The sequence below is a fragment of the Varanus komodoensis genome, unplaced genomic scaffold (assembly GCF_004798865.1).
Source record: "Varanus komodoensis strain SLA01 unplaced genomic scaffold, ASM479886v1 scaffold11, whole genome shotgun sequence".
NCBI classification, from domain to species: Eukaryota; Metazoa; Chordata; class Lepidosauria; order Squamata; family Varanidae; genus Varanus; species Varanus komodoensis.
This window is the reverse complement of record NW_025335317.1, coordinates 18,920,322-18,981,269: the sequence shown is the minus strand read 5'-3', so window position 1 is coordinate 18,981,269 and position 60,948 is coordinate 18,920,322. Positions and strand designations below refer to the sequence as shown.

The 60,948-nt window shown below is 45.1% G+C and overlaps 2 protein-coding genes across 2 annotated transcripts; both read right to left on the bottom strand.

Annotated features, from left to right (window-relative positions):
* Positions 1 to 1,056: 1,056 nt before the first annotated feature.
* LOC123018253 (microsomal triglyceride transfer protein large subunit-like) lies at positions 1,057 to 30,455 on the bottom strand. The gene is made up of 18 exons (XM_044420113.1): positions 30,344 to 30,455; positions 29,002 to 29,189; positions 27,146 to 27,259; positions 22,207 to 22,314; positions 21,452 to 21,568; positions 19,561 to 19,700; positions 18,749 to 18,899; positions 17,563 to 17,717; positions 14,781 to 14,949; positions 13,613 to 13,720; positions 13,261 to 13,473; positions 12,208 to 12,422; positions 10,165 to 10,265; positions 8,446 to 8,567; positions 6,934 to 7,155; positions 5,658 to 5,782; positions 3,446 to 3,616; positions 1,057 to 1,215 (listed from the first exon to the last, which is right to left on the bottom strand). The coding sequence occupies exons 1-18, from the start codon at positions 30,408 to 30,410 to the stop codon at positions 1,074 to 1,076; spliced, it is 2,628 nt and encodes an 875-aa protein (XP_044276048.1). The 5' UTR covers positions 30,411 to 30,455; the 3' UTR covers positions 1,057 to 1,073.
* A 3,438-nt stretch (positions 30,456 to 33,893) lies between these two features.
* On the bottom strand, positions 33,894 to 53,169 carry TBATA (thymus, brain and testes associated). Its single transcript, XM_044420072.1, has 8 exons — positions 52,935 to 53,169; positions 50,360 to 50,530; positions 45,744 to 45,835; positions 42,082 to 42,246; positions 40,569 to 40,650; positions 39,009 to 39,162; positions 37,983 to 38,035; positions 33,894 to 33,973 (listed from the first exon to the last, which is right to left on the bottom strand). Exons 1-8 carry the CDS (start codon positions 53,152 to 53,154, stop codon positions 33,894 to 33,896), a joined length of 1,017 nt encoding a protein of 338 aa, XP_044276007.1. The 5' UTR covers positions 53,155 to 53,169.
* Between the last annotated feature and the right edge of the window lie 7,779 nt (positions 53,170 to 60,948).

The following is a 60,948-nucleotide window of genomic DNA, read 5'->3' as shown; positions in this document are numbered from 1 at the left end:
TCACCAGCTCCAAAGAACTTAATGGTTCCTTGGAGCTTTACAAGAGCTGTCCGTGGAAATGCGCTCGATCCCCAAATAGGCTCACCACCTTGGAGCGCCATGGATCGCTCACTCCAAGCTCAAAGGAAAAGCTGCAATGGTTAAAGAGCCCCACTGACACAGGCGCCCCCAGCCTCCTCTGCCTCTCAGTACGGGTTGCTGTGGAATGGAAGTGCAGTCAAGCACATGACCTGCTCCTGGGCTTTCCATTGGAGCCCCTGGCTGGTCACTGGGAGGAGCCAGACTAGATGCTAGGCTAGCTAGGCCTTTGGCCTGATGCAGAAGGGTCCTTCTTACGCGCACCTGGAAGGGCTTCTCCATGGCCAGGGCTTACTCAACTGGAGGGCTGCATCCTCCGCTGCGGATGGCACGGCCGATTCCCACCGAGGGCCATTAGCTGCATGCACCCAGATGCACATCATTAGAGCCAGTGGCTGCCATCTCAGGCACCATACATGCGTGTGATGTCAAGCTCCTAAGGGCATGATTCCATTCACAAATGCAGCCAATGAAGACATGTCAAGGCACTGTTCAGTTTAGATTGCCCATTAAAGCTGCTCTTTGGAGCAACACTTTGGTTCAAGGAAAGGCAGGTGGGAGGAAGCGCCACGCATCCCCTCCCACTCCACTTCGGGTGGCTTTTTGAGCACAAAATGAAGAACGCCAGGAAAGACCCTCACAGCTTGCTCACCAAGTGTGCTTTTTTGTCTGGAGAAAGTGAAGTGGCACCATGCCGTGACTCCTCCTTGATATGGCATTTCATCTCAGATGCATTTGAAGAAGCATTTAAAAGCCTCCACTGCTTAAACATGAGCTCGTCCGCAAAATCAGAAAGGTGGGTTCTAAGGATTTCCTGGCCACTGGTCTGCAGTCCTCTACTTTAGTCCACAAACCTGTTATCAGAGTAAAGAACATGGGCTGCTAAAGAGAGAGGGAAAGGCTCTAATGACCCACTTGGAATTCTGGCCTAGGTTAGGCATAAAGGGGGGAAAGAAGAGCAGCAAACTCAAGCTGAGGTCAGATGGATACTACTTTTATTGGCCCGCGAGCAGTATTTTGCACATTACAGCATTGGCCGGGTGCAAGGCCAGTTCGCGCCCGGGCATGCTGGTCCTCCTTTCTTCGTGGGCAGTCGCGTCATGGTTGGCAGAAGATTGACTGACCGAGATGTATTGCCTGTGAGAAGAGAAGAGGGAGGGGGAAACGCCCAACAGACAGTCATGACATTCAGCCCTTGCTTTGTAGGTCCATGGAATAGTTTCCAAGCTTGCCTTGGGCACATACACGCTCTCCATGCGACTGGAGCAGAGATGGTGATTCAGGGTTGGATCTGCCCTCTGGCCACAGAATAACCTAAAGAAGCCTTCCCCTTCCGCCTCGAAGGACAAACTCTGCTTCAGTGTGTCTCTCTAGTTAGATGGCGGGCAGGACGCCACAGTTTTCCTTTATCCCTCCTTTGCAAATGGATATATATAATGGCAAGTCTTTTATCTTGGGGAATTCTTGGCAGCTCATAGTATTTTGCTTAGCAAGGGGACCTGCAGCTCAATGTTGCAGCATGGAGTGCTCCTGCTCAGGATTGCAGCTGGCCTGCTCTTTCAGGATCCCCCATTCCATCCCCCCCTTTCCCCTTTCCCCTCTGACAGTCACTTTATGTTCTGTCCTTGCTGCACATGCTCTCTGAGCTGGTGTTGGTTCCTCACCAGCCCCTGGGATTTCTTCTTCTTCCTAACCCTTTGTCCCTCGGGAATCTTTGGGCTCACACAAACCTCCCTTGTGCATGTGAGCAGAGCCATTTGGCCACGCTTGGAAAATGAGCTTGCTGGCAGTAATGGGACTGGAACCTCCCCACCATCTAGCCTGCACAGGAAGCCGTCAGGCAACAATATTGAAGGCCTCAGCGACGGGGGATCCATATTAGCCAAGCACAAACGATGAAAGCTCAGGCTCACCTGGCATCAATGGGAGAGGTGGCCCGATTCCTTCCCTTCCCTAGGGTTGATTCTAAACCTGAAGGTGATGTCTGCTTTACACCACAGAAGTGCACGGAGGAGCCAAGGCCCCTCCTGGAGAACCAGAGTGTCTTGCAGAGAAGCAAAAGCTCTCACACCTCTCCTGGGAGCATTGCCAAGGACCTTCTGGTTTCACATGCAACATTAGCACCTTGCTTGGGATCTATCTCGCTCAAGAGGCAGCCAGTAAGATTGACCAGTGAGAGCAGAACAGGGCAGTAATGCAACCTCTGATGGGAAATCAAGCTTGGCACGAGATGCCGCAGTTGCAATGCCACGGGGGAGATTTATCACTACAGTGCTATAAAACGGACGCTGATGGTTTTTGTAGGTGGTGCGCATCTTAATGCTTCTTAGTCCAGCATTGTCCAAGGCTTTCTGCGCATCTTCCTAGGTGGGAGCTTCAAGAGAATATACATAGCTCAAACTGCGTGACTGAATTCATTTTCTCTTATTTCTGAAGGCCAGGGTAGAGGCAGCAGCGCTGGGTTCTCCCTCTCTCTCTGTGATAAACCAACAACTTATCCAACTTCTCTGGCGGATGCAAGAATCTCACTTGTATTTTCCAACACCTCTTTGTCCAGTTCTTACGGAATATTTTTAGACGGGCGCTGGAAAGTCTAACATGTAATGGGAGCATGAGGGCCTTACACAAGGCCATAGTTACCACCCCTGCCACTGTCTTGCTGGGAACCAGGTTGTGAGAAGCATTGTGAGGAAAACAGAACATGCCAGCCTGACTGAGGCCACCAGACAGACAAGCCCCTGGCTTGCCATTTTGCACCTGGGCTAGTGTGCCAAGACGGAGATCGTTGTCTTGGTGCTGCCCCGGGTTTCCTTGGCGATGGATCGACAGCTGTCCCCCCACCCCTCCCCATGTCCTCCCACCAGAGTGAGAGAGAGTAACATGGGAAGTCGCTCTCTGTGATGACACCGCAAAGTCCAACCTGATCGGCTACGTGGCAACCTGACATCATCCTCCTTTCACTGCCACCACGAATATTTCTGTGTCCCATTGTATGACCCATAACATGGGCAAAAATGATAGAATATTTTTGAAAGGCAGGGAAATATCCTGGAAAATGAGGACCTGCTGTTCCGTTTCAGTTTCTTTCGAATGCAAACACACAGTCCGGGGGGCATCAGAGTGGATGCTTCCTGTATACAGAACGTTTATCCTTGGGATAAATAGGCAAGTTTGCCCAGGACTATGGCTGCACCCATACACAGATGCATACGGCTGAGGTCAGTGAAGGGAGCTGCCCTCCAGGACAAGCGGAGATGACTCAGGAGAAAGTTATGCATATAAATGGTTTGGAGCATTGCCCTTTATCCCTGCTTTGGATCCCCCAGCTAGGAACGCTGTGCCTTCTGGCTTGAGACCCATAGCTTACCCGTGAGAGACTCTTTCCTCTGTAACCTGCAGACACATGAGCACAGGGAGGCTGGTAACAGTTGCAGTAGTATAGAAATTTGTGGCCATCTCAATCTCATTTTCGCTTTTGAGAGTCACTTGAAAGAATGGAGCATCGAGTTCTGCTTTGAAGTCGATGGTCATGGCACCCCTGCAACAGGGCAAGGGGAGAGAATCACAGCAGTGGATAAGCGTGGGCAGCCGTGGGCAGCGATGCTCAGAACGCGTTCCATGCCATGTCCTTCTGTAAGAACAGTCCAGCCGGATCAGAGCAGAGGTCCTCCAGGTTGGCCAGGGGCCTTTGGGAAGCCTGCCTTCGCTTCCCAGCAAGGGCTGTTCAGGGGAAGGGTGGCGTCCGGAGCACTGCTGGCCGGGCATCTGCTGAGGACCCACATCCCAGCCGTGGTCCACGGACAGGAGCTGCTGGCTTGGCTCTTCCTCCTCATCACAGCCACCTGCTTGTTCACCTGTCCCTCTCCCTGGACCACACAACACCAGGTGGGAAGGAGGAGCAGAGGGGCAGTGATGAGGAAGAAGAGGAGCAGCTGCAGCAGCTGGAGGAAGTCCCGGGAAGAAGCTGGACTCCCTGATGGAGGTGGGGCATGGGAGGGTCCTGCCCAAAGACCCTCTCAGACCTGGAGCCAGCCATGTCTGCAGAGTTGCTGTTCCCTTCTTTCCCTGGAAGCTGCGCACAGTGGCCCTCAGGAGTAGCTGTTGAAATGCCAAGTCTTGCTTCAGTGCCAAAAGTTAAGCAATGCTCTCCTGAGTTGAGTCCAAGAGGTAAGAGATGATAGATATGTTGAAGCCAGGGGAAAACTCATTAATCTGGGTAGCCTGCTAAGCCGCTTGTAATTAAAAGGACTAAAGTTCATTATCTGAAGATCTTTTGCCGTGCCTACCATTTCATTTGTTAAATCAGCTAGAAAAGACTGTCCTCTAATAGCAGAGGTGAGGCACTGATAGCAAGCCAAAATGTTAAGTTCTCTCTCCTGCTCCCCCTCTGGGAGTATTCCAGTAATGCTACCTTGATAATCCTCTGACATTCTCTCTGGCCTGGCTATCTGTACTGAGGATGAGGGCAGAATTGCCCTCATTGCTACAGTACGAGCCTGGCTGAGCTAGGGGAAGCTGTTTTATGCTGAGTCAGACTACTGGCCCATCTAGCCTAGGAGTGTCTACACTGACAGGCAGCAACTTTACAGATGCAGCCTTTCCAAGCCCTTCCTGTGGCTGTCCGAGGTTGAATCTGAGACCTCCTCCATACAGAGCATGTGGTCTCCCAGTGAGTCCTGGCTCCTACCCAGTACAGCAGTTGATGAGTGCCCAAACTCTTCTTTTCTGACTGCCTGCTCTCCCTATCTTCCATGTGCCACCATCTCTAAATCATAGATCCAGAGTGCTTGCAATCCACTGAACAGGGGAGTCTTATATGATCATTTCCTCACATAGAACTTTTCTACATCTGTCTTTCCATTCATTCTGCTAAGCAGACACTCAGCACCTGTTTGGTTTTAAGCTAGCCTCAGTTGCAAAGCTTGATCCCTAAACCAAGAACTTGGCCAGCACATGAAGAACATACCTGCTGGGTCTGTTATTTCGTGTCTCCCAATGCTTCTTGGTAAGGGAGTCAGCTGCTTCAGCAAGAGAACATCTTAGCATTGACTCAGTTGCTTTGATTTCATAGCCTAGAATGCTACAGGAAACAGTACGCAGCTAGCTGCTTTGGGTCAATGGGTTAAAGGCCAAGGATACCTTCCTTGGCATAAAAATGCCCAGAGATGGGGATGAAACTCTACACAGGTAGTCACTATTTTAATGCCAGGGTGCAGAACCTCTTTGAGTCTGGGGGCCAAAGTCCATTTCACGGAAGCTCTCTGGAGCTCATTTCAGTGGTGGACTGGGCCAAGGGCCAAAGACCAAAGGGCTGACATTCCCCAATACCAGCATTATAAATCTCCTCCTGCTAATAATTAAGCCTTAGAATAGGAATTTCAGCCTATTGTAATTGAGGAGGTGGAGAACTGCACAAACGCTTGGACACCACCAAAGGACTGGTGGTTGGGAGAAGAATGGCGGGCAGCAGAAAATTCCTACTTCCAGGCTTCCACAAGGCTTCCGATTCTCAAGCTCTTGCCAAAATGCTGTAAGTCCCCTTCACACTTAGGAGGCGAAAGTGGTCCTTATTCACATACCTTGTTTCAACGTCTGTTGTGAGTTCCTGATTCCATACATTCACATGGATGTCAGCTGAAACATCTAGCCCAAGTCCTCCTTGGAGCGAAATCACAGCTTGGAGACCAGACTGAAGCGGGACAGCCTGTGCAGCACAGTGATGCTCACTGTTCAGACGTTTGCCTTAGAGCTACAAATGTTAACAGCGCAGTCCTATGCCTGTTTACTCAGAAGAAAGTACTGCTGGATTGGAGTCACAGGTGCCGATGCCCAGAAATGTGAGTACAGCGTTCCAGCCTAAGTCACAAAGGTTTCCTCAACCTTTACAGCTTGTCTGGAAGGAACTGTCCTTGCTCACTGCTTTAATAAAAATAATATTATCTTATACCTGATTTTCTGTAAGTCAGCCTTCTCCAGCCTGGTCCCCTTCAGATGTGGAGGACTACAACACTCAACATCCCCACATGTGATGGGGATTGTAGTCCAGCATATATGGGGATGGGGTGCCAGGAAGGCTGCTGTAAATCATAGATCCAGGCAGGCTGGATGTTAATAAAACCAAAAATAAGAGAAATCAAACAAAATAATACAGTAAAATCTAGTGTGTCATGTCAGGAAAAGAGCACAGATTAAGAGTGAAGATTAGTTGAGGTCAAATGTCTTCTAGAGAGGAAATTCACCAAAGTTTTTCAGATAAAATCCTAGTAGTGGAAGAAGTAGATTTCATAGGGCTGCTAGTTCCACCAATATGGTGCCACCCCAGAAAAGGTCCTGCTTCTGGTAATCACCAGGGTAATCTCCAAAAGTGATGGCACATGGAGTAGCAGGGCCTTTTCAGAAGATGTTAATGTGAGGAAATGCATATGGGAACAGATGTTCCTGTAAGTACCACTTCCAATACATACTGGTGATCAGAACACAAGTGAATTACTTTTAGCAAACGGGTTGGGATCCAGACTTGGTCAGGCATGGAGTAGACCCACTGAAATGAGGCTAAAGTTAGTCATGACTAGTTTCAGTTCCATTGATCCTAATGGGTCTGCTGCAAGAACCATTAAATCTAGATCCAACCCAATAGTTGTAGACTCATATTTCAGACTGAGAACGCCTGACTGAATATTTCAGATCTAACCCTTATTCTGCCAACCATCTTAAATCAACCTGTTCTCAATTTTCTGCTTCCAGAAAGCCAATTTTCTGGCTTAGACTCATTTTTAAAAAGAGCTAGAACCACCCCTTCAATTCCTGATAGCTACCATTTGCCTTCTGCGTCTGTGGATAAGGGTGGCCTGATACCTGCTGATGATCCATCAGTAGCACGTTCCCTTTCATCACACTTGTGGGCTTTCCTGAGCTGGTAAAGACCTTTGCCATTAGGTCTGTATAGCCATCAAAGAAGACCACTGGCCGTAGCTGGACACCAAGCAAAGTCACAGACATGCCGGCCTTGAATCCCTCCTCTTCATCAGGTGTGTCACCTGCTAGAACACTGTCAAGTCCCATCGCTTCAAAGGCCACCTAGGAATAGATACACAGAGGAGGGTGTGATTCACGGGACTAGCATTTCTTCTGCAGCAAGGGGCCACCATTTCAGGCCATTCTGGGTGGGTTTTTTTCCCTTTTTGCATGCAATATGGTTGGTATTTCCTTTTCTTTTCAAGGATGTGTAATCTCCAGTTCCACAGTTCCAGCAAAAGAACCCAGCAAAAGAACCCACTTCCTCTCCTATTTAGGCAGAGGAAAGGAACACAAGAATTAAGGAGTTAAGGAATTACTTAAATGAATTAAATGATTAAGAAATGACTCAGGAGGTGTTTATTGGCTGTATTCCTTGAAGTGGGATATATATTTCTGGTGCCTCTTCAATTGCTTTGGACAAGCATTGGAAAATGCATGGACAAGTTTTCCCAATCTGCACCCTCTAGAGGTTTTTTGGATTGCCACTTCCATCATCCCTGAGCGTTGGGAATGCTGGCTAGGGCTGGTGGGAGTAGAAATCAGCAATGTCTAAAGGGCGCTGGATTGGGGACTGCAGTCACAATGCAAGTTTGAGATTAGCCTTCCTCCACAAGTCCTGGACCTCAACTCCGTCAGCGGTGGCCAATGGTCAGGAATGCTGGGAGCGCCACCCAGAACAAGCAGAGGGCACCGGACTGGGAAAGGCATTTCAGACAAAGTCAATTTCATGCTAAGTCCCATTAGTTTAAATGGAAAGGTTATGCAGGTGATTCAAAGTCTTAATACTTCCTAGATGGTTCCACCATTGCTCCTTAATTATATTTCAGGTCTATGATCTATAAGGAGAGAGCACTCCCCAATGCACTTTGGAAAAATTTTTATGTGTAGAAATGTACAGGTATAAATTAAAGGGCATTTGGGAAGCTATCAGGAATAGCTAATCAGGCCAAGGTAAAAGTTGAAAAATCCTTAGAACTTTCTCAAGCTACAACAGAGCTGTTGCAAACCTCCCAGAGATCCTTACTTGTTTGGTTACACAGAAATGAAAACAAGAAATTAGGCCCTACAATTTTCAAGCAGTCTCTAAAATTCCTTACTTATTGTGGTGTATGATTGTATCAGTACCTTATTGACTGCCATGGTGCATCTAATGCTATGTTCTTTTTCTTTAATAGTTAATTTTGATTTAGTGCTTCTTTTCTGTGTTTCACAATTTCACATTTTGTTCTGTACCACCTTGGGAGGATTGACTTTCAAAGCCACCTTTCAGATCTTCTAAATAAATTATAAACAACAGAACCTGAAAGTGGGAAGGGAAGGGAATTACATTGACAATAAAAAGCAAAAGACCTGAGCAGCTTGGAATTGGTGGCCATGACTTAGAACATCAAAACTCGTGGTGCTCGTCCTCAGGAAACCAATGTCAGAGAACAAAAGCTTCAGACCAAAGGTTGAGAGTGTGTCATTCGTAACTGAAAGAGAACCACATATGAAGAGCAGTAGGGAGTCATTGTGAGAAGATCAAACGCTCTTCAAGCATTTTCACTGAAGGAAGTCAACATATGAGCGAGCGGAAAAGGTCCTGGAAGGGTCCCATAAAGTGGGATGAAGAGGAGGCTGGCACAGTTGGGCAGAAGCATGGATCCTGCCGAAAAGCATTGTGTTTGAGAAGAACCAGTGGTGATGTGGGTGTTCCATCTGTAGCAAGGCTATTGGACTTACTGGAGAAGGTCCCAGGGGCTCCATTCCAAAGGTTGGCAGGCCAAAAATGGGAGGCCGATGCCTCCTATGCCAGTGAGGCACCTTATCCAGTGTTGTTTTTATTTTACGGGAGTTGTGCATGGCATTCCATGGTAAGAAACGTAGGTTTGGGATGATGTTCAGTACCACAGATAGCTCCGAAAGCTCACAATAAAGGCTTCAATGAATAAGGAATTCCACTGATCAAACCATCACCACTTTAACCCTAGTCAAAAATGCCTAAAACACCAGCTTAAGTTGTGCCCACCGATTAAGTCTTGCGCGAGGCGTTCCAAACTTTTAGCAGTGGGGAAAAGACTGAAGAAAAATGGGGAAACAAGAATTGATTGGTGGTTGTGGGGGGAGCCATAGGGCCGTGTGGGGAGAGCCTGGAGGGCTGGGCTGGGACCAGGCCGGCAGTTCTGCGCATTTGATAGCCCAGTCAAGGATGCACATCAGCACTTGATGCTACAAACAGTCTAGTGGTGAACGTGCTAATGTATACACAGAGATGCATATCTGGAAGTAATTATTATCATTCGAGGAGATATGCTGCATATTGCAGCATGGCATGGAAAAACATGACCAGGTGACCTTTGGCCTGCTTCTTCAAAACATCTACCTTTCATGGTCATTTTGACTTTGGGGATGAGCCGGAAGTCTCATGGTGCCAGATCGGTGGATAAGGTGGATGAGGACTCACTGCGATGTTTGTATTTGACAGAAGCTGCTGTACCAGAAGTGATGTACATTTTGCAATGATTCAGGACATCGCAGCAGCCCTGAGAGTACACTAAAGACACTCATGAAAGAGGACTTCCAGGACTGCTCCAGAAAGTGGCAAGGATGCTTTGTTCGAAGGCTGTGTTCGAAGCAAGGGGGAGTATTTTGAGGGGGATTAATGGCAACGTGTCCTTTAGTGTATTTTTTAATTTAAGCATTCACTGTATTTTTTTGATCACACCTTGTATATAGCCAAAAAATAAAGTGGAACAAAGCACTGAAAATGCATGCACTGAAAACACAATAGATGACGTTTAAACTGTGACCACATTTTTTTTTTTTTACTTCGCTTGCAGTTTGAACATAGAAGCATTGTTCGAGCTTTGGAGTGCTTTTATCTTGTCTCTAGCATTCAAACTCCGGATCGTTTGAAGGTAGAATCATTTGAACTATGAGGCACCACTGTATGTGCATGTGTGATTATAGTTAAACAGCACAACATTGTGATGGTCAAGTACTCCAGAAAAGATTTACTCCACATCTTAATAAGGCTCCTTTATATAAATGGCTCTTTCCATTTTGCAGAAGGAAGATAAAAGAAGTCACCTGCTAGTGGTCCCAAGAAGGAGATGGAGTTCCCAGCTAGTGATGAGAGGAAGTAGTAATTATTTATCTGTGGATCTTTCAGAACATCTTTGATCACTTGCCTGGAGGAAAACATACACAGGAGCTAGTGATGTTAAAGCAGAGTAGAAATGGGGAATATGAATCATCTCGACATCTGAGGAAGGCACATCTCAGAAAAGTGGATTGCCATTTTGGGAGGGATGATGGTTAGCATTTCAAGAAATGAGAAATACAGAGTAATGGGGGCAATTTTCTCCCCACTGCCAGACAGCAGCTTGAAAGAAATGAGATATGGAGTTAGAATGTACCTTCTTTCTGGTGATTCAGAGCTCTTTTTCTCAGACATACTCTCTCATTCTCTCCTTCTACTCCACCGCCATAACTCTGTCTCCATGGAATCTTTTAGTGTCTCAGGCAAAAGTCTGCCTAGAGCTCACAGATCCTTTTTCTTAAGCTCATAACATGCCATAGATGTCCCAAGTGGACCCACCTGTGTGCGGAGGACCAAACCACCATAATTCCCTTCCTCCTTTTGGGATATGGAATTAACAATGGCATCTGGGCCTCTCTGCATGTAAGAGTCAGTGTGGAGCATCCATGTCAGGTGACAGGATGAGTGGGGTGGAACAGGATGCTTGGTCCAGAAATCCAGGCCCACCACCATGTTTCCTACGCCTTCTTTTTATTGGACAAAAACAGTACATGCAAACTCCAGCTTTTGCTCGGTTTGGACATTCTGCTGAATAATGGTTTAGTGCTATTTGCACACAGCATCACAAGCCTCAGGCTCTTATACCCTCTCCCTCCCTTTTCACACTCCACGTGGATCAAAAGCTTTCATTTGCACTTTCAAATGAGCAGAATTCCTTCTTATGTGTGAATTCAGGTGACCTCTAGTTGGTTTAAATGTATGGTTTGTTGAAACTAGCCATGTTCAAACTATGGTTTCTGATGCTGGTCATTGTTCACTAGTCATAGTGAAAAATAAGTTCACTCACTATTAGATGTAATGATGAATTCTGCTTAGTTTAACAGTGGAAGTGAAAGCTTCCCACTCTCTTATTTGCAGGATTAAAACAGACATTACTGTAGATCTGTATCTAGCAATTAAATCTTTTATTTTCATTTTTACTTTAGCATATGCACAGGTACTGTTCAGGCCCTTATCATGGAGAAGGACCCTATCTGTGGGTTCAGTCTGTGCCAGCTTGAGAGTAGTAATGTGTCTGCTAGATAAAAATTTAAATTAATGACTCGTTTGACCCACAGCCATACCGGAGGAGGAGCAAGAGGAAAGGAGAATGTGCAAAACTAAGTTGTACCAGTTGATTTATGCAAGCCCCAAAGAACCCACTGATACAAATAGAATTTGCTTCTAATAATTGTGTTTAAGATAAGCCTAAAGTCAGGCTATTTTCATTTTCATGAACAGCTAACCATAGAATACAGAACATATTGATTTATATTCTTAGATGATATTTTGTTTGCCATTGTAAAATAAGTGAAAGAAGGGAATTAGCCTTTGGAATAATAAAATTCCACGTCAAGTGCAATTACCTGGAAGCAGGTCATACTTAAAACAAGAATTTGCCGGGTGCTTGTGAATTCCCCTGATGCATCTGTCCAGTACCTAGAAAATCAAGCTATGTGTATCATGGCTCTGAGCCAGCATGGCCATTCAGGGGGTGTTAGAACCATGGCCCTATCATACCAGATATGCTTTCCATGCCCCACATCCAGATCCAATCCCTTGCTTTTCCAATCGAAAGGAGCTCAGGCAGTGGAGATGGAAAAGCTTTCCGCTGGAGACATTGAAGAACTGCTACCAGCCAGATGAGACATTTCTGGGCTAAATGGATCAAACTTGTGTCTCAACAGTAACAATAACTCGGGCACATAATTTCAGGTTCTTCTTTTTTCAAAGACAGCATGAAGGAAGAGACAAGGGAAATCAAGAAAAATCATATGAACAGCATCTAGGAGTAAATGGGTGCTTATTACAGAAGACAAGGAGCTCTTTACCTGCTTGGATGATGAGGGGAGCGTAAAATGCCTTGGATTTTTGAGAGCAGAAATTGTGCCATTTCTGGTTGTAGTTCTCTGGTGACCAACAAGACATGGGTGAAGTCTGCTGGGGAGGGATCATTGTCCAAGAGAATCTCTGCAGCCGCAAGCCTTAAAACGTTTGAATACTTTCTTCGAACTTGATAGAAAATGCGTTTCATTGCTGCTTTAACCTGGTGCCAAAAGCAGATATACCACACAAGTTTTGAATGCATTTATTTTTGCTTCTGCGTTTACTATAACGACACCCAGCAACTAGATTGCATTTGCAGCTTTCTTGAAAACAGCTGAAAGCCATTCTAAGTCTAGACTTTTCCCATAAGCATTAGGGGTAGAGACAAATCTGCCACGCTGGGTCTCCCCAGACAATTTTTCCCCCTTCTCTTGGCCCAGATCCCCTTTTGCCCAACCAGTAACCACTTGGTGGTTTCCCAGGTTGTGGGTAGAGGTTTCCTTCATTCTGAACAGTTGAAATACTTCTCCAAAGGCAGTTGTTGGCCTTTGTAAGAGATTTAAGCTTTCGTACATTACTATATTTGGTAATTTGGCTCTGCCATTTTAAAATTGGCCTGCCCACTTCAGGCCTGCAGCCCCCACAAAGCTTCTTCACAATGGAGTTCATCCCGCAGGCTGGATAATGTTCAGAATTGATGTGTGCATTTAGAGACATGCATATGGAAAACTGCACAAATGTTGGTGTGAAAAGAAAAAGAACTAGCTCACAATCTGATACAGTCCCGAGAGGGTACAAACCTAGAGGTAGAACTCAAAGGACTCGTACTTTGCTGATTCATACATCAACGAATAGGAATGAGCAAAACTCATCCATGCAAGGAGAAGGAATCTGAGGTTGGTGCATAGGTGCATTTGGGCATTTGTCTTCTTGTTTGATGTATTATATAGTTCTAGCCTCCACGGCACAGAAGCACCTAGAATGTACCATTAAAGCCATAACAAAGGGGAGAGCTTCTTTTAAGGACAAGGTTCTTTTGTAGCAAGGCTGTCTCATACCGTGTCTGAGATATGCTGTGCTGGGTACCTCTGCAATGCAGACAGCGCTGTAGCTGAGATGGGTGCAGGACCCTCCTCTGCATAATGTAGGAAGGTGGGGATGGATTCTGGGAGCAGTGCATTTTTCAGGGACAACAGGTATATCACCCTCTCTGAGTTGCTCCTGGTGCTTTTCAGCTTGTGGAGGATCCTCTCCATCTGGAGCCGTACTTCCTGTTTTAGTTGAGAAAAGGAGGAAGACGAGGAGGAGGAGAGTGCACTGTGGTGATACCAGCCACAATCCAAGTTGCAGGGGTTAGAGGGGAAAGCACAATATGCTACAGGCTGGTGGCCAGAGGAGCCCTCCACTCACCTCCAGCTCACACAGTTGCATCTGGCACAACTTGCCGATCAGGCTGCCAATAGCTAAATTCCCCGTCTCCCAAATGGATGTCACCAGTTTCTTCCCACCCAGCAAATCCTGCAAGAGAAAAGAAAACAGATCATAGTTGTGGGGGTGGGGGGGTGGGCAGATTTGCTTGAGCCATTTAACTTTCGCAGCTTCTGTTAAGAAACACCTGATTGGCATCTCTCAGACTAATGTGCCAAACAGGACTTATTTGTTCTTTGAATTTCACATTTCCCTGCATTTTGTAATGCACTTAGGCACAATACAAAGAAGTTTAAGCGTATCAAAATGGAAGTCAAAAAATTGTGTTTTGAAAGAAAATCTGTTTAGAAACTCGCATTTTGCAAAACGAAATTTGATGTGTGTGTGCATATATGTGCAAATTTTCATTTGAATTAAACATACAGATTACTATAGAAATAGATTTAGGAATGAACAGGTATAAAACTGCCATGGACCAGAAACAGGGTGATCTGTTCATCCCTACCTTGCGTGTGTGTAAGGGAGATTGAGAGTGCTTCACGTGTTATAATGCCTGCATATACATGAACCTTAGCCCCGATACAAGCTTAGTCTTCCTCACCATGCAGTTTCCACACTCCTTTACCTCACTGAAACACAATGTAGCTTCCGATGGCCAAAGCACAGAGAGGAGGAGCCAAAACAAAGGCAGTAAGAGCATGGCCAGTCCAGGGGGGAGATGAGAACTTCTCTTGGAACAGGAAGGTGCTCCTGCATCACTGGGCAGAAGCACTTGGATTTGCAATGGCAACCAGACCCCATGATGGCTCCACATCAATCTCTAGCTATGGGCTATGTTGGCTAGCGGTGATAGGAACTGTAGGCCAAAGTATCTAGATGGCCCACAGACTGCTATACCAAAGTGTACTTCAAGTTTCCAGACAGCCAGATTCCTTTCTATATTATATTCGCATCCCATCCTTCCTCAGAGCAGCTGAATGAGGTTGTCCCAGTTTAACTTCCCGGTAGCTCAGTAAGGAAGATTAAATGTGGGTTTCCACAGCCAAATCTACACGTCTGCTTATCCCAAGCCTTAAATTAAAGGAGGCACAAGGGTGAAGGAAAGATCCTGACCTGGGAAAGGAACCCATCAGAAACGGCGGGTACTTACTATCACCATCCGCAAAAGCTCCTTTGAAGGCCGAGGGGAGAAGGCTGCAGCGTAGAGAAACTTCTCTTGCAGGGGCACCTGCTCCTTGTTCCTCATATCCAGGAACTCGGACAGTGCTGCCAAGGCAGCCTTAGTCTGGGCAGCAACTGCAGCTTCGATATAGAAGGGGCTGCAAGAGGTGGGTGGGGAGAGAAAAAGGATCAGGCATGGGGGGCTCTTGCGGGAAGGAGAGCTGCAGCGGAGCATCAACGATGGCCAGGGCCCTTGCAGACACAGCCCCCCTCCCCTCCATTCTGCACATCCGGAAGAAGTTGTGAACCCAGCCGAGAAATAGAAAGGATGGGCAACCTTTTTTCTGTCAAGGGTCTCATTGTTCTGTGGATAATCTGATGGGAGGATACATGGGGAGAACTGAGCCCAGCGATGGGCAGGGCTAGATCCAAAAAGGGGTATGTCGGCCCTTTACTCTTTGGGTCACCCCTTTTCTTTTTCTTCCAGTCTCTCCCTGCCCCCCGAGCCCCACAGATTACGTGCTTTCCTTTGGCCTCTCACTCTGTCAAATATTCTGCATCAATAAAAAGAAGGTACTTTTTCAAGCAACTGCCGTGTACCAAGATGCTGCCTGCCTGATTTTGCTACAGTTTGATCTAGGAAGCTCAAGGAGAGAAGGGTCTCCTTCCCCTTCCCCTTCCTAAAACTGCAGTCTACCTGGACACTACTCTCAACACCTGGGGCCTCCGTTGTGTTCCAACTCCAAGGGAGCTTCAGAGAGCAGCAACAAGAGGGAGGGCTTTCTCTGCAGTGGCTCCCAACCTGCAGCATAAATTTCCTATTGTGGCCTGCCAGGTGCCAACCTTGTTGCCTTTTCAAAGTCCAACTGAGATGGCCCTTTATGCTGAGGCTTTTAAAGATCTACTGGCTCATCCAGGGGCTTCAGGGGGTTACCTATTACAGGTGCTTTTCTTTTACAAGGTCTTTCTTCACTGCATATTTTCAGCTGTTTCTAATTCTTTTAATGTTTCTTTTCATATGATTTTATGGGATTTGTATTGTATTTTATTGTTTTTGTATACTGCTAACTACCCAGAATGCTCTGGCTATTGGGCAACACAGAAACTGAATATATATAATAACAATTACATTTACACCCCACTGTTCTTCCTCTTGCAAGGAATCCAAGTGGCTTCTAAGGTTCTCCTCTTCTCTATCTTATCTTGACAATAAAAATCCTGTGAAGTCGGTTAGGCTGAGAATGTCTGGCCCAAGGGAGCTTCATGACTGCATGGGGACTGGAACCTGGATTTCCTGAGTCCGGTTCAGCAGTCTAACTACTATACCACATAGGCCAGTGGTGGCAAACCTATGGCAGGTGTGCCACAGCGGGCACACAGAGCCCTCTCTGTTGGCATGCGAGCCAAGTCACCCCAGCATCGCCCCAGCAGCTGAGCATCAGATCACATAGGGGCCATGCGCATGCTCGGAAAGGAGTAGTGGCGTCAGGCAATGACATCACGAACCATAACTCATTGGCCGTGACTCACCCGAGCTTTTCCATGGCCAGTCAGTGCGCTGCCAAGGATATATATATATTTGCTTGGACTGGCTGTGAGTTGTTTTTTCTAAACTAAAACCTCAGTTTTCAGGTTTTATTGCAGTGTTGGCACTTTGTGATAAATAAGTGGGTTTTGGGTTGCAGTTTGGGCACTTGGTCTCTAAAAGGTTCTCCATCACTGGGTTAGGGTTAGAAAAATGAGGTGTTCTGGCATGGTTTTGATGGGTGAAATGTGCCTAGAATGGGCACAAATGTTGAGCTGTGCAGAAAAAGCTACTCAAGGAAGGTTTTTCAAAATCGTACTATTTTCAATGGTATTTTACCGCTATATTAAGGTTAGGGGTGTGCAGCAGGGCAGGGTTAGGGTTACAAAAACATGGTTTCCTGGTATTATTTTGATGGTTGGAATGTGTTTAGAATGGCAGAAATGATGAGATGTGCAGAAAGAGCTACTCAAGGAAGGTCTTTTCTAAATCACATTATTTTCAATGGTATTTTACCCCTCTATTAGGGTTAGGGGTGTGCACCAGGGTAGGGTTAGGCCAGTGGTGGTGAACCTTTTGGCACGTGAGCCAAGTTTCTCCAGAATCACCCCAGCAGCCAAGCATCGGATCACAGCGCACATAGGGGCCATGCGCACACTCAGAAAGGAGTAGCAACACCTTGCGATGATGTCATGAGCCACCACTCATTAGCTGTGAGTTGTCCGAGCTTTCGCATGGCCAGCCAATGCACTGCCAAGGAGAGAGAGAGAGAGAGAGAGAGAGGGAGAGAGAGAGAGAGAGAGAGATTTGCTTGGACTGGCTGTGAGTTGTTTTTTCTAAACTAAAACCTCAGTTTTCAGGTTTTATTGCAGTGCTGGCACTTTGCGATAAATAAGTGGGTTTTGGGTTGCAGTTTGGGCACTTGGTCTCTAAAAGGTTCTCCATCACTGTCATAGGCTTTCAAATGGTGCTGTCAAATAGATATGATTGCAGGATGCCTGCATCAGCAGGGAAAAATATCAGTTGTGGCATATGGTAGACATTTAACCATCTCTGGTAATGGTCGCCATATTTCAGGAAAAACTGTTTGTTGTAAGTGTTCTTTAGAGCAAGGTTGGAAAAATAGAAAAGTTCTGTCAGAAGCATGACATGTAGCAACTTCGGATACGATGTACTTGGTGATCACCAACAATTTCTTCTCTACAAGGTGGGAAATTCTCAATTTTCCTTCAGTCTCTTTACTTACACCATATCCTTTGGAGCTTTCTTCAGCAACAGAAGAATATCCTTTTTCTTGGCCCCATGAAGCATGTAGACAACTCCGCAAAAATGCCAAGTAGTTGATGCCTTGAAGCGATCCATCTTCAACCACTCATGAAGTTCTTTCAAATAGGTTTTGAGCTAAAAGAACGACAACATTTTCTCAAGATTAAGTTATCAGCAGTTGATGCCACATTTTCCAAAATGCAAATTGGCACCACAGATGGGAATGTTTTGAAACGCCGAGGAATCTTCATGGGGCAAGACTTGTTAGCAGTGTTCAGAACCTCCCCTCACCTATAATCTGAAATGGCAGAATTTTGGACAGGGAATTGTGTGTCCGTGTCTGTGAATTACCACTTGGTCCTGCTGATAGCACAATGTGGCTCTGAATTGATGGTAGTTAACATTTTTCCTACATCAGTTCACCTTATACAGTGGTACCTTGGCTCACGAACTTAATCCGTTCCATGATTTTGGTCGCGATCCAAATTGGTCATGAGCCAAGGCAAATTTCCCCATAAGGTTCAATGTAAATAATTCACAGGGAATATGGGCATGATTGCGGGTGCAGTTTTGGTTGGGGGGGGGGTGGAGACAGGCATGATTACAGTCGTGCTCGTGCAGGGAGGACGGGCGTGATTGTGGCCATCTCCCCCCCGCCCCGCATGACCACGATCGCACCGTCTTCTCTTCAGGAGCACGACTGCAATTGCAGCCATCTCCCCTCTCCCACCGAGCACGATCATGCAGGGAAGACGGGCGATCATCACCCAATGCAGAGTTTGTGACCTGAGAAAATTTTTTTCTGAAATTTCTGATCACAACCCGATTTGATCATGAACTGAGGCGTTTGTGAGTTGAGGTACCACTGTATTTCACTCTGGTTTTATATTTTTCTTTTTAAACACTATACATTCAGAAAACAAATGTTATAGCTAGAGGACTAGGTCCCCTTATCAAAGTGGAGCATATCTTTCTCCCTTTTCTTTTGTGAAGAGGGAGTAGCCATTAAATATAGTCACAGCTGCTGGCAGTGTGGAAGGAGTCATGAGGGGAGGCCTGAGCACTGGTCACCTCCAGATAATTATTACTGAGCTGGACCTCTACTCTGCACTTTACTTAGGATATTGGGTAACCTGGATCTATGTCAGAGTTTTCCCCCAACTCACTGTTGGGCACTTAGTGCAGAGCCTCTTGGAAGGCTCACTTGTTATGTTCATAGGATGGACTTTGTCCAGCACAGCAGCCAAAGCTTCTGGAAGACTCTTCTGAGGTAATTCATTTGATCCAGGCCCTTGAGTCACAAGTTCAAGAAGCTGCCTGAGGAGAAAAAAGAAGGCTGGTGAAAGAGTGATGGATGTGTTGGATCTACAGTGATATGAAGTGCTGTTGGTCAGGATTCCAACCACGTCTTTGTCCAAATATTCATCCCCTCACCCTCAGCTGGTTTTCTCTCTTTCCTCAAACACTAAGCAAACATGTTGAGGCCACCAAGCATGTCTAGTTCTTACCAGCTGTTTAGGGTTCTTCTCTACCCGTTCCCGTATGGATGTTTTCTTTTACTTTTTGTCCTTTTAAAACTCTTGAGGTTCTCTCAGGCCTGTTAATATTTCTCTCTCATGCTGGGATGGTGCCATTTTGGTTACATAAGTAGCCACTCAGCCACACTCAAATACTGTATATTTAAGTATACAGTAAATACAGTATTTACGGTTAATACTGTATATGATATTGGTGAAATCTTTGGTGACACAAAATCGGAATATTGAGAAATTGTGAGGAAGTCTTCATTTATGCCATGTATACCAGCTTGCTTCCATCCTGCTGCCTCAGCTGGTGGCTTGTATGCTTCTCCTCATGCCTTAGTCTCAGCTTCAAGGAAATTAGGATTACAGACATCCCCATTCGCTAAGCCAAACCAAATTAGATTTGTCACCTTCTCCAACATGCTGGTTTTCAGAAGCACTAATGAAGAACTAACCTAGAGGTGATATTAGCTCCAATAGAAGACTTCAAGATTAGAGAGATGGTGTGACTTTCCTCAGACAATGCAGACTTGATGAGACTTCCTTCCATTGAATAACGGGTTTTACTTGTGGGTTGCCACAAGACTCCAAAAATCTGTGAACGGAAAAGACATCTTTTGACTTAGGATCTTGACTCTGATGTTGAAGCTTGATTGGAAGTATGGCAGGCTGAATCTGATTCATTACGTGTCAAGCTATTGTGAATGGCCACCCGGTTCTTATGAATGTGCCAGGGTGGAGCCAGCCATAGCTTAAGGTAGAGTGAGGGGTCCACCACAGACAGCTGTGTTGGGCTTTCATGAAATGGTGGTAAATTTTATTGATTTCATATATTTCCATCATCATCATGATCATCATCAATTTCCTTTATATTATTTATATTATTGTAAAGGGATAGAGGGAGGTGTTTGCATTATTTTCTGCTTTAGGTACCAGAATATCTTGATGGGTCTTAAGCATTATAACGGTCATTGTCGAGTATGGGCAGAAGAAGGAGCATTATTTGCAGGCTCTAAGCCTGGAGTTCAGTCAAAAGTTTGTTAATGAACCAGAATGGCTGGTTGATGTTACTTAAAGGTCAATGACTAAGGTGAGCCAGCATTATCCTTTTGTGTGGGGAACTAAAGGTTAATGGCCCAGAATGGCTAGTATAGATTTTCTTCCATGTAGATAATTGACAGAGTCCCTGGAATGGAAGGGGACTCCATAGGGAGTTGACTGGTCCTCTCCCTTCCCCCTGTCCAACCTGAGGGAAGGGGGCTAAGGTGTGTGAAATCTAACAATCGTTTGAGGGGTTTTTTTTGGAACAGAGAGAGAATGAGGCAGAGGCTGCAATCACACATGATGATAAGCCAGGAATCATGGCTTATCAAGCCACATGCTGATGCACACTGCCCATTCACTTCTTTCTTTGTACAGGTAACCAAAACCAGGAAAGAAAGAACTTCATATTACATTTGAATATGAGGTGGTGGTTTATTGTGCTCAAACAAGCCAGGATTTGTAAATCAACACAAATCCTGGTCTAAAGCTGGTTTGTAATCCTGCCTTGTTTGGGTACAATAAATCATAATTCTAGGCTGAGATGCCATATTAACCCATTGCTAGTTAATTTTACCTACTCAGAGTGAAGGGGGCAGCAAAGTGAGAGCAAACAGGTTCCATGCACCACTATGATGCTCATTCACAATAAGCCAAGATTAACTAGGAATTCTGATTATTGCTATGTGTGAATGCAGACATGGCTTTTTAGGGTGGGTAATGACTAGGGATGGGATGAATCCGTAGGAATCCATCCCTCCTAGCAACTATGGACTCCCTCCTGTGCTTGGCCTGGTCTCCTGAAGAGCACTGAGCCAAAAGGAAGTTTGCACATGCTCGCTGAGCCCCAGCTGCACAACTGGCAACCTCCTTCTGTGCCAACAGCAGCAGCCCAAAAGGTGGCTGTGGACAGTGCAGAAAAGAGGCACTGCTTGGTCAGCAATTGGGGCTGCTTCCTTGGTAAGTGCCCTGTGACTCAGTGCCCCATGAGTAACCTTCTTCAGCATGAGGAGTGGCTGCCATTCTAGTGGATGCTCTGGTGCACAACGGGGAGCTGCCTGTGCACTGTGTGGGGTTCAGTACTTAGTGGTAGCCCCCCAAAGGCTCCATGTGTTTGTCAGGAATTCAGGCTGTGGCCCTCTGCAAAGTGGACTAGAATCCAGCAAGTCGAGCCCAGGAAATCAAACTGATTTTCAGCCCTGGATGGGTTCCTTGCACATCCCTTGGAGTGACACGCTGTCATATTTTTAAGCATGCTTATATGAAAGATATAAAACAGAGAGACATGCAAATACAGTGACTTGCTTTGTTAACAGAGCTGAATCCAAATGCGGGTCTTGTGCAGCTGTGCAGATCTTTCATCTTCAGAACAGAATCCTCAGAGACCACATAAGTAACTTGGCAGCTTCCAGAAATGTCCCCCTGATTGCACAGAAAGATACAGTATGAGCTGAACAGTGGCTGCAACATCAGTTCTGTATAGCTCTGGCCACACCATATGGCAGACTGTTGCTGTGATTCGGATTGTGATTTTGTGCTTTAAAACCACAAAATTGTGATGGAATGTGCTTTAAAATCACTTTCTTCAAAAGCTTCCACAACTTAAGGGTCTAAATTGAGAGCCACATGAGCTTTTCCTTTCTCTCCCCTGCAGCCTCGTAAGTGAAAGGCGCTTGGGTGCATGTAGGGGGCTGCAGGGGCAAGTGGAAATTTGATCTGCCATCAGGATGGCTCTTCCACTGGTAGAAGGACCGCACTGGACAACAGTTCAGTGGCACAAAATGCACAACTGCTCTACATGGGTTCTGTGAGAGCTGCAAGTGCTAGTTCCTTTTTAGAAACAAAATAAAACAGAGTCGATACTTTATTGGAATTGGCCAGTCAGGGGCACAAGGCAATCAACTCGTGTGTTGCTATTAATCGTTGGCCTTGCCTTATGACACGTGGAAGTACTTTTCAGAAGAGATGAAATGCACCGAGCATATGAATTAATTAGGACAACAGCAATATCAACTCCCATAGTATTTCTTGCCAAAAATCAGTGGGACTCTGGGTTGTACCTCAGTCACAGTCCCTGCATGTGTCTGAAACTGGAGGAGACTGGCAAGGCCCCGCTTCAACTCCAGAATTAAGGGACTTCCTGCCTTGTCTTGGTAGATGCCTTCAACCTGCAAAGAGAAACAAGCCTTTGGGGAAGAACAGAGCAAAGCAAGGGATGACAAGCCCCCAACAAAAGGTCACGTGAACAACGTAAGGCCTAGAGGTATAGAAACATAGAAACAGAGCGAGTCAGAAGAGGTCTCCCGGGCCATTTAGTCTGACCTCCGGCACCAGCCGGCTCCGCTCATGACATGCCCACCATGTGCATGTCCAGCCTATCCTTGAACACCCGCACCGATGGGGCCTCAATGACCTCCCGTGGAAGCCCATTCCACACCCTTGGGGTCCTAACTGTCAGGAAGTGCTTCCTGGTATCCAAATGGAACCTTGGCTCCCTGAGTTTTGCTCCATTGGAGCACCTCCTGCCTTCCTCTGCAGGGGAGAACAGGTCTCTACCCATCTCCATGTGACACCCCCTCACATACCTGTATGTCACCAATATATCCCCTCTGAGTCTCCTCTTCTCCAGGCTGAAGAGACCCAGTTCCCTCAGTCTCGCCTCATACCCGATCCCCTGCAAACCGGCCACCAACCTTGTGGCCCTATGCTGCACTGACTCCAACCTGGCTATATCCTTTCTATAATGAGGGGCTCAAGACCTTGCACTTATCCACATTGAACGCCATCCTGTTGTCTCCTGCCCACTTCCATAGTCTGTCCAGATCCTTTTGGATCTGGAGTACCTGCTCCTCAGTTGTGGCCACTGCTCCAGTTTTAGTGTCGTCTGCAAATTTGATCAGCAGACTGTTCACCCCTTCTTCCATGTCGTTAATGAAAAGATTAAACAGGATCGGCCCCAGGACAGAGCCCTGGGGGACCCTGCTTGTTACTGGCCTCCATCCCGATGATTTCCCGCTAATGGTTACCCTCTGCTTACAGTCAGTCAACCATGCCCTAATCCACTGGACAGTGCTTTGGTGTATCCCAAAACTCCTCAGTTTCTCCACCAGGATATCATGGGGCATTTGTCAAAGGCCTTGCTGAAATCCAGGTATACCACATCCACTGCATCCCCTCCATCTAGCCATCTCGAAACCTTGTCATAAAATTCCACAAGTTTTGTCTGGCAGGACCTGTTTTTGTGGAAGCCGTGTTGTGTGGCTGTCAGCCTCCCCTCCCTATCTAGCATCACTAGATCTCTCTCTATTATGAGCCTTTCCATTGTTTTTCCTGCAATGGATGTAAGGCTAACAGGTCTATAATTCCCCATGTCCTTTCTACTACCCTTTTTGAAAATTGGGACCACTGATGCCACCCTCCGGTCCTCTGGAACTTCACCCGTTCTCCACAAGGCCTCAAAAATGGAGGCCAGCAGGCGTGAGAGAACCCTTGCCAACTCTCTAAGTACTCTCGGGTGTAACCCGTCAGGGCCTGGTGCCTTTGTAATGTCCAATGCCCCAAGGAGCCCCTCGACTTCAAGGGGGGTGACTGTAATCTGTGCCCCTAAGTCCCCAGCCTCATCTAATCTCCTATGCGGATATCCCCCATCCTGCTTTGAGGAGAACACAGAGGCAAAATAGTCATTTAGCATCTGTGCCTGTTCCCTCATATCAGTCACTGGATCTCCTTCCTCCATATTTAGTGGTCCCACCACTTGTCTCCCCTTCCTCTTCCTATTTACATGCTGAAAGAAGCCCTTTTTGTTGCTCTTGATATTCTTGGCAAGTCTCAGCTCGTAATCAGCCTTAGCCTTGCGAAGAATCCTTCTGCAACGGGCCTCCTCCTCCCAGTACACCCTTTTGTCTTTTTGCCCCAGTACCCATTTCCTACGGAGGTTCCTCTTTCGTCTAATCCCTCTAACCACCTCCTTTCGCATCCATGGCGATGCTCTCCTCCACCTCCCCATCTTACTGACTAGAGGTATCGTCAAGGCTTGCGCCTCCAAAACCTCCCTTTTGAGTGCCATCCACCCCTCCTCAACTCGCTTACCTTCCAGTAACCTATCCCACGAGACTTTCCCCAGTCTGGCCTTCAGTTGGCCAGAGTTGGCCCTCTTGAAGTCCCAGCTTCTAGTGCTCGACCTGCTGCACGTCCCCAGTCCCCTGATCTCAAAGCAAAGGATGGAGTGATCACTCGCATCCAGAGCTCCCCTAATCTGTACTTCATCTATCAGCTCCTCCCTATTGGTCAAGACCAAGTCAAGGATGTTTCCCCCCCCTCGTCACCTCTCGGACCCACTGTGTGAAAAGCCCTCCCTCTATAGCTTCTAGGGAGCGACGTGACCTGGCTGTTATCGCCGAGTGAGTCTCCCAAGTAATATCCGGGAGACTGAAATCTCCCATAATTACTGTGTCTCTCCCTCAAGATATCCTTAGAATTTGGTCTGTCAGGACATCATCCAGGGTCTCAAGTTGACCTGGAGGGCGATAACATACCCCCACTGTCAGGTCTCTTTCCCTGTCAAAACCCCTAAGTTTCACCCAGACTGCCTCTACCGAATCCCCATCTGTGCTGCATTCTAGCTCACTGCATCCTATCCCTTCCCTGACTTATAAAGCCACACCCCCAACCCCTCTTTCCCTTCCCGTCCTTTCTAAAAAGGTGCTACCCCTCTATGTTCACATTCCAGACTTGCCTTTCATCCCACCAAGTTTCTGTGATTCCCACCAGGTCATACCCTCCTATTCCCAGGAGAGCTTCAAGCTCTTCCTGCTTATTACCCATGATCCTAGCATTGGTGTACATGCACCTCAATTCCTTCCCACCACTTCCTTTCCTTGGAGTTCCCAGCCTCCTCCTTCCTTCCATCCTCCCTGATACCTGGCCCCTCTCTATAGGAGTCCTGTCAGTCCCTGCAGTACCTCTAAAACTCTGCTCCCAGAGCCCTGATCCTTCCCCCATACTTGTCCAGTGCAGACACGTTACTGGGGGCCTGAACCCCCCCTCCCCCAGCTCAGTTTAAAGTCTTCCGGACGAAGCTTGCTAGAACATCTCCAAAGGACCTTTTCCCCATCCTCGTGAGGTGTAACCTGTCCCTTGCCAGAAGTCCATTGGCAAGAAAACAAGTGCCGTGGTCGAGGAAACGGAAGCGTTCCTTCTGGCACCACACCCTAAGCCAGTCGTTCACCTTGGAGACCCTCCTGTCCCTTCCTGGCCCAAATCCTCGGACAGGTAAGATTGACGAGAAGGCCATTTGGGCCTTCAGCTCCCTGAGTTTCTTCCCCAAGGCCTCAAAGTCCTTGGTGGTCCCAACCACACCCTGCCTGGCCACATTGTTTGTGCCCACATGGATCACCAGGAGCAGCTGGTGACCCCCGGAGTGAACAAGATGCTCCACTCTGTCCTTCACATGCCGGATGCCTGCGCCCGGCAGTCAGCAAACCTCCCTGGTCTCCAGGTTGAGGCGGCACACTGCCGGCTCAGTGCCCCTCAGCAGGGAGTCCCCAACAACAGTCACCCGCCACCGTGTCTTCCTGGTGGTGGTGAGCGGCCATGCCCTGGCCCTCGCCTCTCCTGCAGCGGCCCCCTTGCTGCCTAACGTCCCAGGCTGGGGATCCTGCTGGTCCCCCGAGGCCTCATCAGCCCCAGCCTCCCCAAGTGGAGAGAACCTGTTTCCCAGCTCCAGATTGGTGCCAGGAGGAGGAGGAGCTGTGCTGGCCTCCTCCTCCTGTGGGTGACATACCTCCATGTCTCTGCAGCTGCTCCTCCCATGGACTCTCCCTCAACCCTCTGTCCAGAGGGGGGCTGCTCCGGGGGTGGGGGCTGGAGAGCTCTCTTGGCCCTCAGGCACCTCACCTCCTCCTCTAGCAGGGTCACCAGCTTGCACTGAGGGCAAATGTATCCCTGCCTCTCCTGGGGGAGAAGGGCGAACATGTTGCAGCTCTCACAGAGGACAGCAACACCCATGACTCCCGCCAAGGCCATCTCCCGGTCTGCCATCGGTGTCCCTTCCAAGACCTTACCTTGGTCCCCTGCCTTGTTTGTCCTGCAGTTCCTTTCACTCGCGCAGTTATCCCAGACAAAAACCCACTCGTACACACACACAAGGATAAAATAAACTTAAATTGGAAGAAAAACAAAGCAAAGCACAGCACAGCACAAAAACAAACAAACAAACAAACAAACAAACAAACAAACCTCTGTGTCTCAAACCTCTGTGTGTACGTAAATAATATTTTGGGTAACCTTCCTCCAGCCCCTTTCAATTGTTTCAAGCCATGGCGGTGGGCACAGGGTTAGGGTTAGGATTTTTTATGGAAGGGAAGAAGAAGCAGTGATGGGACAATGAAGGAGCTTTATCAATGGAAGGCAACTTGGTCAGGACTCTCTGTAAAATTCTGAGAATGAGGGTGGGTGACTGCCAAATAAAAGCATCATCCAGATGCATCCTTATGTCTAGCAATGCACAGATTTCATTAAATCCATTCTGTCCATGTTTTGTAGATTGTCAGCTTATCTGATTTCATCACCTGCTCATTGATGGGCTCAGGGTTTGCACAAATGTGTAGCTGCAGAAATGTGCACTGACACATGCTCATTTGCACAAGTGTGTACTTGCAAGAACACCCGCAAGTAAAAAAAAAACAGGTTGGAATCCATGTCACTCAAAAAAGCTGATCCACTGAGGAATCTGCAGGTTGGATTCATAAAAATCCAAACAGGTGATATCTGCACTTGCTTCCATAGTTTATCAAATACTCTGCTTGCAAGTTCTGAAGGGAATTTCATCCTACTAAGGTAAGCAAGGCAAAATACTTTGTCCACTGAAAATTAGCTTGCTATTGTGCAACAAATGATGACAATCTTCCACTTTGTTAACAATACCTTGTGTGTGAAAACAGGTCTAAACAAAAGAAACAAGCAAACAAAATGTGTACCCAAGGGGGAATATTCACATACCTTCCCATGATTCCAGTGGAGGAAGATGGGCTGCAGCAGTTCTGTAACATTCATTGAAGATGTCACGGCTTCGTCATGTTTGTCGTCATCATGTTTGATTTGCACATTATGGATCTAAGTTCCCAAAATGGGCAGAAGAAAATAGGAGAATTCGATCCTGTATATGACATGGCTGCCACTCCTGAGCATCTCTGGTTGATGGGTCTGACCGGGACAGCAAGACGGCCCTTTCGTGTTATCTCACAGTAGGCATCCAATGGGCCCTTTGCAAACCCAGCTCAGCCTGGAGTCCCTCACTTCTCCCAGATAACGGTGCTGCGCTGTTCATAAACGGAAAGCGTTTCCAAAGGAAATATATAGCTTATCTGTACATACCTAAGGCTAACCTGAGCTTTGCCACTGCCTGAGGCCAAAAGGATGCTGCCCTATCTGCTTAATTCTCATTCACTTCAATGGGGCCTTTTTCCTCCTAAATAAGTACAGGGTCATGGCCTGTACTGTTACCCACTTCCACCCCGTCTTCCTCCTCCTCATTTCTCTTCCTTCCAAGTAGGGCTCAACACTGAGAAGCGTGTGCTACATATGCACAAGCGGTACCGTTTTGGAGGTGTTTGAGCATCACTAGCACCAGCATATTGCACTTTTTTTTTTTTAAACTTTTTTTTAAAACCCTTCTGCCATATCTGCTATTCTTGTCAGGTTCTTCATGTTGCCTCTTGTTAAAACCATCTCTGTGCTGGGAACATATATAGTTGTTGTACTGTAGAAAAACTGGATACAATATAATTAAAATGAAGTTTATCATATTTGACACAGCTAATTGAAATGTCGAACAATAATTAATGACCTAAGATGGTACCGAATAAATAGAGCGGCGGGAGACAGCCAAGGTGACCTAAGCACCTGGTTAGGCGTTAGATGGACATTTCTGCCTGACTCAGCTCCTTGCTCTCTACGAGCATAAAGTTCTGCTTAATTGCTTTCCATGGAAAATAATTTCACTGGCCAGATATGCAGAAATACCACTTGAAGTAGCATGAATACCACTTGAAGCAGCATATAAAGCTATATTTCCAACCTAGTGCCTTCTGGATGTGATTGAGATTAACTCCTGTTCGCCCCAGTCAGCCTTGTCCATTAGTCTGAAGAACTGGGATTTGTCGTCCAGAATTTCTGGAAGGCAGCGGGTTGGGGAAGGTTGATACAAAGTGATCAGCAATATTCCTCATGAGAAGCATGGATACATTAGGCAGGGAAATGAGCCTCAGCTGGTCACTTTCAGATTAACCTGCCATTACCATCTCCACAAGTATGGAGCTGATTGTGTCACCATTCCAAGTAATTTGTAAGTATAGAATCAGAACATAAACAGCAAAGTGTCATATGGCAGCTTAAAATCCAAGAATTGGATCTAGGATCTACTGCCCATGAGAGGAACTTCCTGCAAGAGGAAGACTCCACCTGTGGAAGGTCCTACCACCTGATTTTGGCAGATACCCCCTCCCCATACACCTGAGCTCACCCCATTCAGCAGGACTTCCTTTTGTAGCCTTTTCAAAAGGATGGAGGGCAGCCATGAAGCAGGAGGGAAGTCTTCTTTCCATCAGTGTGGATGATTCAGTGTAAATATGGATTGAGTCCTAATAAATTTATTCTGGCATAAGCCTCCATAAATGTCACCCTTATCCCATAATAAAGTTGTTACATTTTTAAGGTGTCATCAGACTCCACATTTTTGTGGCACAGACTGTAAGACAATTATCCCTCTGAATCTGAACACGGTTAAAGAAACCTCCAGGTCCTGTCAACAGCAGACAGCAAGATCGTCCTCAGCACTGGATGGTGTCATCACCAACCTGCACTCGGAGAAGCTGCTCGTGTTCATCCTTCACGCTCCTCCACAAGCACTGCACATCAACCAATGCTTCCACCTGGATTCTGCCTCCTTGCAAAGGCAACTCTGACAGATGGTGCAGGTGTCCCTCCAGTGAGTACCGGTACTGATACAGGATCCCTGACTGGAAAGAGGGTGTTTCAGGGTTCCCTGCGAAAGACAACACAAACACTCTTAAAGGAGATTCTGAGTTGCCGCCATTATATATGAGAAGGATGGACTTTGGAGAAGGAGAAGGAGTTTGCTAGCCTCTGAGAATCACGACCAGCCCTCTTGCTGTCTTCCAAACTCAGATCATGCACTTCTCAGGTGGGGTGCTTGATCCCTACTTCACCGCAGTAACAACCATATATCAGCATCTTAATGTGTGAACCACTCTGAGGACACAATTCCTTCTCATACTACCATCCATAACTGGAGAGAAACAGGAAGAGATGGTGCTGGCATGTTATTATAAAGAGATGGGATAGTAATCAACGATTAGTTATTAATTTGCCCCCCCCCCTTTCTGGAGGGGGTATTCTCAGTCACGCCTGATATGGATGGGCAAATCAGAACCCCTTCTCTGGCCTTGGAGCACTTTCCCAAGAGCCCAACCTCTGAATGATCCTAGACGGCATCTAGAAGTCATAGGATGGCTCCCAAATGAGCTTCAGTTGTACCACATCAGTTTCATCCCACAAGGCACGGTGAGGCAATTCTGCTCAGACCAAGCTTCCATAAAGAATAGGGGACTCCTTACCTAAGAATAAGACTTTCTAAGCATTATTGTTCTCAAGGCATTTCTTATTTTGTGTAATGCACCATTCATAGCAGGGGTCCTTAGTTATCACAAGCCATTTTCAATTAGGGATCCATTTTTTAATTTTGCAAAGAATCCACAGAAAATCAAGAGATAACTCCCCCCCCCCACACACATGCACAAGTTTGCATCAATCATTTTGTGGCCATCAAAAGTAAGCAATGCCTAATGTTTTTTTCTAAGTTGTTTAATGTTTTCTTTCCAAGAAGCAACACATTTTCCGACTTCCAGGGACAATCAGAGGCAACATTCAGAATCCAGTTGTCCCTGAATGCTGTTGGTTTGTCGTTAGTTGCCATGCCAATACATCTCACATAAAGGCGCTGGGCCTGTAAGGCTTTTCACGTCTTCCCCTGCTTTGGCTGAGGCTTTGTGAGCAGAGTGTTTAGCTGCACTGAGCAAATGGCACTGGAGCTTTTTGTGCAAAGTAATTTACAAATACCTTTCCATTTCATGTCCTCCTCCTACTGAAAGCATAGATGCTAATAAGCGCGTCGCTTACCTTTTGCTGCAGTGGCAAAGACAAAGACAACGAACCAAGGGTATCTTGCAAGTGCCTGCGAGCTCATGGTGTAGCTGACTGTGCAAAGCGAATTGCTCTGATGGACCGGGGCTCCGACAGGGACGTGCAGAGGAGTTAAACAAAGAAAGAGTGGATGAGCCTGGATTAATAAGATCAGGTGGACAGCCCTAACTTCCTTCCTATCCCCAAATTACACATCACGAAGAAAGCAAATGATTAATCTGTTGCTGCTGCAGCAGTGAATACAAAAAAACCTCTCAAAGACTGGAATGTCTACCAGCAATTACAAAAGTCCTGTGAAAAGAAATGCTGCAAGAAGTGGTGCAGGCCAGCTCTTGGCATTTGCTTGTATATATTCCATCGTGCTCTCTCGCGTTTTCCTTTTACGTTTTTCAGCTCACGGAGGCTCAGTTTTCTAGCCTCGGGGATCAAATTACTTCAGGGAAGGAAGGCAAAAGCAGGGCTTTGTGAATGAATAAACTTCCTGGGGGGAAAGAGCACTTGATGCACGCGCAGAAACCTGGCAGGGAAAAAAGTCATTTTAAGGAGGCATGAAGATTCCTCTGTGTGCTGTGTTTGCAGATGCCAGGCGGCAATTGTAGGCAGCCCGTTTTCTTTAGATCTGATTAATTTGGAGGGTACACTGGGAAGAATTTGATGGCACGTTGGGTGCTTTTTCATGGCAGGAGGAGGAATAATCCCTTTATATAACAGCCTTCCCATTAAGGCTTATATATTGATTGCATGTATTGGTTTTTTATGTACGTGCTGAGATGTTTCCGGATTTTTAAGGCTAATTATATAATTGTTTATTTATGTTGTAAGCCGCCCCGAGGCTTTTTGCAAATGAGGCGGCATAGTAATTGTTTAAATAAATAAATAAGGAGAACTTTGCCCAAACCTGCGCCGTTTGCAATCTTGTTCTGTGGCTTCAGGTTTCCATCTCAAGGATGCAAGTGCAAGGGGCCAGTTCACACGTGCTTTCCACAATTTGATGGCCCACAGCTCTCAAACACTATTGAAATTGGCACTATTGAAAAGAATTCTTTTTGAGCTGATGCGAGGCGACATGGCACAGGGATAACTATCCCAAATAAGCCTTAGGACATCCCTGTTGCTGACATTCAAGTCAGTCTCAAGAAAAGCAGTGGATTTACTGCATATTCATCTTTACCTGCCTTTTCCTAATTTACCAGGAAATGCTAACATTCACCAAGACACTCTGGGAAATGTAAAGAAAGTAATCGCTTTTCAGACATGTCCTAATGGACCCATGATCAATATTAATACAATTTTTCAGTTGTTATTGTACAGAAAGGTTGGTAGATTCAATGAAAGGTTTCCTTTTCAGGTTTGTCCATATCCCATCTTTGACTGTAATTATTTTCCTTGTAAACTTTTATGGTTACAGACTTCAGGTTCCTCCTTACAGATCCCAGTATGGGTGGTACTGGAGAAAGGAAACCCAAAGGAAGAGATGGAGCAAGAAAGAGTGAGAAAAGGCTGCAGCAGAAGAAGCTGGTGGGAGAACCAAGCATTTCAGGAGAGATGGGAGTCACACTGGCCCATGTGCAGACCAGGTGCTGAAAGAGGAGCTCCAACCTTCTACCACAAAGACCCTTTTGAACATTATAATGTCAGCTGTGGTAGCACCCACATTGCTGGTATGAGAAGCTGCATCCCATTGGGGAGCAGCTCACATTGGGACTTTCCCTACCCCACGACTTCTTGAAAACTGGAGCGATGTTGATGGAGCCAACTGGGCCATTTTGATATCACTAGCATCACATGAGAAAGGGACCTAAAGCTGATGGGGAAATAAAGAGAAACAGCATGAAAAAACAAAAGGTTCTCTGTGTTGCACTTTCTATAATCAGGCAGTTCAGAACATTTTGTGATGGCCTTGGGCAAACAACGAAGCTAATTATGTATTTTTCCTGCTTTCTGTCTGTATGAAACTGCTGTTAGACGTATAAATTAAACATGCACACCCTCTTCAATTTCTGTGTTTAATTAAGGCAGTCATTATGTCAAAACAACCTAGTACAGTATATATAAATCATTTTGATTTTGTCCCATTAAGGAAAGTTCCAAAAGGATCACGGGCATGTAGGTCTTCGGAGCTACGACATCCTTTAAATAACTAACATATGCAAGTAGGCAATTTGCAAAGAAATCGTTAGAATTAAAAGAATCAAAGCTATGTTATCGTTGTTACTAGGTGCACACAAGAGGAAAAGCTACATTAAAATATAAAAAGAATGACTTCATTTCCATCTACTCTGGTATTTTTTTATTGGATTTTTATCCCCCCTTTCCACCAAAAAATGCAAGGTTCTACTTTTACTCTTACAACCGCCCTGTGAGGTGGGTGAGACCATGAAATAGTGACTGGCCCAAGGTCACCCAGTGAGTTTCACAGTTGAGTAGGGATTTGAAGCTGCATCTCCTCACTTCTGGCTGTATAGCTATACATCAAGCTAGCGTGCTGAGTCACCTTTGCTAAGCTGGAAAGGCATAGGCCTAGAGCTGGATGGGTGACCCCCTGTGGAAGTCGAGGAGGGGACTGGACTCGGTGGTCTTATAGGCCCCTTCCAAATCTACTACTATTCTGCCCAGTCTTAGTGTTACATTATCTACTATACTACACTTCTGTTCTTGTATTATGTTGCAGAGCCCCTTCTTGGCTTTTCCTGCTTAATCGCATAATAGCAAGGACAGATGGATCTCACTCTGAGCTTATGAAATCATAGTCTTGGACCTCTGCCTTCAGGCAGACCCACCAAACTCTTGGTAGGCATTGAGGTGAATATATTTCCCATATGGGCCCACCAATCTGTTCACTGTGGAAAGGTAATATTCATACAGCAATGTAGGATGATCCCCAGATATCATCTAAAATACTATTTATCCATATATTCTACATACTACCTATTATCAAAACAGGCCAGGTGCTTTTGAGTCCCATTTTCTGTGATCTGAGTTGTCCTAAAACTGGGATCATGTCATCATAGTGGCTTCTAGTCTAGTTAACATGCGATGCTTCTTGGAGTCTGTCTTCTAAATTCTGCCAAATGCCAAGTGAGAAAATAGGGCATAGTAAAATTGATCTTGTCAAGAATTTCAGGATGTTTCCAGATAGGGTTTTACACGAGGCTCTGTCTCATTCGAAGACTTTTAAGAGGGATCCAGATTTCATTATCTTTTATTGGAAAACCTCCCCTATTTTGTCCTCACTGCAATTTCAGTGGAAAAATGGAATAGCTGGACAACATCTTCTGACGGGTAGCACTAGGAGCCATTCACCTGGAACCACCCTTAGAATTGCAGGCCTCATGAAAGCTTGTCCTGAAATGCCATTCCCTTGAATGTTGTAGTGGCCCCAAGCAAGAAGAAAGCCGGGAGATTCTAGATGTTCCTCTTTAATGCAGCGGGTTTCATTCAGCACTGTTGTCCCCAGACGAGTAGCAGGAGAGGAATGGTGCAGCTGGGGCAGCAGACCTGAGAGCAGCAGGGGGAACAGGTCTGTTTACTTCAGCTGCTCTGGTTGGTTTTGCTTCTCAGCCAGGCACAGGTGGAGCTGGAAAACCTCTGCAGAGCCGAGATGCGCTACAAGTGGAAAGCACATTTAAAAGGAGATGCTTCATTTAATTCATTACCACCTAGCACTTGACAGTTAGAGGACGATTTGTAAACACATTTGCTTAACCCAATCTAACCCAATTCAATTGCTCCCCTAAACACTAAAAAGGAGCAACATCTGGGCCACAGACCTACTTTAGGCAACTAAAGACAAAGCCTTTTCTAACATGATTAGACAAAGAAGTCCTACAAAGTTGGGCGATTTTTTTCTGCCTAATCATGCATAGGACTGCTCCCTAAGTAGCACGGTGTGGCAAACAGGAATGAGATTATTCAAAGGCGTTTCTGTAGGAGCTTGGCAGCTCCCAGAGAGTAAAAATTCAAATGGACCAATAAATGACCTGGGAGAACCTTGTTATGCATCCCCCAAATGATTCCCGCAGCGATTGATTTAACATAAGGCTGAGAGAGGGGGAAGTCAGGGGGTTTGGTGCTTAGGGATGCCTGGTCATATTGTTTGTGCAGAAGCATTTCTAAAAAAAGAAGGGGAAACAATGAGTTTATTACACATGGACTGAATGTTGATCGCTTGGTTGCATCTGCAGAAGTCAACAGGAGCCAAACGAGAATTCAGCTGGGTTGTATAAATATGAAATTGAAAGCAGAGATGTTCCAAAACATTCTGGTGCCTGGGGTAAAAGATCAAAAAGGACCACACAATTGTAGGATAATTTCCTGCCCTTTAATGATATCCCAAACTCAAACAATCCTCTAACGAACAGTAGGAACGGCCCAGACTGAAAGAGTCAAGTAAAGCACAGATGCTGGGGAAATATTCTGCATAAGTTCAGTAAATATGGAGAAAAAAATGCTAGCTGCTTCCACAAGTAGATGCATCATACCCATAATAACACCTTGGCTGGGAGAAAGACACGCCTGCCATCTCTTGTGCCTCCGGGTTGCCATCAGATTGCTGATGAAGTTGCCCCCGTGGGTTGCATTTTATGGCCAGCTTAGGCTCTTTTAAGCTAGCAAGCAGAGGATGTGGGAAGGAGTGAGCCAGGGGAAGCTGGCAGTACAAGGCCCATTGCTGCTGAACTGGCTGACAGCTGATTCATTCAGCTACAGAGCAGCAGCAAAGAATCCCATTCAGGGAAGGAGCAGGACGCTCAGTGTGCCAAAATATGTGACATGCACAAGATACCTAGTAAAGGCTCCAAATGATACGTGTCCTTGGGAAGAATACAATGAGCAACTCCCCACCCTGGGTAAAGGATGAAGTGGCTATTTGCTCTTTCTCCTGGCATTAATAGAAGATCATGCCATTCCCTAATGTGGAGTGTTGATGCTGATTCTGACCAGGCAAAGTGCCCAGACAGAAAAGCAAACAGAATCTTGTTCAGGTCAAAGATTGCTTTGATAAACCTGAAGCTTTTAAGGAGATGTCAAAATTTTCATTTTCTTTCATTTTCTTTCTTCTTTTTATGGACATGACTCGCCTCACATAAACACCAAGTGAGGATATGTCCCATTTTAGAGATCCAGGATATGCACTTGTCATCATCCTTTTGTCATTATAAGTTCAATGCCCATGAATTAAAATGTGGGATAATTACAGCTCTGGTTTGATATATTGGAAGCAAACAGACAGAATGATTTAGCTCTGCCGTCTCTCACAGTCTTGCAACCTCAGAAATCAAGTCACTTCACACCCTCTACTTTGCTGTCAAAGATCCAAGTTTCTAGACTCTTAACTAGTACAAAAGGGGGGCTCAGGTGTGTCCAGGCAATGCCTGGAATACTCAGAGAAGAGGGTGGAGGGGTACTAGTGCCTCTTCTTAGGAGCAGCTGTTGTTTGTGCCCAGCTCGTTTGCCTGGAGCAGACATATGAAACAGCAGTGGATGAATCTCTGGACAAGATGCCCCAAACCAGGCAGAATGTCAGGGTAAAACCCCAGAGTAACTATGCAACCTTCCTCCTCTACCTGAGGGCAGCTTTGCTTCTAGTTGGCTAGATCAAGAAGCAGACAATGCGACAACAAGGGAAAGACAGACCTGACCGTATACCATGGGCCATGGGCCCTCCAGCTCTTGTTCATCAAGGCTGGGGAACCTGGAAAATTTCCAGATGTTGCTGGAATCCAGCTTTCATGATCCTTCGACTCTCTGTGCTGGCTGGTGCTGATAAAAGTTGGGTGTCCACAAACATCTGGAGGGCAATGGATCCCCCACCCCTGCTGTTCAGGCATGGATGAAGTTCCACCAGCTTGGCCTCCTCTTCACCACATGCAGACAAGGGTACTGATCCCTTGCTTTCAGTGGAACGTCTCTCCAAGATTCTACGTGTTCTTAGAATTGCAGCCTCCCTTGCTGGTCAGTCAATTACCATGAGATCTCAGCAGGGTTCTTGAGGTGGTGTGATCAGAAGTCATAACATTGCTCTGTGCTTAATTACTCACTATATTTTAATACTGCCCCATAGTCCTTGGGGCTGTCTGGGTCATTTATAAATTTAAAAACATATAACAACAATAAAATAATCAAATTTAAATAAACAAAAACAATAGCACCAGTGTAACAGAAGTCAACAACCTGCAGCAGTTAAGGTAAAATTAATGCCCAGCATAGCAGCGGATATAATAAAAACAGATCTTAGCTATTAAAATATCTGGAAAATACAAGGTCTTCACCTGGTGCTGAAAAGAAAACAAGGATGGTGCCAGGCGCATCTGCTTGCAGGGCATGTTCCAAAGACAGGGCGCAACTGCCGAGTTGGCCCTTCTCCTAGTTATCACCCCCTTTACTTCTTGTGGGGGTGATTCCCAGAGAAGGACCTCTGCAGATGATCTGAGGGCCTGGGTGGCAACATGTGGAGCAAGGCATTCCTTCAGGTGCTCCTGGGCCCAAGCCATTTAGGGCATTAAATGTTAACCTCAGCACTTCAAATTGGGCCAGGCTTTGACCGGCAGCCAATGCAGCTGAAAGAGGACTGGCAGGGTATGGTCTCATGAGTCCGTCCTGCTTAGTGGCTGCACTGCTCTGCTATGAATCTGTTGGCATTTCCAGACCATTTTCAAAGGCGGCCCCGTATGGGGTGCATCGCGGTAATCCAGATGAGAGCATGGATCCTGTGGGCAGGCTGTGCTTGTCCAGATGGGGTCGTAGTTGGTAAATCAGCCTAAGCGGATAAAAGGTGCTCTGTGCCACTGACTCCATTTGTGATTCAAATGAGAGTTCTGGATCTAGGGGCACCCCCAAACTATGAAGCTTTCCCCTAAGGGGAGTGCACCCCATCCAGGACAGGTTGAATATCTCCCCATAGAACAGGCAGTCTACCCACCAACAGCACCTCTGCCTTGTCTGGACTGAGTCTCTGCTTACTGGCCCTCATCCAGTCCAGACACTGATTCTATGCTGCAATAGGAAATTGGAATTGCTATTATGGTTTTGTTCTTTTAGTTTTGTGTGTGTGTGTTTAACTTTTGTTAGCTGCCCAGAGTGTCTGGGCTATTGGGTGGTATAAAAACAATACAAATCAATCAATCGTTTTGAAGCTGAGTTCTCTTGTCTGGGCCATTCTGAGTCTTGATTTAAGCCACAATGGGACCATCTGAAACATGTTCAGGAGTTTCTTTCTTTATGGTGGAACAGTGTTAATTAAGGGCACCATCTGATGCATGCTTAAACAGAAAAAAGCTCACTCTTGGGAGATGCAGGACTTTTCGTGTCTAAACATGCATTGGATTTTGCCTGAAATGGTGCCTTTCATGGGATTTTTGTTTGTCACTGCAGGAACATCATATATTTGCCTCTATACCTGCCCCAGTAACAGAAGCAACATCTCTCTGAATGCAGGTTGCTGGAAACACAAGCCCAGTGGCTTACCCAGCATCTTTCTATAAGCATCAGGTTGGCTGCTGTGGGAACCAAGTCTTTAACTAGATGGATCTTTGGAGCTGATTCAACACAGCCCTCCTTGTGTTCCTAATGACAACCTGGTATCCCCTCTGTATCCCATTTTGCTACAGTATTTTACCTGGCTTCTCTTCCTCTGCAGTAGGTTCTTGTTTGTGCCTTATCACAGACAGCCTGTAACAAAAGAAACCAGTGCTAAACCAACACTTTCTTCTTCTTCAAGTCTTTTGAGCAACAAAACTGCCCTGAAAATAAAGCACTAGCACAGTCTTCCCCAGCCCTGTGCCTTGTAGACACGTTTGGACTGCAACGCCCAGAATTCCCAGTCAGTGGCCCCGGTGGATGGGAATTCTGAGATTTGTAGTCCAAATACCTCTGAAGGTCACCGGGTTGGGAAAGGTTGCACTAGTAAGATTGGCCAGCTTGTTATCTCCTTCGATAGCTACAGAGCATTCTGAATGGTCTCCATCCAGCCAGTGATGCCAGGGAAGCATTAACGCAGGAGCGCTGAATCTCTTTCAACTCATTGGGTGAGCTCAGTTTCAGGGAAATGGCTGTGGGCTGTATTTCAGTGGTGGCTGGTGCCGGAAGAGGAAGAGAAAAGGGAGGTGGCCAACGTGCCAGAAAGGCCAGCCTATTTCTGCTTAAAGTTCTTACCAGAGGCATTTTAACCTTTCAGAACAGGGGAGACAGGACTGTACAAAGGCTGTTTCCCCTGGCCCCAGGAAAAACGCTGAAAGGTTAGACTGGGGTTTCAGGTGGGCTGAATTTGGCCTATGAGCCTGAGGTTATGCAGCCCTGCATTGCCTAACCGAGCACTTATCTTTCTTCCAAACACTGAACTGCAGGCATTCAACCAATTCTGTCAATAGGCTTGAAACCTTGCTATACTTGAGCTCAAAGGCCAGGCCTCTATTATGGCTGCCAACAGTCTTTGAATACAGTAGCTCTGTGATATCCATTCCCAGGCTATATTGCAAATCATACATGGGAACATGCACGTGTGTGCATGAATATATCTATATCTCTGTGGAACTCTTTTTGTATTGTGTTTTGCAGTTCCAGAATCACTGCACTGCTCTTTTCCAAACTTCATAAAGCTCTACTTTTACTTCAGCCAACATGCAAAGGACATGAAAGAGAGCACCTGGTGGAATGATTTCGCCCAAGGCTGGGTAGTTTGGAAGCATCTGAGGACATCTGTGATGCAAGTCTCTCTTCCATGCTTGTGATTAACTCCTGGGGCTCGAGCTGGAGGTTGGCAGTTGCAATCTGCAACAATCCCATGGCAATATTCTTTTCTACAGTGAAAGGAAAGCAAACACTTTTGGAATCAGAAGGTCTCATCTTTGGTTTCAATGTAAAATAAACATTTTCGTCTCCTTTCTTCTGCCTGCACCTTCATTTATACAGAGAGTTACCCAGGCATTTTTCATTCCCATACAATGATCAAAGCAAGGCTTAGGAATTCTTCACATATTACGTTTGTAGGTAGGTCTCTAACAATGTAGTGCATGCATGAGCTAAACCTATTTAGCTAGAAAGCATATGCATCACAGAGGTGCGCTAACCAACAAAACAGGATTTCTCCTTGCCGAGTGTACAGTTGATCACAAATCTGTATTTACTGCCACAAAATGTGTGGAAAAGTCTAGACCGGGGTGTCCAAACTTTTTGAGTCAAGTGTTGAAAGTTTGAGTGTTGGCATGTTAAGGGCACTTCACAAAATATCTGCCATGATGGATGGCCAGAAAGCACCTATTTCTCAGATGAGAAACTCATGAGATTAAAAGAAAGGCAACTTGTCCAAGAACCAGAGTGCAAGATAGAGGTGGGATCTGCATACCAAGCCGCAAACCCATTGCCTGAAGCCACATGGTTTTGCTCTAATGTCCCTTTCTGAGAAGGAAAACTGATGAGACTCTGAGGCAAGTCACTTAGCCAAGCAATTGCGTACAGTGCAGAAGTGGGGTCTGAGTCGCAAATGGCAAATAGTGTATTTGCTTCTACAAGGCAGAATAAAATTCCCATTTCACAGAAGGCTGGTTGAGGCTCTGAGAAACAGGAGCACATCTGGCGATGGCCCTTGATGCTGGCTTTCTGCACTGCAGTGTGCCGCGCTCCAAGTGACTTTAAATTGGAACGATCTTTACAAAGTGAAACAAAATGAGGAGGGGAAGGAAGCTTGGAGGGCATCAGAGGAGGTGCTTCTGGGAGCACTTTGGCCCTGGGAACCCTATTGAAAACTTCTCATATGTGCAATTGCAGAAGAGCTAATTTTAATCCCCTGGACGGCCTCTGCATGTGTTGTACTCTGCAGGGCACTATGCAGTCTCTTGGTACCCTCCAAAATATCCTTCGCCCGGTGGCAGAAGACTCTGTATTGCTCCAGAGGGCTGCATAAGTTAGACCTAGCCTGTTTCCAACCTTTCTGATGCTTTGTAGCAGCTATGGATGCAATTTTGTTCCATGTTTGTTTCGAATGTAGGTGTTCTGTCTAGGTCTTGGCGGGAGGGCTGTATGGGGTGGTGGAGGCTGTCGCCCACTCCTGCCCCACAACAACTGCTTTCCCTCTATGCATAGAGATGGCATTCCAAACACATGGCACGCATGCTCCACGTCCTAAGCTTTTCAATGCACAGCCAAGCTGGCTGGGGCTCAGAAGAAAAGCGGCAGGCTGAGCCCCTTGCAGGCTCCATGTTCTCACCCTTCTGGCTAGCGGTGAGCAGCCATTGCTGAATAGCCATCAAGGAGTCTGTCTGCAAGATCTGACACAGCAGCTCCAAAATCTGTTGAAAGAACAGACAGTGGAAATTTCTGTCAATAGGACCAGGTCAGAGTGACACCAGGAAAGAAGCAAACAGAGGGTCAAGAGGGCAGATACACAGAGGCTTATTTAGTCTCTTTTCATATTCTGGTGGACTTTGTCTCAAGTTGCCACTCATTGCTCATCTGATGGAATCCCCCACTCCTTCCTGCAGTCCCAGACAGAGGGAGAGGCATGTCAGTTCCTGAATGGGCCCTGCTACAAGCCGTGTGCATGCATTTTAGGAGAAAGCTCAAGGGTTCCAGGGAATGTCTTGCTTCATCCTAGGAGCAGAAGGTGGATCTGGCCAGTGATAAACCTTTGCAAAGGCTGTGAGAGGTGGGATATCATTCCTGTTGATTTATAGACTGCCAAATTTGATTTGTGCTCATGCCACTTGGCTCACAGCAGCTAAAATGCAGGGTCAGGAACAGCGCTGGCCCCAGGTTTGGAGGGGCCTTGGAAAAGACACCCTTTCTGGACACCCTCCCCCTGCAAGTCATCTTCCCACTGCCTGCCTCTTGGGCTGCTGTACCTCCAAAGTGCTACCACGTGCAATTCAGCAGGTAAAGACCTGGGAGCGAGTCGGCCACGGCATCTTGTGCTTCCCTTCCTGACCACCCCAATTCTTTGCTCCCAAGTGAAAGGCAGGGGAACAAGAAGGTCGCTATGGGGAAGAGGAGGAGCAAGAAGATGAGTGCACTCAAGGAGGACCAGGTTTAAATACTGATACTTGACACGGCAACTTTGCAGGGGCAGGAAGGGATTTTACAGCATGCAAAGGAGTGTTCAGGCATCCAGTTCTCCACTTGCGATCTGGGTCTGAGAAGAGAGACTCCAGCAAAAGCTGTGGCACAGCTGCGGATCTGCTGACTCTTTGTTTCTGCCTTCACAGTACATAGAAGGTGGATGCAGCATGATCAGAAAATGGGCATCATGATTCAGATTGTATTATTATTTACACATATGTCTCTGAAATGATCGCAGATTCTCACATGACTGACTATTCTGCTGAGTGCCAGTTTCTAAACACTGACACTCACTTGGATTCTGTCACTTCACTACTCCGCCAAGTGAAAAGCCACATGGCAATCGCTTGTGCAACACCAGATACTGGTGCGGGTGTTTGTGTGGGCGTGTGTAATTGCAGGAGAAGCAGTGAATACTTTTCCCAAGGCAGTGTTGCCTTCCTGTTGTTTAAACATCAGATCTCTCTTACTTGCACACCGATGCCTAATGGAATAATATATTTCGGCTGACTCATTTCATAACCCATTCTGACCAGAAGCTTTCCTTATTTCTCTATCTGTTCATTTTTTGGCCTTGCATCCCTTTATGTCCATGCATGCACGATGGAAATCACTGTGATCTGCTGGTGGTGTGGGAATAACAATGATAAGAAGTGGCTGCTTACGATTAGTTCTTGGCCCTGGAAAGACAAGATAGCATCTTTCCCTTTATTCCTGGCATTGTTCTTGCGCAGGCAGTGGGATGAATGGCGTGTTGTGGCTCGGGAGGACAGCGGGATGAGACGCCCTGTTTCTTCTGAGTACTGTGTTTCCCTCTGGGACTTTTCTGTCTTCAAATGCAACAAGATGCAGTAAAGTTAGGAGGCTGAGAAAGCAAAATAAGGGTGAACAACAGCAACCTGAAACAAATGTTACCATACGGAGTGATTCTGTTCTGGGTTCTAGATACTTGATTTCACATTCTATCCAAAGTATTTATGCATCATTTTTCAGTCCACCAGGGCACTCAAAGTGGTAAATCACAAGAACACAGAAGCGAAGCAAAGCAAAACAAAACAACAATAACAACAAACAGAATATTATTTTTCTCAAAAAAAGACACAATTTTAAAAGGCAAAGGCCTGGAGAAACAACAACCTCCTCAAGAGTGCTACTGGCCAGCTGGTGTTAAGCTAGGTTGCCCTCCGGTGGTGCACGGGTGCAAGAGAAGAGTGTGGGCTGCCAGAACATCTACTACCACATTTTAAAACATTGTAGACTCCCTGGCTATGTATGTCATGTGCTAGCTTGCTTTCCCTTGGAAGGGAGTCCACAGCTGAGGGGGAGGTACAGAAAAAAAACCTTGTTTAATGTTTCTACCACCAACCTTCTCTGTCCTGGAGAGACAGAGGTTTCAAATCGTGGGCAGACTCATATGGGAGGAAGGGATTCTTCAGGTATTCTTGCCCCAAGCCATTCTCTTCATCCCTGGTGTTCTTTCTTTTTCTGCAATGTTCAGTCTGAAGTCTCTGCCCACTGAGCATGCCCAGTTCTTATGGAGCTGTTTTTAGGGTTTCCTGCCACTCGGGAGTGCTGATTTTCTAAAGATAAGCTGTATTTCTGCAAATGTCCAGGCTTGTTGATACTTCACTATTATTTGTTTAAAGCATTTATATGCCACTCTTCAACTGGAAAAGCTGCCAGAGCTGCCTATAGATCAATAAAAACAAGGGAGTCCCAAAGTGTAGGCTTACTATCTAAAAAGATGGGACACAAAAGGAAGGATGGGAAAAGAAAGCAAGTAAACCTTGACAGCAGGTCTTAATATTAGAAGTTCTTATATAATGTCTAGCTGCAATGGCTGTAATTCTGTTGGATAAGACTGCTCTTTTTAGCACAACTTTCTCTAACAGAAGCAGTGGATTCGATTTTGTTAAATCTGTTTTGTTAAAAGTTTGATGGGATTGGATTTTTTATGATGTACAAGAATTTCATCTCTGTGCAAATGCAAATTTGCACTAGCATCCACTTAGTCACATGCATGTCAGCACTATTGAGCACTAGAACTGATTTGCCTTAGTACAAGTGTGCATTTGCACAAACTCTCCAGCCCCTCAAGTAAAAACTTGTCCACAAATCTTCAGAATCTGTATGACTTGGTGAAAGCTGGCCCACAGAGGTATCCACAGGCCAGATTCCGAGAAATCCAACCTGTGGGTTCCTTTCACATCTCAGAAACTGCTCAAGACAGGAGGAGCCAAAAATGGCTTGGCTCTCAGCTGAACTGATGGACTGACCTCTCTTCCATTCTCTTCCTGTTGTATGGCCTGATGGAATGGCTGCTAGATGACTATCTGGGGAGAGGAAAAGACTGATGAAGCTTCTCAGGAGGACTGAGGATGGGCCCTGTTTTTCTCCTCTAATGGAATGACTGCAGGGTGACAGTTGCCCACTGCGTAGTTTGAAGCACTCTCATTGCTGTTAGCATGTAAGATCCTATTGCAGAATGGAATTTCTGACTTGAATAAGCACCTCAAGGCCCATTTTACTTTATACATATTCTAAGGAGTATACTGTTTCTCAGGGTTCCAAAAGTTACCCTGGCTTTCACCCAAAAGCAAAGACTTATGATAGAAAAAGACAGTGCGCTCTTATTTATAGCTGAGGTTTGTGGGTCATCTACTGGTGACCAAGAGCAGAGGGGAAAATACACTGAGTTGTGCTTTTACATTGTTGACAAAGGAGTCCTGCAACACAATCCAGTGTGGCTGCCTGTAACCCTCTGAACTCAGGGGATTATGAGCATCCTATGGAGGGAAGGAAGGGTGCAGAGGAGAGGATTCTGGGATTTTTTTGCCTCAGGAGAAAAAGGAACTTGGCTTGCCTTGGGTATTATACGTCTTGACTTGGTGGGATTCCCCTCCCCTTATCATATTAGTCCTTAGGGTCATTAAGAGAAATGAATTGGTGTGAGATTCAAGCCAGTGAAAAAGTATTTTTTTCGACACAGCACATAGTCAAACTAAATAAATTTCTGCCTCAAGAACTAATGATGGCTGATATGGCTGGTTTTGAAAGGGGAGGTTTTAAAAGGGGATTAGCAAATTCATGGAGGAGAAGCCTAGCAATGGCTACTAGCAGTAATGGCTAGTATCCATAAGTATCAGGTGTAATGCATGTAGAATGTTAGCACCATAACCCTAAACTCCCAGGCCAGAAGAGGCTTTCAGGCCTGGGCCATGTTGGGTAGGCTTGAACTTAGGAAGAAGGACCAAGTATCCTGGGTGAGCCAATGTAAGACAAGGATGAATGCTGGAATTCTTGTGGAGAAAAGGTCAGGCATTTCTCCCTTGAAGAGATTTGGCAAAGCAACCCTGCAAGAAGGATGACCCGTTGTCCTGAGACACCTCAAAAGTACCTCACCCATAGCAACTAGCAAACACGAACAAAGAACTCACCTCTTTCCCAGCCAAACAATAGTTAAGGCCATCAAGAAGCGGTCCAGCACTCTTGCAACAATTAGCACAAGTCTGGGAAACTCAGAGACACATGTGTCTTTCCCACAGACGCATGTTCAGAGAGAAATAATACAAGGATCGGGGACTTAGAAAAGAAACACACATGCTCTGCACACACACACATTGGACACACAACTTCTCAACATTCAAGCTTATTGCTACAGGAGAGGCAACCCCCCCCCACCCATTAGCCTCTCTCTCTCTCTTGCTCTCTGTAAAGCACAAAGTTCTTTCTCTCTTTAAAAATATACAGTAATACTGGGATGCGACAGGAATATTTGCTGTCTGGACACAAACATTGTCATTATACGCTTTTCAGTGCCAGGTCAAGAACTTTTTATTTAACCAATATTTTAATGTTAATTGATTTAAATTGTATATTTATTTATTTAACTTATTTTAACTATTCTATTTTATGTATTCAGTTGTGGCATAGTTAATTTATTTGGTTTAGGATTTAGATTATAATATATTGTAAGCTGTCCAGAGGCTACAGTGACAGACAGCCTATAAACATCCTAAATAAATAAATATACAAAATAAGATGTTAGCAGGTTCTGAGAACACAGGAAGCTACTGTATACTGAGGTGGGCCATGGCCCATTTAGCCCAGAATTATTGACACAGACTGGCAGCAGCTGCCAAAGCTTTCAGAGGAGATTCTTTCTGGATGCACCTAGAGAAACTGCTCTGCCATGGACCCATGGCCCCTCCCAAGACAACAATGACCCAGTTCTCATTGGAGTTATCTCCCCAGTGTCTAACAGATCACATTGCCCGGCAAAGCAGCGCTGTGATTTGCAACCACAATGCCCCATTCTTCTACTCACAGTCTCTTTTTTCTCTGTCCCAGTGGAAGAGGCAGCTCTCACCCTTGCAGCGAGCTCCCTCAGCTCTTCTCGCCATGCCTCGGACAAAGAACCTGTGTGAGAGGGAAGAGGCAACTCAAGGAAGGCAGCAAAAGAGCAACCCCTAAAAGGGGACTGAGGATAAACAATGTCACAGTCCAAAGGCAGAGCACATGCACCTGTCTACAAACCGCTCCTGGCACCTTCAGTAAAAAGAATCTTGACATGACGTTTGCCACTTGTGCTTTGAGCCCATTTCAAGCACGCATTTGTTATTTGCAAACATGTATTAGACAGGTTGCAGCACATGGGTGGGAGATAAGAATGGGTGGTTCTTACATAAGAAATCTACATAATGATTTCTCATTTCTCCATTCTTCTGTTTAGTTCATCTCAAACTTTGAGAATTTCTCCAGTATTGACTGCAGTTTGTCTTGAGCTGTAAAGGTTAAGTTTACATGATGATTCAAAAGCATTTTTGAACATGTTTCTCCTAGCACATGCATTCGAAATGGATTTAATAGTTTTTTCAAGCAATCTTCCTAATGTAATGCAGCTTTAAAGATCATCTTCCCAAACACGCACATTTTTGTACACATCTTTTGAGTGGAGAACTTCATGGCAAAAACTGGAGAAGTGCATTGTTTGGACAATAACTGAGTTTTGGTCCACATAGCAGTTTAAATTCACATTAAAATGTGAACTGGAGAAAGTCTTCCCCACTCCTAGGGGGAGCCAGGATTAGCTGCAGCTCCTGTTGAGTGTGTACTCAGTGGCAACTAGCAAAACTGAGCTTGCTTCTCTATAATGACTGAGTTCTGATGACAAGATAATCTTCACTTAAGAGCTTAGTATGGGTTGAGGGTGGGTTGTTATCAAATCATAGGCTATGATTAAAATAAAGGTTATTATGTTGTGTGAACACAGCTGAGATAACATATCAGGGTGAACAACACACAGTTCAGAACCCAACACGAACTATGGGTTCTCTCCATGGTTAACAAGTGATGGCCTGTTAGTGCGGCTGGGCTCAGAGAGCATGATAACCCATGGTCCAACAACCCATACTCAAGCCAATTTCTATCACTGACTGTGGGTTACCCCCTTGCCTGAACCTGCCCGATGTGTGGATGTGTTGTCTCATGTGATAGATCATTTGCCAGACCGTCACACTTCAGACTTGCAGGGACAGGGATGGAGAGGATTTAGAAAGTCTGAACATTTTAACACACGGAACGCTTCTTCTATTTTCTAAATTAGCAAGCTAAGCAGAAGTTTCTGCCGTGGTCTTCTTACTGACAGGTTTGACCGTGAAGGGAATATTTCATACTACACAGATTTCTTCCTGGCACACTGTTAAATTAATAAGACAAATGCTGTAGTTGTGCACCTTTAGCAATAACGGGATGGCAGGTTCAGAAATAATCCAGAGATGAAAGGCAATCCTCTGAGTCCTTCAGAAACATCCAAGGAGCATTTTCTCTCAATCTCTGCATCCTTCAGCAGGCTTATCATTACTCAGGCTGAGTTCTCAGGAAGTGAATGCATCATGAAGATACTTAAAAGCACTATCTGTGCTTTAATTGCATTAGCAAGCCTTGTTGATGAGGAGAGAGCAAGCCATGAATGCGCTCGCAGAGAAGGCTTCCCTGCGATACTCTGTGTGGTTAGAACATTGGAAGACCTCTGCCAGGGTGGAACAACAAATCACAAAAGGTCTGTTTCAGGTGTCTACCAGTCCTCAGCAATACTTCTTGAGAGGCCAAATACTTATTTTATATTCATGGCAAATGGCACTTGTACTGGTTCATGCGGACAAGAAAAGTCTTCATCCTGAAATTCTCCTCAGTATCAGGTCGAAGATAATTTAGGCTTTGTAGCAAGTCATCCCCAGTTAGGCCTGCTTCCAACAATCCCTGGAGAAAGGTGAAGGCTCCTGCAATTCAGCTGTGTAGCATAGGCAGGACTTCTCAGGTCATGTGAGGCCAAACAGTATAACAAGGCAGAGCAGGCACAGTAAAGGGATGCCCCCTGCACAGGTTGCTCGGTGCCCTGCAAATTGCTCTCTGCCACTCCATGCAAATGCTTTCCTAGTTGAGAAATGACCGGCGTGGGAGCAGGTATTCCCAGAGCGGCTTTTACTGTAGAAAATGTAAACCAGCCATAAACAAAGTATTCAGATTAAACAAGAATCCACCATGGGGATTTTCTCATCGGACACCCATCATGCTCTCTGTCTCTCCTGATTTGTATTTTATTTTTTAAAAAACAATAACAATAACAGAACTGTGGTCATGGTAGGGTTATAATGATACTATGGTTATAATGAATTATAGTGAATCATAAGTACAACAACTATAACTATAATTATAGGTATATTACATTTACACCCTGCCTTTACTCCTCTTGTAGGGAACTCAAGGTGGCTTACAATGTTATCTTTCTCTCTGTTTTATATATTTTATCCTCATAATGACAGCCCTATGTTGGCAGGTTGGGCTGAGTGCCTGTGACTTGTCCAAAGCCATCCAGTGAGTGGCATGGCTGACTGGAGGCTATAGCCCAGTCCAACACACTAACTAATATCCCCTGGTGACTTTAATAGTAATAATAGTAATTTGGAGGATGGTATGCTCTGCTCTCCAGAGACATCTACATTTGGGTTCAAAAGAGCGGGGGGTTTTGTGTCTGCATTATAGGCAAATTTCTCAGGCAAATTATTTTTTCTTTTGGCTTCATGTTTGCTTTCTGGAAATGAATGTTTTATGACTAGCCAAGCCCAGTATGGCAGCCATTTTATAAATGGGCAAGAAGGCCCTATAGCAGCCATTTTGAGAGAACATTCACAAACTTTCTCAAATTCCGTTAAACACCAAAAAGACCACCTACTGGGAGAACTCTTCAAACAACAGCTCTAATAAGGTACTGAAATTCAGCAAGTTAAAACATGCATGAAGGATGCAGAATTTTGTAGAAGAAATATTATCCCATCAATGGGAAGTCCTATGGATGCAGGGCATAAAAATCACTGCTAGTCAAGCATTACGAGAAAATTAGTATAAAATGCACTTTTGGTGGTATATTACTTCAAAAGAGAAACAGAAAATAGACAAAAATTACAATGGAAAATGTTGGCAATGTAGAGGAACTTTTTAATCATATGTAGTAAACATGTGATAGAATCAAAAGATTTTGGAAGCAGATACATGTGGAAATGCAGAAAACTCTTAAAATTGACTTTCCTATGAATGCTAAGATTATGTTACTGAATATCATGCCAGAGACTCTTCCCAAGATTATGTTAATCAGATATATGATAACAAAGGCAAGAGTAGCAAAGGCCTCAAAGTGGAAAGCTGAAGGCTGTCCAACTGTGGAAGACTGGAAACATAAGCTAGCTCAGTATGCAACAATGGCAAAACTAAACAATTAGGTAAATAGAAGACCTGCCAAAGAATTTAATGGAAAGCTCATTATGAGCAATTCAGCTAATGCTTAAGAAAACAGAATCTCTAATAATACTGTCTTTTTTCTTGGTCCCTTGCTTTTTAGACCTGCTTTGGGGTTATTCGGAGCACTGATTCAGAAAATTGCATTGGCTAGACTGCATTGGCTTTAGTTTTTTAGATATGGTCAAATTTATATAATTTTTTAGTCAGTTTTTGAAAAGTTCTTGCTGATCAATGTGATCTTCTGTCACCTAGTTTGTGTTTTTGCATACAAGTTTAGCAGATATAGTGAGAGTGTTTACATGCTTCTTACTGGAATTTTACTGGAATCTTACTGAATTCTAAAGGATAATTTATTAACTGTATTATAGTTATGATCATATAGGAGCTGTGTGTATATTATTTTAGTTGTTCCTGGGCAACAAGAAGGCAGATAACTATACTCCATTAGAAGAGGAGATGCTCTTTCATTTCTACAGGCTTGGCTGTAAATTGAATGCTAAAATCCATTATCTGCACAGTCACTTAGATTGCTTTCCAGAGACTTAAGGAAAGAGCAAGGTGAAAGATTTCATCAAGACATAAAAACAATGTAAGGCAGATACCAAGGAAGATGGGATGCACACATGATGGCAGATTCCTATTGGGACTTATGCAGGATTGTCCTGGCAGATCCCACTCTTAGAAAACTTACAAAAGGAAAAAAATTGGTGCCATTTTTGGAGTCAGTGGGTCAAATATACCCAGGAACTGGTCTAACATTTGAGGCACCAAATTCTGTGTTGGCCAGTGAGCTAATACTAAAGCTAGGATATTATCCACAATTAGTTTTATATATTAGATTAATCTGTATGCAAACTTTTATTAAGAATTGAATGACCTAAATGTTACCGTAGCAGACAGAAATTCTTGCCTTTTTGTGAATTCATTACTCAAATTATGTGCTATATTTGTGTAATATCCCTTTGCATCATATTTCCTATCCAATTTTTCTTTCTTTCCAATGTATTTTGTGAGAATAAATGAAATAAAATAAAATAAAAGACAAAAATTTCTCAAATTCCAAATGAGTCCACTGGCTTAGAAATGTTGATAACCCCTTCTTTACCCCACTGATAATTGAGGAGAACATATACATTGTACACAAACCTATTGTTAGCGTGGGCACTGGAATGGGCTGTGGATCTCCAATAGGAATTTGAATGGCCAGCATTCCCAATGCAGCAGTTTGAAACTGACTTTTTCTCATTGGATGAGGAGGAGGACTGGTCTGCACAGACCACTCATCTTTAACTGTGCAAACAGGAGCTCCATTCAGACCTGTAAAAGAAGGACACACTTGTAGGTAAGTCATAAGAAAGAGGCATTGGAAAATTCAGTCTTGAATAAGGGTTTGCTGGAGCCAACCACCAATCAACTGTAGAAAGGATTCATTAGGACCAGATTGATCAACTGAGCACCTGTTGAATTGTGGTATCTATCATCTGGGGTCCATTTTAAATACAGAAGCCCTCCATTCTGCCTTCAAAATTACTGGGAGGTGAGGTTCCTCCTGGGGCAGAATAATTCCTCAGCAGCATAGGACAGGGATTAGAAATGCCTGAAATGGAGAAATGGGTTTGCCATCCAATAATGGGTTCTCTCCCACATCCCATCCTACCTCCTAGCACAGCCGAAATTCAGCATTTCTCTAGTGCTGGGTGGGGACTCTGCTCTCATCCGTGACCACTGCCTTTTTCTAGCACCAAGAATCTGCATCAGAATTTGCAAGGAGAAACGGATTCCTATGATATCACAGGCAAAACTTGGAGGGGGCTGCTCCCTGACATTATCCAGCCCCAAAATTCAATCCAGCTCCCAGGACCCCAACAGGATCCTAGCCCTGGCTTAGAAACTCTCTGCATAGGCCCAGCAAAGTCTACAGCACCATGGGCACTGAGAATCATGCTGGATTCTGGTGAGCCCCTAATCCATTGGTTGGAGCAGAAACTTCTTCTGTGGCCATCAGCCAGGGCATCAAGAAGTGGCAATTTGTGGTGGGAAATCAGCATGCATTTTTGGAGCCTAAACTTTCCTCAAGTGCATCCTTTCCCTTTCTCTTCCTTATCTGGCCCACACACACAATCATGTACACAGTGGAGGTGCCTTGATACATGTATGTGTGGTAAAGGAATTGTCTGATGGTCTTGGTTCAAAGAAGGCACCCCTTGGTTACCAACATTATGCCTCGGAAACAGCAGTGCATTAAATATATATTCATTTTGGAAACACATTTAGTAGATTGTATCTCACCTCACTTGAATTAAAATCAAAGCAGCTCATAAATATGCTACCATAGCCTGCAGCTATGCAAAAAATCTTGTTTCCTTTCTTCCTTTTTTAAAAAAATGCCTTTTTAATTATGTGTTTTTAGAGTGGCATAAAGCTGCACAACAAGTACAGGGGGAAGACATGTCTGAACTCGCCATTTCTCTCAGCATGGAAGAAAAGGACCGCTATGCTTTTTCTGGGGGGCCAAACACCGTCTCAAGGCATTCCGCTGCCTGAGACGAAGGGGCAAATGGCACCCCCTCCCCAACCCATCAAGTCAGGGAGCATAAAGCCCAGCAAAGGCCAGCCCAGTAACTTTGTCTCCTGAGGCAGAGAAATCCCATAATTGCCCCTCTGTGGGAATAAAATGCAGCAATAATATATTGAAATGATATTCTGCGCATTCATGACAATATAAATCAGTTTCCTGTGGCAGCAGCCTCAGTCTGCCTAAGGGTAGGGCCTGGGAAACAACAGACGTGGGGCCAGCATGAAGGGCAGACACAATCGGGCACCTGCTGACTGCTCCATCCCAACAGGAGCCCATGCACAAGAGCCCCCTGGAACAGCTCCGGAATGGGCTCCTGTTTTCTTCTCCACTGGACCCTCTTCTTCACCTGCCTCTTGTTCTGGCTCAGAGGATGGTGGTGAGAAGCATAAGCAGTAGTTGCCACTGCCTACTCATTTAAAGGCAGTAATGGCTTACGACTTAATCTGCCAAGCAAGCAGCAGTAAGCCTGAGAAAGAGGGTGAGGAGGAACAGCGCTTGGTGACAGTGATGGCTTGCTGAGACAGGCTGATTGAGGGAAGGGGCCCATGGGAGGCCCTTTACTCATGGGCCCTGAAAAACCTGGAGTCGGCATAGACTATGGCTAGGTTCAGGCAATATGGCAAACCATGGTAGGGTTTTTTTCCCATTGTGGATCTGCCGTGTTGTCTGGACTGAGTTGTGATACTCCACCATGGTAAGTTTGGTCCATAGAAATCACAATCAGAAACAGTGGTTTCCCCATACCCCATAGCTTGTTGTGTCATCTGAACCCAGGATCATGGTTTTCATGTTCCTGGTATGCAGCTACCACAGAGTCCCCTGCAAAAAGCTGCAAATGGAGGAGCTGCTGCAGCCACATTGAGCTGCTCTCAATGTGTGGATGAGTCAGAAAGCGGCAGGTGACGTTGGCAGGGAGCAATGCACCTTGGGACTGAATTTCAGGCACAGTGGCTGATGGGATACATACCAACAGTAGGGAGCTGAGTAGGGAGGACAGAAATCATGATAATGCAGAAACTAATGGATTTGTCTGTCATGATAAAAACCTGGTAAACGTGAAGGGTTGCTTGTCATGTTGTGTGAATGCAGCCTAAGTATCTTTATGCCGAAATGAGTAAGCGTGCCTAGGACTGGCGACCTTACCTTGGATGTGAGTCACTCGGTGAGGATGGGGGTTGTGTCGAGAGAAGAAAGCATGATGACTGAGACTGCCAAACCGAGCCGTGCTCTTTGAATGGGGCCTCCGGGCCTGCGTGCTGAACCAGACTGGCATGTTCAGGGCCACACGCTTAAGCTTCCCTGCTAAAGCAGTGATGTCGTTGCCTTTGGAAGGGCTGGCCGCGTGACTCTTCAGCTTCTCCATCCCCTCTCTCGTGGATGTATCCTCAGTTCTTGAATCAAAAAGAGAAAGGGCAAGTTTACAAAAAGAAGGATATGCCTTAAAGTTCCTTCTGATGTCTCTTCTAGGAAATTGTGAGATGCAATTCCCTTGGCTGGCTATGCAGTCACCAACTTTCCCTCACTCCAAGTAATTTCAACTCCCAAAGATTCCACTGAGACAATTTAATAAATCTCTATTCCCTCCTGTTGATATCAAAAGGTTAAAAAGAGCATATGTTGCCCTGACTGGGCACTAGCGTTATGTATTGACACTCATAGCCCAGGGAATTCAATCAGCCTGGCAAAATCTGTCATTGAAATTAATTCAGGAGTTTTCTTATTTGTATTTCCCCACCACTTCTTTGAAATAAGTCAATAATCCTGAATCTCATACTTACCTGAAAGGCTGAGATTAAATATAGTGGAGCAAGAAAAAATAATGTTATGTGCTATTCTGTTTGCAGGAAGGATTTTATATCACACGGCTTTGTTGGGCATTTATGAGGAAAGCAAGTCATGTGTGAAGGGAATCTGAGACCCATCCAAACTCCAGCAAATTTGCTGAAGAATCCAAAAATAAATAAATAAAAAATAAAAAATGGCTCTTTAAGAACTTCCTCTTGACAGTTTTGAAAAGTGACCTGGAGTCTTGACAGTCCCACTTAGATCATATTCTGAAGACTTGCTTTGTCTCAGGTTGTCTCAAAAGCTTGTTTGCTGACTCTTCATCACAAGGAACTTTGCATCATCAGCATTAACACAGTTGAGACTATTGTGAGGGGTCACTAAAGCATGCTATGTCTTATCTCATGTTCCTTTGGGTAATGTTTCAAAGGAGAAATAGCGCATCAGAAGCATTGTATCAGGAGTTGTCATGCAAAACACACAGATCAGCATAATTTGAACCCTGATAAGATGGCTTTGTACGTAGCTGGTGACATGTACTATGTGGAAAAGAGCAAATCAGTTTTGTGCAGATACTGTGTTTCTTAAAATGTTGTTGCCCAACAGTAAACAAAGTCCGCACACTGTCTCTGGGGAAATGGTGCAATGGCGGTGATGGAAACTACTTCCCATGCAAGAGACTGGAAAGTCTGCGATGGTAACATGCTGACATTGCACAAGAAGAAATACCAGCTGCTATTCATGTTCTCTGCACACCCCCCACAAATATTGCTACCCTTGTTTTACTGGGATATCCAGTCCTATATCAATTTTTTCACCCAAGGAAAGGTAATACGTGATCAATTTGGGTCTGGGTAGCCAGGTTTTTTTACTGCTATTTTTTCAGACCTGAAAGAATGGTGCAAGAATTTGTGGAGCTCTTAATTTGAATTAAAACTTCAAAGATCTAGAATTTATTTATTTAAAGTTTTTCTATGATGTCCAATACTAGAGTCTCTAGACGGCTTACAAAAAACAACAAACAACAACAACAACATACCAAGAAAGAACACACAGCATCCAACAAAATGCTTTTATTTATTTATTGAACCACTACAAGTCTATTTCTATAATCGCTCTGTTTCTATGTTTCTCGCTCTGTTTCTTTGTTTCTCGCTCTGTTTCCATGTTTCTATCATGGTAGTCATGTTGTGAGCAGAGCCAACTAGAGCTGGGAATCAGACTAGATGGCCCGGGAGTGTCTATGTTTCTATAATTATTGTAAGCATCCATAAGTGGTGCCAGGTGCTACACCACAAGGTGGGCAGAGGGTAGATTTCTCGATGTTTTCCACTCCAGCTCTCATGTCACGGCCAGCACCGCCAATGGTTTAAAATGAAGTCTAGGCCAACTAAGATCCCGTTTCCACCCATCCCTGCTGCACAGCATGCAAGTGACAAGGCTTTTTGCCAAAGGAATACACCTGCATAGCATTTCCCACACTATTGATCTGGCATTGTAGTTCTGCGGTGGGGGGAGAATTAAAATGCAGCATGGGTGTGCACCCTGGGGCAAATACATGTTTTCCACAAGTGCATTTTGCAGCCATTTTTCTTCAGATGAGGCTCCGTGATGGAAGCAACCCAGCAGAAGAAAGGGGCTTTTAGAAGGATGGAAAGGGTTCGTTTCCTTCAGTGCTGCACTTTAATCTCACACCCAGTTATGCGGGGATTCAGTGCAGGCTATAGGTTGAATTGTGCTGCATCACATGCAATCTCAGCCTGAATCTAGACATGGCCCAGCCTGCAGGTGTTGCACAGATATTAATTTTTCAGGGAAGAGGTCTTGGAAAACTATGGTACAGGAGAGACACACAGAGAGAGAGAGAGGTGGCAAGAGAATACATGCTACAGCTAAGTAGGCAGCAAAAAGTGACTGGATCCAGTGAAGCTGCTTGATTTTCTAATGTTAGCACCAGACAGGAAAGTACAGATTGCTAACCGAATGTCCTTCCTGAGTAAATTGCTGGAAAGTACCATAGCTATAATTGTGAAACACAGAAAAGAGGGGTGGGAAATGAAGCTCCTGACACTTCCACTGCCATAGACTGAGGTACTATTTTCTCTGATTTGCACTACCAGAAAACACTGACATGGCCACGTTTAGCATGAAAACAAACTATACGTGGGGTGGTATAGAAATGAAATGAAATGAAATGATGAATGAATAGGTGGTCAGCAGCATATTGATTTGATTATTTGCAGTAGCCACCAAAATGTGATGTAGCATTGGCAGGAGTGGGGACCAGAGGGAGGTGGGGGACAGGGTGTGAGTGAAAATGCCCTCTTGACCTGCCATAGTGGCCCTGATAAAGAAGAACAAGCCATGGCGGGAAAGAGTCAGCACGGCTTCTGCGAAGGAACGTCTTTCATCAGAATGGATAGATTCACATCCTGGCAGACAAATGATCTTGGTGTGATCTTTATTTTCCCCTTCAGTCCTCCGCAGTATTTCCCCTGGCTCTGGCATGTATCTCAAGTGCCTGCAATGCCTTACTGCCTTGTCCCCTCTGTCAGCCCCCTTTCTCAATTGCTCCGCTGTGGGGCTGGCTCCCAAGAGAAATCTCCCCCCAGTGCAGTTCATTTTCAAGCCATTAGGAACTCAAGAATGAGTTTCTGGAGACTTCTGCTGTGGCACAAGAGTTCAAGAACACCTCTTTGCTATTTGGGCCAGTATGCCGATGCATGTCTTTTGCCAGTGTCCTTCTCAGTTTCACCTCCCTCCCACCCCATTTCAGGGACTGCCTTTCCAGTGAATACCTTTTCTTTACAGGCTGATTAATCTTACCTGGAAGCGAGCACACCCACCTGCAAAGGGCCGTTTCTACTCCAGCCTCCAGTCACTTTCACTCCCACTAAAACACCAGAAAACCCAGACCAGTTCTCCAGGGACTTTTGCTGCCCTCCAAGAATAGAAGTCTGCCTCTTCAATAATTAGTCACACTTCCCCATATTTTTCCCCACTTTGGCACTTCCCTTGCTAGCTAGTGGACATTTTTAAGGCTGCTTCATGTTACACTGAAGCAAGCACACCCACTCCTCAAATGCCTTCTTCTGCAACCATCAACTTCTTTAATCTCCCACCCCCCTGATAGACATCATATACTTGACATTTGAAAAACATCTGACAAGGTCTTTCATCAAAGCTTCTTCCATAAAATTATCAACCATGGGATAAGAGGTCAGACTGTCCTATTCATACATTGTACTTATGTTCTACCTTTCTTCCAAAGAGCTATGGTGGTATACATGGTCCTTACTTCATTTTATGCCCACAACAACCCAGTGAAGTGGGTTAGGCTGAGAGAGATTGATTGGTCCAGATCACTCAGTGCTCTTCAAAGAAGCTGAGTCACAGTTTGAACTTTTTCACTCCAGTCATAGAGAGGTCTGATCCACCAAGACATTTCCTGTGTGCTTAAACATCTGCAGCCAATGTTGATAAAGATCCATCTGCTTCTCATATTTCTCATACAAATCCAAGGAGCTGACTAGACTAAATCTTAATCAGCTTCTGATCTGGTTAGTTCCATCTACCTCATAAAAGGATTGTACTTTCCTTCCCCTTTTAAAGCTCTACAAGGGATATAAACCTTCCTTTTACATACACAAATGTGTGTGTGCATGCGTATCATCACCTAACACTTCAAAGGTGGTGTTAATTACCATATAATCATCAGCTAGTGAGTGTTTGCAACCATCAAAGAGAAGTGAAAGTCTCAGAAGTGGAAGTGGGAAAAGGAGTAAAGGGTGATGAAAGCATTTTGCAAAGGCACACTAGAAATAGACGTGTTTGTATGTGCATGCGGGTCTGTGTTTAGGAATCAAAGTGAACTCCAACTAACAGCCAGTGTTACTGTGCACTTAATTCAGATGTCTTGTATGAAATGCAAAGTAGGCACTTTGGTCCCTTAGCTGTGCTCATGAGGGTGACCTGCTGTTACTAAGGCATGTATGCCAACATGATATAGGAGCTTGCTTTCTTCTTCCTTCCCTCCTTCCATTCTTGTTTCTAGGTTGCGTAGGTCTCAAAAAAACCATTCTTTTGAAAAGGTCTGCATAGGATAGTTTGGCCTGCAGCTATAGTTTTTGAACAAAGGAAGTAACAAATGCCAGATGTGTCTCTTATTCAATATTGATAAAAGGAGCTACTCACCATGTAAACAGTTACTGCAACCACAGAGAAGAGCAGATTGCTTGTCTGGAGAAAGTCTGCAAACTATCGTCTCTTCTGTACACAACAGAAGTCTGTCTGCTCCTGATTGTGTCCAAGTTGCTAAGTAACACTTTTTCTTGACAACCACCAAACACGTCCCTCCCTGCTCCTTATTCTTTTCCTCTGTTAAGGACTGTTGCTCCCACAGTCAACCCCAAAATTTGTGTGTGTGTGTTTTTTTCCATTAGGGAGTAATAGGAGTTCTAGAGCAGAATTATAAGGAGGACGACTCAGGAAATTTTCCTCCAAATTTGTTTCAGCCACAGGTGAAGATGTGGATGCATCCTGATGGAGACTGGGAGAATGAAACAATTTTCTATGTATGTCATATTGTACTCATTGTACATATATAAAAGAATGAAGAATTGAATATGGTTCACCTATAATGCTTGCACATAAAATGTTCTACAAGTCCTACCATGTGCAGGCCAGCATAGATTCGGGTTATGATTAAGGTAATGCAATTCATCTGGGATTTCCCCCCCTGTTGGATTAATGGTTCAGTGTGGTATAGTGATTAAGAGTGCAGGAGTGGAACTCAGATGACCTGCATTCTTGTCCCTGCACAGCTATGGAGCCAACGGGATGACTATGGGCCAGTCACAAACCCTAAGCCCAATCTATGTCACAGGGTTGTTGTTGTGGGAATGAGACTGAAAGCAGAAGGGAGAGAATAATGTAAGCTGCTTTGAGTTTATAAGAAAAAAGCAGGATATACATGAAATAAATGAATGTGTATATTATGTTCATTATTTATTTAGACCATAGCCCTATTGTTTGTGCCCTCATTGCCCATAAGCCCTAAACTTGGAGGCTTGCAAACATCCAGTGAAGAGTGGGAATGTCTCTGGAGTCATGCGTCTCTGTTCCAGCAGTAATAGTCTCACCATTACTTCTTTGCCAAAAGTTGTTATTATACATGCAAGTCTCCAAGCAAAGACAAAGTGAAATGTTGAACCCTCTCTGTTATTCTTTCCCCAGTGCTTTCCTTATAAACCCTTCTGCACCTGTCCCTGCGGGGAGGAGCACTATGGAACCGGGCATGCCTCCCTCAGAGATCCCACCTGAGCCACCCTAGAACTCTGATGATGGACTATTGTGTCCACCTCCTCAGGAGGTGGGAGTTCCCCAACTGATAGACTCCCCATCTCTAAATCTCCTTCCTCGAGATGTTGTTGCTCTTCCCTGTTCCCATGGGTGGGGTGACTGGCCCCCTTGGCTGTCCTTGAACTAATTGCTCCTATAACAGGCACCGGCAGCTGGAAGTGAGACCAGGACCATTTCAATAATCTTCTTGTTAACATAGTCTGAGTAGTCCGTCCTGCTAGGATAGGCAGCCTCCTCTGCACACATCTCATCCTTGGATTCTGAATTGTCAGCCCTGCCAAACAGGGTAGTCTCATGTGTATGCATCTGAGGGTTGCCAGAATGCACTTGTGAACACAACGGAGTGGAAGAGTGAAGGCAATCTTTGCTTCCCTGCACTTCCCATTCCTCATTTTAATTGGATGGTTATTCTTGATGGACCAGCTGAGGTTCTTCAGAAGGAAAGTGGAGGAGGCTAGAGAGCTGTTAGGATGTCTTTTTTCTTTCCCACCCTCCTTACCTCCACCCTGAGCTTGATGCCCAACCTCAAGAGAAGAAGCTTGCATGGCTGTTTCCATGTTGATTGTTAGGGTATTGCAGACTGGGATAGGAGCATGGATTCCCAGATTCTTAGAAGTTGTGTCTCATTTTCCTATGGTGGATATGTCAGACAGATTTACTCGAGCTAAAAGCCTGTTCAGATCTATGGAACTTAATTCAAAGCACATTCCAAAACACCAATTCTGATTCATGTAGGAAGGAATGTTTTACATGCATAACACTGCAGCCAGATTATAATTCAGGATCTCAAACTGTTTATGCTTTGCTGGTAGTCCTTTATTTATATCATGTAAATATTTCCAGAAGCTTACTGTTTTGGCTTGTAAATTCTTATGGGGTTCCCCTCAATCACAAATATCCTTGAAAAGGATGCAACTGATGAAAGAGGATGGATTTGGAGTCCTTGACCCTTCCTTATGCCATTGGGCTTATTTGCTGACTTACACTAGATTTTGGTTTCTTCTGCTTAGATTAGAATTGCTTTCTGTGATCAGTTCTACAATCTGTATTTCTGGATCATCTTCCTACATGGATTCTATTGGGCTTTGTCATACCATAATAGATAATGTGACCCCTCTGGTTATGGCAGCTAGAGACTTGTGGCATATATCTTCATGTCAAATGCAGTTTGATTTATTTTCACATGAAAAATTAATTTTATGAGGAAATCCAGGTTTTAAAATCAACAAGAAATCATTTGTTGGGTGGGTTTGGACGGACGGACTGGTTTTTACTTTGGTTTAGTTTGTTGGTTCTGATTATAATTTTCTGCCATTTCTGCTTTGTGTGCTAAATATAAATTGCCACCTAAGGCTGCATGGCAATATAAAATTCAAACATTTGATAGAATCCAGGTTTGCTCCTGCTGCATTTACAGGTTCAGAGCAGTTCATGTTATTGGAAGTACTGATTGAGGCTGAACATTTACATTGACCTGTCACTCATGTGTATAAAATTGATTATTGGTCTCAACCAGGAATGGAATAATGAACTGGAGTACCCCATCTTGTCTCATTATTGGAGTGCTTTATTGCTATTTATTTCAGAGAGGGACATAGATTAAGTTGGGCTACACTTTATTCAGCAAAAACTGGTATTTCTAGGTGCCACAACATCTCTTTGATAAGGGCTTAATTAAATTGGCTAATTGTTGGTGCAGTGATGCTCCTTTTACTCCTCTTCTTTAAATGTTTTGGCAATGGCAATATGTGTAGGAGCTTTCTTTTGGGAGAAGTAACAATTCAGGAAAATCTTCTGAGGAAAAGTTCTTTAATATTCAAGGATGCATTTAAAAAATAGCTCCCCATCTCTTGGAATTTAACTCAGGATCAACACACTTGGATGTTGATCCTGTGCCCTTTTGACTGCTATAAGACAAATATTGCCATGCTGGAAGGATAAAATGGCAGGTGCAATAACTCAATGTATGGAAGAGTTAATAAAACTTTCAGTTTTTGAACAGGTGGCCTTT

Coding starts and splice junctions, on each gene's coding strand:
- LOC123018253 (XM_044420113.1), bottom strand. CDS start 30,410: ATGAGCTCGCAGGCACTTGCAAGATACCCTTGGTTCGTTGTCTTTGTC. Junction 10,266..12,207: donor TCCCCTCATCATCCAAGCAG/GTAAAGAGCTCC, acceptor GTTTTCCTCCAG/GCAAGTGATCAAAGATGTTC. Junction 8,568..10,164: donor CTTCTTGGGACCACTAGCAG/GTGACTTCTTTT, acceptor GTTCTCTTTCAG/TTACGAATGACACACTCTCA.
- TBATA (XM_044420072.1), bottom strand. CDS start 53,154: ATGGAGAAGCTGAAGAGTCACGCGGCCAGCCCTTCCAAAGGCAACGAC. Junction 42,247..45,743: donor GGACAGAGAAAAAAGAGACT/GTGAGTAGAAGA, acceptor TTGCATTTGAAG/ACAGAAAAGTCCCAGAGGGA. Junction 38,036..39,008: donor GGGCGAAATCATTCCACCAG/GTGCTCTCTTTC, acceptor CTTTTGTTACAG/GCTGTCTGTGATAAGGCACA.